This window comes from Pseudopodoces humilis, chromosome 5 (assembly GCF_049639895.1).
Source record: "Pseudopodoces humilis isolate 2021_Gansu_Grassland_sample_001 chromosome 5, ASM4963989v1, whole genome shotgun sequence".
NCBI classification, from domain to species: domain Eukaryota; kingdom Metazoa; phylum Chordata; class Aves; order Passeriformes; family Paridae; genus Pseudopodoces; species Pseudopodoces humilis.
In genome coordinates this window covers 45,719,899-45,791,987 of record NC_142204.1, presented here as the reverse complement: position 1 = coordinate 45,791,987, position 72,089 = coordinate 45,719,899, and the positions used below count along the sequence as shown (strand labels likewise).

Here is a 72,089-nt window from a genome sequence, read left to right as displayed (position 1 = left end):
AATGAATTACATTCCCAACAGACTGTAATTTGTATTAAATGTATCAATAAGCAGTGTATTCACATAATGACTATGTATTCTCCATGACAAAGTACAATTTTTCCCATTAGTAAGTCAAAAGCTGGAGCTACTCAGCATTAAATCATTTGAGGCCAGACATCTATTAACACATTTAGAGACATGGGCAAACATTTCCAATGCACTGTGATAGCTAGCAGATAATTCACTCCTAGTATCTCTTCAAAGGTGATGATACAGATAATAACTTAACTCATGAATAAGCTAAGGAATACAAGAACAGTATCTTAAAGCAAAACATTTTGGTTTAATGTTCAAGTCAATGTGTAGACATGAAACACATCTTTAACATTTTGCACCAAAATTCATCTTAAGGTAGTTTCATGGAATTCAATGCACAGCAATAATACTGGAACTAAAAAAAAATATATATTTATCCTTTTAGGTAAATAAAATAGCAGCATCATATATAAAAGCTACATTTGTGATTGAAATCATGGTTCTCGTATTTCAGCTTCATAACTGGTCTACATATGTCACACTGTCCTAAATTTATTTTCTTTTAAAACTTATTGTAGCCTATATGATGATTTAATTTTGAAAACAGTGATGATAGTGATGATCACGATGGAAATGATAGCAATGATGACAAGAATATGACATCTTTCTTGGGTCTTAGTATTTGTTACTACATCAATTGTCTTGAAAAGTAGTCACTGGCATGTAAGGAGATGTCTTTCTAGTTATATCCACCTCCCCAGCCATAATTTCCAGAGGTCTTCAAATTCAAATGTTCTTGTTTGGCATTTTTTTAAGCTTCTTCCCCATATGGCAATGTAATGTTTCCTCCATGAAACATTTGGAGTTTTCCTTCCTAATTTGCCCTAAACTAAGACACCTACTGATTCCTCCATTGTTTACTCATAATTCAGAAGACTTGTAGCTAAAATCTAGACAACACATAATTCTAACAACTTTTGGTATACTGAAATGGATGCAAGAAACACAAATCTAAAATTCTGAAGATCGTTCTAAGTGTGAGCCATGATATAATAAAGCTCCTGATGAATACAGTAGAACATTAATAGGTTTGTTGTCTAGGACAACATTTGGATGGAAAGGCAAGAAGCCTTTTTCTTAGAGTTTCATTGCCCCCAAAGTTCATTACAGAGGTGGATGATATAACTTAGTTAAATTATTTGGACACCCTATGGGCAGAAAGGGTACGCTTTGGTCTTCTGCATCAGCAAAAAAGGAAGCATGAGGGAATAGGTATGGCTACTTACTTTCACTCAAAGCCTATTCTTTGTTTTTCTCCTAAAGAATGAAGTGCAAATTAATAAAAATTTCATGGAGGGGTTGTAAAAATACCCAGAATCTGTCCCCTTAATGAGTTGACATTCAGAAAGTCCTCCAGTGGCAATAACAGGAGCATCATATAAGCCCAGGGAAAAGACACAGCTTCTCCTTTTGTTTCCAAGAAATAAGTGAAGACAACCTTGGCTACCTTAACAAGAGATTAAGATGGCTAGAGTTTGGGAAATATGATGCAGATGATGAAATTCTACCTGGGACCAGGAGAGCAGAGAGGGACCTGCTGCTGACACACCTAGGGCTGAAGAGGTATGATTTGGAATGGCAGTCAGAGTTTTGATCTGGTAGGATAGGTTACATCTGTTTTGATTTCTGATTTTCTAACAGCATTTTAAATTCAAATCTATATGAATCAGCTATGGATCATCATAAATAGATCCTTGGTAGAGAATAAATTATTTGTGGCTGCATTACCACAAGTAACACAATTCTCATTCAAACTGTTTGCAATCCTGATTTGCTGCTGTATGAACAATCTGTTTCATAATCATGGATGTTTCCTGTAGATAGCCAAGGCATTCAGACCCAAATCTGTACCTTATGAAGTCAGAAAATAACCTTCTTTCTTTTTTTTTTCTACTCCAAGGAATCCAACCCAAACTGAATTTGCCTAAAAGAACTGATTAGCTGGGTCATCCTGCTCTGCCTTTGTCAGTTCATGACACCCTTAAGCCAAAAGTAGCTAACATTCACAACCTCTTGAGGATACTTTTGTCCTGCTCCTGTGTTTGACAGCCAGAGAACACAGCCCTGTTTGCCTCACAGAATAAACGCTGCCATTCCAACTTGTGTCTCCGCATCACTCTGCCAGTCTTCCCCCGACAACGCAGACACAGGAGAGGATTATTCGACTCGAGAACCGACTTCTCTTGTCAGAACTAAATTATCAAAGTGAAGTTGTCAGAATAGTAGTTTGGCACCATCTTTAAAACTTCTCAGCATTATTTCAATGCAAGATTAAAAAGACTATCATGCAACACTTCAGTATTCACCGTTTATAAGAATGTGAACCGGGACTGGCTATGAAAATACACAAGCAATTCTGTAGAATAAAAGAATTACCAAAATATACTGTTAAGAATGCAAAACATGTTGGGATTTTCTTTTCATTCTACTAAGTTGTTTTTGTAGTTTCTTTTTTCTGTAGTAAATCTTTACAGAGTTGATAGGTTACATTGTCTTTGGTTCTTCTTATCTGTACTGCAAAATATAAACTACTAATTTTTAAGCAAGAATCTAATTCCTTTTAATGAACTGTGCCTTTCCCAAGTAGTAACAAAACCATGGAAAGTAAAAAAAATCTCCACCCAGATAACCAGAAAGCGTATCACAGTGCCAGCATCAACAACATAGTAATTCATTTCAAGACTGGGAACACTAGGTATTTTTCTACTCAGAATTTATTTGTGTGAGAAAACAGAATCTAGGCTTTGATGAGAAAGGCTTTCATCTGATAACTGGATTTTTTTTTTATTTTTATGGGCTTCCACAGTGCCCCTGGGGACTCATACGTTTGAGTTAGTGATTCTCCCACATATAGAATAAACACCTTGGCCAGACTACAGTTGTGCTAAAGTCAACCCTCTCTTTTAATGAGATACTGTAGTACCTGTTGGAAATCTGAGTGCAGTGAATTGAAAAATGTATAGTTCAGAGGAAGACTCAAAACATAGAGTAAAACAAGGGCACAAAATGCTCAAACTACAACTTCCAAGAACACTGATGGATAATTTTACAAATTTCCCATTCCTGTCTGGCTCTAATACCAGTCTATCCTGATATCTATCTACCTTTACCCACGTTCTTCCTCTTCCTAACAGCCAGAGACCTGTCCTTGTCAGCTGGGCTGGGGCACAAGCTTTTCCCACTATAAAGAACAGCAATATTTGGTTCTTGTCCTTATCTGGTCTAACTATACAGAGAATAGAAATCATAGAATATGCAGTCATATCAACATAAATTAACTTGATGTGTAACTATTCACTCTACAGCAGAATTTCTCACAATGTGATCAGTATTTAGTTTAAATCAATATTTCTTTGACTACAATTTAAAGACTATTAAAACCCCACTATTGTATAGCTTTTCTACTGACATTTGAGACTTCTAGCCCTCAGAAAACTGAAATGTGATGAAACACAGTACAATGTAGACAGATTACATGTCACCAGACGTAAGTGCCACAAAAAGTCCCTAGGAATGCAGATCCATTCTCACTTGAAAGAGCCTTGCTGATATTCCTTCCATATTCCTCTGATCAGATTGCAGACACTGAAAGGAAATAAATAGCTACCTGTATACAACACCCACAAAACAGCAACCAAATGGCATTTGAGATAAAAATATGCAGATTTATTTTTACAACAAAGGGAAATATTTGAATTTGAACCTAAAGGGGAACTAAGGAATAGAATAATAATTGTTTCTCTGCCTATAAATCCCATGCTAGAACAAATGAATGCCAAATGGCAGTGTACACCCTTAGCACCCACTTTTATTTAGAGTATGTATATGTGTGTGTATGTGGGGTGTGCATAGCTGTGCAGTTAACTGTTTTCACATCAGGAAATGCATGGAAAATCAAATCCCATGGTGTGAAGTGAAAAAACCTGAACTGCTGCTATGCTGCTGACACCTGTGATCCACAATGGAACTTTAAACTGAAGTAAGGGTTCAATGTCACAAGCACATCAAATAATTTTATTTTTTTTTTAATTATATAAAGCTGCTTGGCATTTTATAAATGTATATAAAGAGTTAATTTCAACAAAGTGCTAGTAAGAGCTGACAAAAGCTTTTTCTGACTTTGTGCTGCCTTCTCAAGATTTGTCACTGTACCCCAATCACACCAGAATGATGAACAATTCATGGTTCACTCTGAAAACATATTCAAGTTTAATTAAATCAGGTTCCTTTTCAACTGTGTTTCAATTTGCTGGACCAGCAGTAATAAAATTTTACCACTTAGAAATCCAAAATCACAGATGGGGAAGTACTTTGGGACACAAAACATCTAAGATACTTTTATGTATCTTTGTCAGTTTTACAGGAATTAATTCTGATAAGACAGCGGTGATTGAAGCACTGAGTCAGGCTTGCACAACACAGAAACTTCCTGTATAAGCTACATAACTGCAGAGAAATCTATTTTTACAACAAAAACCAATTTTTCAGCTTCCTTATCCACAAAATAAGAGATGGTGGTAAAATATTAGTGTCTTTTGAACAGAGGGAATGCAACAAAACAACAAAAAGCTCTCAGCATTTATGCAGAAGTACTGTTTTCCTCAGGGTCTCTGTCTACGAGATGAATGCTCCCCGTGAACACCGATTCCTCTTGAGCCGAGGTATTCTCCAGCTGCTTATTTGTGCAATATGGAATCTGGCCACAGAAATACATGTAAATCCATGGGTTGGCACAACTATTCAGATTGCCAAGGAGCATTATAATGGTGAATGCCGAACCTAGAACAAAACAGTTAAAGGAATAAGAGACTAAATAAAACACTCTTACAAATAAGTCACATTTTACAGTCTGCTGCATCTATTCACATATTAAAGCTAATCTAATAGTAGGAAATTGCCATTTCAATGTAATTTTCAGTGGCTGAAGCTATAAAACACACTATATTGTATGCATTCAGAGTTAAATAGTTTCATACAGCTCTTTCTTATGGAGTTGCATTAATTTTAAAAGCAATTTCTAAGTTGTTAAACAAACAAGTACAGATATCTATTTTGACATAAATGTATGTAAAATAAGACTCAAATTCACACTGACAGGAAGAATTCTTAAAACAAAGTTCAGAAACTACTGCTTTTAATCGGGCAGGACTACTATATTTTTTCCTTTTTTTTTTACCTCTTTATTTAGAATAGGTGAATTTAAAGTCACATATAGAGTCTGTCTAACTTGTCTAACAAGCAGGCAATAGCATAAGTTTGACAAGACTATTCTTGTTTACAGCATGTTGTTTGATAACTCTCAGGCTTGCCTTTTTTCTTTATAAGCAGCTGGTTGACAACTTTTGGTTATTTCATAGTGTACTACAGAGATTTCATGAATATGATTTCAATATTAAAAGAAAAAAATCAGATGTCTTATAACATCACTGTTCCACACAGTCAATAAGAAATAATTTTATTACTTTGAATAGTCAATTGTTTCTTTTCACCTCAAGAAATACTGCTGCTATAATATCTAAAACCTCTAAAATCTGAGGCTTTGCTGAAGCACATGATACTTTTCACCATGCTGTTCATGAATCTTTAAATTGTTAATCCCTCAAGGAGGCACACACACAAAAAAGACACATGTTGTTTTGGCCACATAACACAGGAAGTTTCCTGTGCCTAATTAAACACAGCAGATAACCAATCCAGGTATTTCTTTTTAATCCTCCTCAAATGACCACAGGTAACCTTTACACAAAAGCAAAATGCAAGCATAAAGCACTCGGCAGCAGTGTGCTAGCCTGCTCTGCAGCTGTGTCTGAGGAGGGAGAGAGAGCATCTTACCTTCGGTCAGGATGCTGGGGAACCACACGGACCACAGCTGCGCAATGAAGAAAGGGGACCAGCAGAAAACATACGCAATGACTGTCACCACTGTCATTTTTACTGTCTTGATCATAGCCTTTGAAATACAGTTCACACTGCTTGCTCGGGATGGCAGGACTTGATTCTGATTTGTTGCTTCACATTCATTCTGTTTTTTCACGTTTATGTTTCTTCTGATTATTTTGCAAATCTTGACCTGGCATGTGATAAGGATTGCTGAGGGAATGAAGAATATAACTACAAAAATCCAAGTCACATATGCCCTTGGGCCCCAAGGCTGAATAAATTCACCCCAACATTCAAAGACACCTGGAGATATTTCAGTCTTAGAAAAGATAAATACCTGTGGTAGGCTAAGAATCAGTGCTATGGACCAGCTGGTGCAAATGGGGATGTTCCAGAGAGCTCTCTTCTTTTGAAAAGTGACCATAGGGTAGCAAACAGCTTGATATCTGTCCACTGTCATGACCACTATCATATAAGTAGAGGCAAACATGCCCAGCAATTGTAGATACTTGATAATTCTGCACAAGAAATCTGGCCCTATGAAAACATCTGTAATATCCCATATGAGTTGAGGCAGCACTTGGAAAAAGGCTACCACTAAGTCAGCAATGCTGAGGTGAAGCATGAACACATACATCCTAGACAGCTTCTTTCTTCTTCGCCACAGCACCAGTATGAGAATGAAATTGCCCACAGACGCTGTCAGAAATATGACCCCCAGTACAGCAATCTCTACTCGAGCTAATTGCTCATCTCTTTCTGGTCTTCCAATAGGATCTGACTGATTTGTCAAACTCAGGAAACTGTAAGGAGGAGGACTCTCGGTCTGATGTGTGTTATCCTGCATAGGAAATGAAAAATTCTTCATAATGCACAGAAGCTACTCACAGTAGCTGCCACTTGCGACTCAGGTTGACAGCTGTGAAGCACTGGCTGGCAAACAAACCAGCCTGCGTTCAAGTTTCAGGATATCTTCAAGCAAATCTTCCTGCTCATGCGAACTAAAGCAGTGGTACTTGGATCCTGACAAAATTCTGTCTCTTGCTGGCATGCAAAAAGGCTTTATATAGGCTCCCAGCAGACAGAGCCTTATGTAACTGCAGAGCCCTCGGGTAGGCTGCAGGGACAGCAGCCAATGGCAGACCGAGACACACAATTGGGGGAAATATATAAATAAAAGGCAAACTTCAGAGGCTCAACGTGATTCAATTACTCACTTCAGTCATAACCCAAACTTGTAAATAGCTGTGGCCAGACTCAAATGACCTTACTCGGGAGAGTTCTTGCAAAATTTTTTTCTACGCAAACCAGAAGAGCAAACTTCAGGAGAAGCAGGAGGAAGGTTTATACGTAGATAAAATTGGGTCCCTGAGCTCAAGCACATCATAACTGCAACCTCCAGGCTCCTGGGGCATGACCACATCCTAAATGAAGCACTGACAAAGAAATGCATTTTTCCATAACCCTTTTTTTTCCTTCTTCTCTTTTTTGGAGTCACCTGGTTCTCAAATAAAAAGAAAAAATATTTGTACTGCCCTAAAAATAATATTTTTATTTCAAGAAAGGGTCAAGAGTCAGAGGTTTTTTCTCAGCAAAATGAAAAATAGCACATGTGAAATAAATTACTTTTATTGGGACTTTGAGTCTACTGAGAATTTAATAAAAAAAAAAAAAAAAAGTGAAAATTCAGCGGCAAATCCAACTGAGGAAAAGGTCTATATGATGAAACAATATCCAAAGGTCTCTATTCTACTATAGTGCTAAAGCCTGTGAGGTAATTTTTTGGTATTTAAACGTTTTCATTTTTGTGGAGTAAATTGTATCATGAACACAGCAAATTAATTTCTCTTCAACTTTCCAATATGAGTTTTGCATAATGTTAGTGGCAGTTAATAAGAATAGAAAATTTAAACTGATTTCATTTTTTCTTTATCTCTACGCCTAACCTCTTAATCACAAGAGAGATTTAATAGAATTGATTAGTTTAATAGGAAAAATAATAGAAATTTGTATGCAATTTTACTTGAAGCTAGCACACTCATATCCTTCTGGTTACAGTCAGGAGACTGGTAACTTGCAGTCTTTCTGAAGAGGAAACCAGTAAGGTGAAAAGCAAAATCCATGCTGCATATATAATACATAATACTGCACTTAAGCTGATTAATCACTGTGATCACAACTATATTATAAGACCAGGTCAGGAAGCTCATAGACAGGCTACCACTTCTTTGCCACTAAAGGTTTTCATGTACCAACAAATAGGTGAAGGGAAAAATTCATAAACAGGATGCTGAGGTAGACTACAAAAGTTTATAAAACCTACACCACCTCTTTTCTCTCCTTCCCCCTTATCTGCCACTATGCAATGGATGTTAATAGCTCACGGAAGGGTAAGACTGTGAGAACAGACAACAGGGAAGCTGAACAATTTCGGGAAACTTTTCCACTGACAGCAGCTGTATGTATCCCTAATCTAGACTTGGCTGAACACTGCTGCAGCTGCCTGAGTCTACAAAAGCTTTTCTCTAAGACTGTTGCAAAGAGTATGAATCACACAATTTAATCTAGTATACCTGATATTTTTTTTTCCTAAATTAAGGCCTATTTGTAGGAAGCTTGGATTCCTGAGGTTGTTTTCCTTTAGTTTTCCCCCTCAATTTGGAATCTATCTCAATTAGTGGGAAATAGGCATAACAAGACCATAAGGGAACAAATGCATTTGCCTAAACCTTCACTCTCCCTTCACCCAGCAACTTGCTGAAGAGTAATTAATTGGCTACAAATAATAAATCCCTGGAAATGCTGCTGATGGGAAACACTGCACTGGAGAGCAGCTGGGCTGATCTCAGGTTCTGTCTTCTGATGAAGACTAAGTATCAAGTGTGTGCTCCATAATCATTTACTTTGACCATTTTCATTCTACAACTTAAAAAGCCAAGTGGAATCTTTAATTGTTCCAGCAAGGTATGATGTAAACACGTACATCTTGGCAGAGCTAGGATTAAGTGGGTTAAAACAGGAACATGTTGAAGAGAACATAAAATCAGGGTCAGGCATGGAAGATAAACATAAATTCATATTTCATTATTATACTTCAATATCAAGAAATTATATGCAAAAATCTCAGTATATGCAACAGGAGTCAATTCTGGGATACTGCTGGAAGATTAACCAGAATATCATACCTATTTGGATGATTTTTTCATATCTATGAAATTTATATTTATTTTATTTATTTTATTTATAATTTATTTATATATATATAATTTTTAATTTATTTTATTTGTGAAATTTTATACTATGCATAAGGTATGGATAGATATATATTTCAGGAAAATGTGTTTTATCAAAAGAAAAGGCTCCACATTGTGGGAAGGAGAAACCCTTCCACAGATGGCATCTGTGCAGGAGAAGATCTGATGCTGCACACAAATGGAGTTCCCAGCATTGGAAGAGACCTAAGATTTCCTCACTATCCATATTTCTGGGGTTTACCCTACCTTAAGAAAACAGCTATTTTACCACCCTCTTTACTGTTGCACCCCCTGGTGCAGAGCACAAGCCCAGCTCACTCAGCCTCCCTCACTAGGCTAAATCTCCCAGCCCTCTGACCATCTTCACAGTGCTATGCTGAGCTCACTCATGCTCATCAACACCTTTCCTGTACAGGGGCTCCAGGACCACAGGAAATGTTCCATGTGTGGTGAGTGGGGAGTGCTGAGCTGGTGGGCAATAAACACTTCCCCTGACCTATGAATTCCATGTGACCTGTGTGTGTCAAGTCCCACACAATCTTGGTCTTCCAAAAACTGCATGAATTGCAGTGCATTGCAGATTTTTTTGCCAAGACAGGTGAGGAATATACGCTGAAGCAGAAATATATGCATTTTAGGGTTAAATGCCTTCGACCACTTTCTAAAACCCAGAAACCATTTAATTTTTGACAGACATTACTTATTCAATACAACTTATGAAGGAACAGGGTTGCAGTCTTTTACTTTGGAATGGATAAACAAGTTCTAAAACATTCCTATTTAAAAAAAGACCAAGTGGAAAATATTGCTGTCTGCTTTTGATGTAAGAAATCCAGGTGAGATTCTGTAGATGTGAAGACCTAGTAGATTATTGTTACTCTACTTGCCAAGTCATGACAACCAACTAAGTATGAAAACCAAAATTTTGCATGATTTGCTACATCTTTAGAGGATTTTAGAGAAATCAAAAATTGTTTCCTTAGTGCTGATATGATTCTATTTACTTTCAAACATTACATTTACATTAAAACGTAAAAACATCTTCCATAGGCCTTACAGGGAGGAAAGGACTAGAATGTCCAGTAAAAGATTCAGTTACCAAGAGGGTAGAAACATTTCTTAATATTTTTTTATATAAAATACTTACTTAGTAATATATTCTAGGGCAGATAAAAGGAGTCAACATAGCATTCCATTGAATTTTCTCTACTGATAGAGACTATGTTTGAGGAGATGCATTAAGTAATGTAAATACATATCAGTAGCATGAAACTTCTTCTGAAAATAGTGCAATGGTTAGCAAATGGATTCTTTCCTACAGGAAATTAGTCAAAGTTAAACATGATTGCTGTTCAAAACTTAGCCAGTAGCACAGATGCATTTACAGCAAAGTAGGTCCATATTTATCACTAATGTAATTAGTGCTTATTTCCAGAACATGGTGGATAAACTATTTTGCTGTAAATCTTTTTTACTGGACTAAAATTATGTACACCTTAACGATGCTGTACAATCTCCTGCAGTCCTGGATTCTTAAAAAAAACCCAAAAACACCATTAATACAGTAGTTATATTAATATATAAGGTTCTTTGGACCAGATTTAACAGTGCACTTCAACCTTATATAGTTAAAAAGTTACATCTAAAGGCAATGTGCCAACAGAAGACAAATACATTACAGACACTTTTACAGACAGTATATAATGAATCATGCAATGTAGGCAGCTACCAATGCCATTGTCACCGCACAAGGAGACACAAAATGACAAATAGCATCAATAACTTTATTCCTCAGAAAGAGTTAAGCTTTGATTCAGACAAAATCACTTCTGGGCAGGAAGGAGAGCTCTTAGTGAAGCCAAAAGAATATTAGAAAATGTCCAGACAACCCAAAATCTCATCCTTTTCCAGTCAAGATGAACTAGAAACCACCCTTAACTTTTCAAATTAACATTATAATGAACACAGGACAATATTTTGCTGCTATTCCTGCTAGCCCTGTTTATACACCACAAGGGAATTGTGCACATCTGTGTTTGGTGTACATGTGTTATGTGTGTGTAAATACTGCTCTCCTGCACACACATGACCTGGATGTCTTTCACTTTATAAGAAACTACATTCATTTCTCAAATGAGGAAATTAACTGTGTATTTAAAGGAAGAGAGTATTACTTTAGTAATACCTTAAAGCCTTATTTTAAAGGCTACATCAAAACAAATGTAGGTCTATACAGCCTTAGAATGCAGGACTGAAGCATATCAAACAACTATATTTGCTGTTATGCAATATTTTCGAACAAGACCTTTCTAAATTGAGTGCATCCTCCAGAAGGAATTAGCCCCAGGCATTAAAGCCAGAGGAAGAAAAAAATGTGTATGGGCCCCCTGTGACTTGTAACTAGGCACATCCCAGATACTCACCACAAAACAGTACCACTAACTACGTAGAGTCCTACGTGCCTCTTTTTAATCCCTAGGGAGGTTATGTCTGAAACAATAACTTTTAACCTGTTCAGTAAGAACTTTATTATTCGCTATTGCCAACCTCATTCTTTAGTTAAGTTTCTGAATTTACAGCTGTTAGTGACAACAGTGAGTGAAGGTACTGCTGGGTCCAAAGCCTGGAATCAGTTTGCTTAATTTATGTACCTATTATGGTGCTAGAATTATCTTACACAACTTGTAAGTCATTCTCTAAGTAATGCTTCTTTCCTATTGCTGCTGTAAAATTTCATGCAACTTTAATGAAGTGTTTACCCATAGAGTGCAAAGCTTTTACTCTTTCTTGTACAACTTCCATCAGGCTATTTTAAGACAGAAATAAATCATTATAAATCATACATAGGCTTCTGCCAAAAATTGTCTATTTCATTGGTAGTATTCCAGACAGTCTGCGTTCTCTATTAGGACGCTAAATGGCCTGATAACTCACCTGCCACCAGGGTCGTGGAAAACAACTGACAGATAAGGAGCTTCACAAGGCTGGTCAGAGCCAAGAAAAATGGAGAAATAATGTGTAACTTTAGGAGAAGGAACTATGATGAACTGGTTTTGATGAAGAATTACAAAGCAATTTTTCCACAGATGAGAAGTTATAAACAGAGCTTTTTAATAAAGACAACAATGCTAAGATGGTACCTAGTACAATATTTAGAGGTTCAGAGCAAAGATCAGCCAAATGTCAATAATTTAATTAAAAGACAATGTAAATAAAAACAACAGTCAGTTTCTCCAGCAATACTAAGTAAGCAGTTGCAAACACTGTGGACAGTGAATTAACTCCAGCGGACCTAAAGAAACTGTGCATTTTGATCTCCTTCCATTTGCACCAAAAGCCTTGGGTGACACTTGTACAACCACACTCTCAAACAGATGCTGCAGTAACAAAATTCATAACTATCGCTTCTTGAGTCCTGAAAGGTAACAGAATGACTCATATGATAATCACAGGGGGCTGAAGAGGAATTTATAATATGACCTCTAACACGAGTCTGAATTTTAAATTCTAAGTAATCAACTACATTATTAATATCTAGTATACAATTATTTGATTGGTATATTCTTGTTTTGGCAGATGGATTTCTAGAATGCACAAAAGGGCAGAGACCATCGACTGTGAGCAGTGCAGAGACAGGAAATCAAGGACAGATGTGTAAAGGACTTCAGGTACCAATTCCCTGAGCAGGATCCCTTATTTAGGGATCCAAGCATCTTTATGTTGTGTGGGAAGCACAAAAGTGCTTGGATTTAGCAAAGCTGGAAGATGAATGGAGCAGGACATCACTAAATTCCAGATCCTGATGGTAATCTAGAGTCTTAACTCTGCACAAGAGCCAGGTATCTTTATGCATTCAAAATGCAGAGCCTATAACTCATTTAATCATGCCTTACAAGCATTCCTTTAAGAAACAGGCTGAAAATTGTCTAGTGCTTTCAAATGGGGAGAGGAAATGGAGGTTCCTGGGTGAAGAAAGGAGGAACAGCAGGAACAGGAAGGAAGAGGAACAGGAACGAAGCCATTGACAATATCTAGGGAAGGATTATTTTCAATGGAATACTTAACCAGGTGTTGCAAAAAAATGGTGTCAGTGCTATTTTCATCCTGAGAAGGTTTAAATATACATTTCTGATTTCTTAAGAGAATTTCCTGTTCACCAACTTATTGGCAAAGCAGAATGGAAAATGTTTTCTCTATTTGCTGAAACCAGGTGACTACGAACACAAGAATTCATGAAACCAATAAGAAGCTCTGGAAAAAAAAAGGCCATGTATCTTTGTGGGTAAAGCACTCCTTTGAGAAGGGGAGTGCTGCAGTCTGGTATTTGCTCCTATATATACATTTTATACCAAAAGCTAATGAAAAGTAATGAGAATAATCTGACAAACCAAATCCAGAAGCTATGGACATCTCTGTGGCTGACCTTCTAACTGTGAAACAGACAAGTCATACTTACTTTTGCACTTACCCTTTCATTCCAGTCCATTTACCTTTCTCATTTGGAAGAACTCCACCAGGGAAAATACCATGGGAATAACTTGGGTCTTTTTTGATTTCAGTCCATAAAGTTGCCAGCACTGGAAATAGCCAGCCTGGCTTTGTATCTCTGCAGCCACAGTACAAGAAATGAGAAAGAAAGAGAAGGTGGGATTTGTTATGGTTCTAGTACTGTGTATGCACATCATGATTAACTAGAACTGACATCTTAAAATGAGATTCAGAATCTTGGGGATTCTGACCCTACTTTTCTGAAGGATATATCTGGGAGAGGGGGTGGATAACAACTCAAAATATTCACTGGCTTCTAGGTGAACTGATTACAAAATATTTGGCACACTAATTTATAATATTTTATGAAAAGAGTTGCCCCCTTAGTAAACATGTTACTTCCACATTATTGTCTAAGATTCAATGACAATAAGGAACAAAGCAGCCCAATTACTTTGGGTAATTGATGCAAGGCAAAGATACTTAGCAGCTGCAACGTCTTACGTCATCTGATCTTTCGATTTACAGAAGACAATTTCACAATGATGCGACTACCTGGAAAGGACAGGTTTTTTTGAAAGTTTCTCTTTTATTAGAGCTGCTTAACCCTTTTAACAGCTCCTAGAATTTTTAGCTCTTTGACAAAAGCAAAATATAGAGGGAAGTAACAGATAAAAAAGCAATATGAAAACAATGTAGGAAAAGTTCCACTTGATTATTTTCAGTGTTTTTGCCAAAAAACACATCTGAATGAAAGGTTGCAGAAATTTTCCATGCTGTCATAAGCATGTGTTCAATCTCCTTAATTCTTATTACTTTGAGAGTTTTCAGTTCATTCAAGTTGTAAATTCAGTATTCCATCCCTGAAAACAAGGGAGTGTTTTCTCATTTTTGTCTGCCATCTAGTGTTAAGAGGCAGAATACTTGTGTTTGCAAAGCCTAAAATATCTGCTAGCACTACACAGCTTCTGTCCACGTCATATTATGCTGATGAAAATAGAAAACAGTTTTCCCTAAAGTTTGACTGAAAAAGTTAGATTTAAGCAATTACCTCAGACAACATTATTAGCATAACACTTCTCTACTAATATACAGTAATTTGTCATAGTGCTTTGAAATATTCAGAGTTTTTTTAAAATTTGTTTAAGTCTTTTAGGTGATTGATCTGTATTTTCAGAATAACATCTATAATCAATTTTGCAAGTAAAAATAAATTCATGCTATACATAAAAGTGCTATTCATTCATCAAACATGCAGTGACAGTATGTGCAAAACTATTTTCTCAAAACAAATCTTCCATATTTCATAGATCAAGAGTGAGATTACTAGACTGACAAATTTTGGAACCATTATTTCTGCTAAATATCCAATTTTTATCAAACTGACTCATAACCCATTATGACTTTCTCTCCAAGCAACAGTCCAAGACAAATATACAAATATAAATGTTAGAAATAATTAATGGCATTGAAAAGTATGCATTCATACAAATGAATACAGTTAACTCACCTGAACTATTGACAGCACAATTCTTTGGCTATGATGTGACAAAAATCACGTACACCAAAGAATGCTGTTTCTTTAAAACACAAATATTCACCACAATTTATGTGTAACTTGATTTACAAGTTTTCATCCTACCTACAAAAACATGTGTTAACAGGTATAATGAGAAAAGGCTTTGAAAGCCTTTGATTTTTTGAATTTAGTAACAGAGATAGGATGCATTAAAATCAAACTACTCTCAGTGTTGTCCTAAAGAGAAAACAATTGTGTTTCAAAGGACCACTCTGAAAGAGCTTGAGTGCTGTGTATGCAACCTAATAAAGATCAACAAAAAAAATCAATAATAACAGATTTCTCTCTTGATACTTCCCATGAAAAGTACTGAACTGGAAGTATTTTTCAAGTAGTTAATATACATGCTATTAAATTTTAAATATATCTCAAAATTATTTAAATGAGAGGATAACTATATTATGTGAAAACAACTACAAACAGAGTTGGCTACTGTCTGAATACCATATGTGGATTCATCTCTCTTATCTAAAAGGTAGTATTTAGTCAAACAGAATGAACTCATCTAACTACTAAGAGAGCTTATAAAATTAGTCTATGTTTAAATAAATTTGAGACAATTTCTTCTTAATGTCATTAGTACAGTAAAGAGAAAACTAAACTGGCAAAATGTTTGAGAAGGTACAGAATTTGTGCCTGGGAATACGTATTTTCCTGTCCAGTGTTTTTCAGTTCTTTTGTATTGTTTCGTGGTTGTTTTGAGAAGCTGCTGAATCATGCACCTCTGAACATGTCAGATCAGACAGGTCTGCTCATCCTTGTGGAGAGCAATGTGGCAAGAACACATGGGTCTCTGATTAGACCAGAAATGTGAAATCCTCAAATCTTTTCCTTAGCAAAGAACAAATAATATGAATAAACACAGCATTGTACATATTCCAGTGGTGAGACGAATGTCTGAGCAGGCACAGGAGAGAATTTTACAGTGAGATTATGGGATAAAGTGTGACTGTTTAGGAAGGAATCTTGTGCAGCTAAAAGGGATCAGTTCCTCCTACTTCCAGCACCTTATTTGCCAGTCAAAGAGAGGCAGGATGTGCCGTGGCTTATCATGTGCGAACTTCCTTCTTACTGAACTTGTGGGTCTTGCTGCCTTAGCTTTTGTTGTTGTAAGAAAGCAAGCTACCCTGCTTGACGCCAGCTCAGACTGTGGCTTCAGATGGGCCACTGCTTCTTAAGTCATCTGATGAGATCCAACTCAGTTCAGCACACTAAGAAACACACTAGAGCCCTGAGGCTTACAGAAGAACAAACACACCCAGAGAAGCTGCTTAAGCTAACACTGCTATACATTCTAAAACTATCTGTACTGTGTTGTTCTTATAACAGTATTCAAGCTTTTGCATGAAGTAACTCATACATCAAGAAGTAGTGAAACCTCCCTGCTTAGCTGCATCTGGCATTTTGGGCAGACCCCACTACTGTTTGAAATATTTGGTTTTAAAATGAGCTTAAGCATGTAAAATGAAATACTTTGATAAATTTAAGACTAGTTTATAAATTTATATATTAATATATAATATTATATAATATATAAATCTATATAAATAAAAAAATATGAGTATACCACCACTGGATAATACAACTGGATGTGTAGTACTCTACACACAAGGCAGGCAGACCTTACCTGCCGAACAGGACAGAAAGCAGCAACTCTGGAAACATTTTGTAAGGAACAGATGAACATCTAGGTATGAACTGCCACTGTACTGTGCAAAAGAATCCTAAAAATATGTGGCTCGTGAGTTGTTTGTGGCCACTGAGTACTTCACCAAGGAAGTGTTGTGTCTTGAGTGTAAAATTGTCATTGCATCGGGTTAAAGTGACATGGTTTTGGTGGGGAAGAGTGGGGAGTGGGCCTACAGGGGTAGCTCCTGCAAAAAAAACATCAGAAGCCGCCCCTATGCTGGAAGCAGGCTCCAAGACGAACCAGTCACTGGCCAAAGCTAAGCCCATTGGCAACGGTGGTAGTACCCCTGTGATAATGTTATAAATGCAAAGGCAGATTTGGGTTAAATAAAAACAATTTATTATAAAACAATTTCTATAAAAAAATAAACAATGAGGGAAAACCACAATAAAACAAACAGCGCAGCGCTGGGTGGACAGGGGTCTATACCCAAAGGTATAGGTGTTCCCAAATCCACGAAGGAGGGTAAACTGTCCGGGGTTTTTATAGGGATTTTTAGCCTTGAGGCCAAATTCCAGGCAGGCACCATTCATCAACAGTCCTTGATTGTCGTATGAATTGATTTCCTGGCGTTGGAGAATAGAGTCGAATGGACGTCCGGACCGAGTCTCCTCATATGTAAAGAAGTTCTGAGTGGCTCTTGATTTCATTGTGGTTCAGGCCATCCGGATGGGATGGCTGGATCCGGGTTGGAGCCGATGAATATTTCGGGCGGATTTTTCCCTTTGTTTACCTGATGGCTTCCCCCCACGGGAGCCTGCCAGGCGGGGGGTTCAGGTCCGGTGATGAATATCTCGTCGGAGCTTCTCCGTTTTGGCTTGATGTTTCGTGTCCTGTCTATTCTTCTTCCCCGTTGATGGTCACCGAGCCTGTCCTTGTCAGTTTGAGGAGTTTTTTTTCCTGTCAGCTTGATGGGGCCGTGTCCTGTCTATTCTTTTTTGTTGATGGGCGCCGGCTAGGATCGTTATCCTTTGAGTGGGAATTCGTGGCTAGATCTGGGAAGGGCTTGTGTGTCATACTGTACTTTATATTTTATATCATTATTGTTATATACATTTATTTAGATTTCTACGAATTTTTACAAGTTCATTTCTCACAGTCCCCCGCCTAATAATTCATTACATTAAAAATTCGTGTTATTTCATCCAATTCTGCAGGGGAGGACTATAATTTTTTTTACTCACATTCATTTTCTTCCCAGTCCGTTAACGAATTCTCACTATATGCTTGTGCCAGGTTACATTTATTTTCAAAATTCTTTAAGGCTTTAATCACATTTTCGTTTTCTTTTTCCTCCTCTAATTTCATTAGTTTAGAGAGAGGAGTAGGTCTCCCTTGTGCTTTCTCAGGATCGATTGGAAGTGTGGCAATCTGCATTCCTTGCACAACAGAGTGAATTAGTCTGATGAAGCAAGGAATTAAGCAGGGAAGGAAAATGATTCCGGCAACTGAACAAGTGATGAAAAATACTAGCTTCTTCCACCAAGCCCCTTGCCCGAATATCTGGTCCCACCAGGAGGCTTGTAGGATTGAATTCCATTTTTGGACTGGCACATGAGCTACTTTTTTTAATTTCAGCAGCCAATCCTTTTATTGTTTCTCCGTAATCGTCTATTTCCATACAACACTCGGATTCGTTGTATCTGCCACACACTCCTCCCTCCTCGGCTAGCAAATAATCGAGAGCTAGTCTGTTTTGGTACACAAAAGCTCTCATTTGTGAATGTTTGTTTTGGCTAGGAGTTCTAGGGCTTCTGAAGTGTGGTTAGAAACTATCTCTACTACCGCTTGTAATCTGATAAGTCTGTTGAGGAGATAAATGGGGGTTCTGTACCCCCAGCTGCCATCGTTTGCCCAAGTAGCGGCCCGTAATATTGAATGATCCTTTCGGCAGGCCATTCTTCTTCGTTCCACTTCTGGTTGCCTCCCGCTATTGGTAGTTCCCGTTTTAATTCCCTCCTTTGTCTGTTTAATGTCTCAAAGAGAGGGGCTCCCAATGATTTACTCTCTGGTTTTAGGTAGAGTAAAGAAAAAGGGCCGAATTATTCCAAGTGTGCAGGATCCTTTCCATTTTCTGGGTAGCTCGCTATAAGCCTTTTTCCCACATATCCAATATATACCATCAGGAGCTTCCCAACCCTTGTTCAACTTTGCCGGATCATCCCAATATTCCTTCAATCCTATTAGCTCATGGAAGGGATTGGCCCAGAGTTTTTTGTACCAGCAAAGTCTAATTATTTCCATCCATTCACAGTTATTCCCCGGGAGCGACTCCAATAGCCCGGCGGTGTGGTTCAGGTTGCCAGGTTTTTGTTTTTTGCTTTCCGAATTCACCGTGAGTGTGCTTACACACGGGGTATAGCTTACTAAATCAGTGAATTCTTTTCCCTCTCTGCTAATGCAGACAGTACCGATTATTCTTTGGTCTATAACCCATCCCTCTGGTCTTTGTTTTGTTCTTGATATTTTAGAGCCTTCTCATTTTTAGAAGTTGCTCTGGGGTTAGTTCCTCTCCCTTCCAAGGCTATCTTTCAGCTGATTTTAAACCGCCACAGATCCAACAGTTAGATAGACCTAATTCTGTGGCTATTTCTTGCATTAGATCTATGAAAAGATTCTGGTTGGGGTTTGGCAACCCCCAATTGCTGTATTGTTTCTCTAATTGCTCATAATGTTCACTAAGAGAGTTAAGCCTCTCTTGTTCTAGCCTTTTTTTCCGAGCTTCCGCTTCTCGCCTCTTTAACTCTAGGGTTAGTTGTTTTATTTTGTTTTCAGGGTCTACCCCTTCCTCATCCCTGGAGAAGCAGAATACTTGGTTGAATTGCAAACATACCCGGTCATCACTACTTTTTAACAAATCAAGGATTATCGGTTCATTATTAAAAAAAACCTCTTCTTCATGTTTTAAATTTCTACCTTCCCAATATACTTTCTCTCTCATGGTACACATTTTTAAATTCGCTTTATTGTAACATAAAGGGTTAACCGCATAATATGCCAAAAAGGTGGATTGTCTTTTTCCCCCTATCCAGACAGTTTTGTTACATTGGCTGCAGATTGGAATTGGGGGAATCATTCCCACTTCTCTCTTATACCTGAAATGGGAAGTTTCAGTCTTTCTTTTCATAGGAGTTTTAGACTGCCCGTCCTTAAGCCTTGCCCCTGAGTGGTAACACTAGACCTTCCCCTTTAATTCACAAAGATTATACTGAGTGCTGTTAGACAAACAACGTTCCGGAGGACAGTAGTTAACTATTCGTCTGGTATCTGTGGCAGTTTGACACTGCTCACACTTCCCCAAGAGAAACGCTCCCCCGGAGGTACTTCGGGAATCAATTCTCTCGGCTAAGCACACGGCTAGACTCAGGACAGTCAGGATTCCCCACCGTGTATCCCTCTGCCTTGCCCTTCGCCCGTATAGAAATATACGGCGGGGATTACCATCTTCTCGGCAGCAAGGATATTCTTCAGGGGCCTTTGTAGTCCTTATGGCGTACCTTCTCTTGAAAGCAGCCCACCGAGACGACTTAATTGTGTCTGTCCCTGCTCGGTACCTTGACTGTCTTTTTGGCACTCAATTTTTAAGTTTTTGCTTTGGAGTCTAGTTTACCTCTAATCCCCTTTTGAAAAAACAGGTACCACTCAGGAGAGTTAAGTTCTAAAAACCCCGCCCGGGTGACAAGTATTAAGAAACGGCTAGTCAGCTCCCTGTTCTTTAGTCAGACAATTGGTACACAATCTCTTAGGTTTGTACTCTCCCCAACAGTGGGTTACTCAAATTTGTTTACAACAAGCACATTTAAAATGTATAAATGGAAAACAATCACAGTTTGCGTTGATGTAACTTATCTGGTCTGCAGCTCTACGATTTTAGAACAATCATGTACTAATTTTTCTGAATAGAAACTGAGCAGGATTTTTTGTGCAGTGGTTTTCAATTCTAAACCGGGTGAGCTGATTAAGATGGCTTCATATTTTAGAAGCCTGGAATCAGTCAGCCACTTCTTTGCTTTTTGCTGCAATATGTTTTTCACATCGTGGGGAGTGTAAACTACCAGGGGAGGAAAAGTTATTTTCCTTGCTTCTCCTATTAACAGAGCCACTGTTACAATTGCTGGTAAACACGTAGGCTAACCCCGACTGATTGGATCTAAGATCTTTGAAGCCTATAGGCTTCCCTTTGTCTGCCCATTCCTGAGTCAGGACTCCCTGTGTTGTTTGTTTACTCACATTCACGAACAACTGGAATTCTTTATTCGTATCTGGTAGAGTTTAGTACCGGGGCAAGTCATAAGAACAGTTTTTAATTTCTGGAAATTAGACTCATCCTGTTCAGGTCTACTTCAGCCTGTCAGTGTTTAATCTTTCATACAAAAAACTTCACTTTTTCACTGAAACCCTCAATCCACTGCCTGCAATATCCCAAAAACCCTAGGAATTTTCTAAATTGCCCTTTTGTTTTTGGGTGCAGGCAATGCAAGGATGCCTGCTACCCTCTCCGGGTCTAATTTTTTCCTTGAGATATCCAATGTCTGAGGTATTTTATTTTTTATTTCAGGCTCTGTGAATTGCAGCTTGGATTTTGATACTTTCAAACTTTTCTTTCTTAGAAAGTTTAACAAGGCAATCGTGCTTTTCTTCACACTCTCTTCCAGTCGGTCCAGCTATAAGCAAGTCATCTACATACTGTGAAAGCTTTGTCCTGTCCTCAAGAGCAAATTGGGTTAACATTTGTTCTAAAGCTTGTCTGAAAAGGTTCGGAGACTCCACAAACTCCTGGGGAGGGCCGTCCACCTTGGCTGTTGCTTACGGTTTGTATCTGGGTCCTCCCACTGAAATGCAAAATAATCTCTCCTCCTTTCATCCAGAGGGCAAGTCTAAAAAGCATCTTTCAAATCAACCACACTATAGCACACATCTACTGGTGTGAGTGTATTTAGTGAAGTATAGGAGTTGGCCGCCGCCGGGAATCTAGTCCGGGTCCTAGCGTTTACCGCTCGTAGGTCCTGGATTAATCGGGACGCTATCATCCGTCTTTTTTTACAGCCAGGATGGGGGTGTTGTGTTGAGACATGCAAGGCTCTAAAGTACCCCCGTTTAGGAGGTCATCAATTATTTGTTTCAACTCCCTTCTCTCTTTGAATGCTATACTTCAGGGGTTATTTTCTCTTCATTTTTTTTAGGAGTCAACTTAAATATTTTCACCACTAATTCAGAATTTTTTAATCAAGATATTAATTCTTAAAGCAACAATCATGTCCCTTCCCAGTAAATTGTAATCTGCTTCTTCTACTAATAGCAAATTCCCTAAGCAAATTTTATTTTCAGATTCTATTTCCACATCTTTTATTATAGGTACTTCAAAGGGGTCTCCCTTTGCACCGATTACAAAAACTTTTTCTCTGCTAGCCACACATCCGTATGCAATTTCTGCAGGGTACTTCTCTCTGCCCCAGTATCTACAAGAAAACTTACCACTTGTCGTTGGGGTCCCACTTTTAACTTTATCAAGGGCTCCTTGGATGTTTCTGGTCCCCCAAATTAAAGAGCCCCCTGACACCCCTAGTCTTCCTGAAAAATTTTCTCATCTTTTAATTTTTGTTTACAATTTCGCTGAATGTGTCCTACCTTTTTACAGTAGTAGCATTCAGGGGGTTCTTTCCATGGGGCCGGGGCTGCCCGGTGAGAACCTCGACCTTTCCCGGGTAGTGATTTAAACTTACCCTGCATCTGTTCTTGTTTCTGGACCTCTTTTACCGCTGTTACTAAAATTCTAGCTTGCGATTTCTGCTTCTCATCTTCTCTTCTCATGTACACTTTTTGAGCTTCCCTTAGGAGCTCCTGAAGACTTTTATCTTGCCACCCCTCAATCTTTTCTAATTTCCTCCTAATATCTTCCCATGATTTAGCAACAAATTGTGTTTTTAACAGAACCTCCCCCACAGGAGAGTTCGGGTCAGTCTCAGAGTAAATCTGTAAACTTCGCCGTAATCTCTCGATCTATTCAGTGGGTGGTTCCTTTTTTCCTTGACACTCTCTAAAAACTTTGCTAATATTCTGGCCCCTAGGGACCGCTTCTCTTATACCTTGTACAATCATGCTCCTTAAATCCATCATGTTCCGTCTGCCTTCCTCTGTCTGTGCATTCCAGCTCGGGCTTGCGCTAGGCCATTTCTGGTTACCTGGCATCCCCTGTGGATTGCGTCTGTCCCAGTCTCTGATCCCGGCTTGTTTAATCATTTCCCTTTCCTCCGGATTAAACAGTGATCTCAGGATTGCCATAAGATCGTCAAAGGTATAAATGCTACTCCCTAAAAATTCATCTAACTCTCAGCCACTCCGAGAGGGTCATCTAACAACCGCCCCATCTCTTTTTTTAAATGCTCTTACATCTCCAGAGTTAAGGGGGACATTCACAAAACCGATCACTCCCGGGGCCGTCGGTACTTCCCTAAGAGGGAACAACCGGTGCCCCTCTTCACTCTCTCCCCATTCATTATCTATCATTCTTGCTTTTAAACGGGTTCTACTTGCGGGAGGGGAATTGGTGATTGTGGGTTGCCTCCCCGTTATTAATTGTGGGAACTCTGCCGCCACCCGGCTGATGGGAGGGATCCCCTCCGTTGTATGGGAGGGTCCTGGTTGTGGCGGCTGGACCGGCAGGGACGGATAGGGTGATCCCCAGCCTTGTGCAGGAAAAACCTCCGAGGAGGTTGCTGCGGTTACGGTGTTTACAGGCGGGGAAAGGGGAAGGGCTGCCGGCATTGCTGCTGGCCCCGACTCTCCCGCTTGAGACACACGTATCTCAGTGGGTTGGTCTCGGGGGCCCAAGGGTGCTGTGGGTACTACTTGATCTGCAGAGGAAGGTCCCGCTGGTCCTCGATACGGGGGTGGTAAAGTGATCGAGGGGTTCCCAGGACTTCAGTTTTCGACTCACGTTTTTCTTTTTTGCTTTATTGGAAATAGCCCTACTCTGACATTTACCCAGAGCTTAGCGTATTCCTTCTCCTCAGGATCTGAGGGGACTTTGTTCTCCACATAGGAGAACAACTTGTTACACGTCCATTTTTTCAAATGTGCCTAACACTGGCCAAGTGAGGTGACTTCTCAACTCCTGTCCTCCCCAAACCTCCATACAATAATGTATTAATTTCTCCTTTGATTTCCCCCTCCTCTCGGGGCAATACTTCCAGGGTTTTTACATCCACCCCAAGGGACTTTCCAGTGGGATGTCTGGTGATTCCTCCCCCTGATCGGAGGAATCTTTTCCTGTGCTTCTTCCTTGAAAGCTTACTCTTTTTCTGCCCCATACTTCGCAAATATATTCTTACCTTTCTTCGACTTCTCCGTGAGTCGATATCAGTTTCTCTGCGTTGTGTACTTAGGAATCAAAATTTGCCGATACTCACCTTTCAGCGAGCTGAGCTGAGGTCTCTTGTAATCGGAACTTTTGATTCTTCCCTGGACCTCTCCCTGGGTCCGTTACTAAGAGGGTTTACCAGCCTCGAGCTCGACAAGACGTCCCTTCCCCTCTAAGTACCTTGCGATCAGTTCCCGAGAACACCCTTTGGTCTCAGGTTTTACGAGTGTGTGTCGAGGGAAAAAAAAAACTTTCACTCTGTATCGCTTCCTTCGCGGCCGGCCAATTCCCTCGCGGTGAGGATGGAAACGCGACCTTGAAGTCCGCACTTGCTTCGTGATCCAGATCACGTCTCACACACATCGCCCGATCGCCTCGCCCGCTCAACCAGCAGTACTTACAGCTATTTTCCTGCGTGGGTGTCCTTGTGCGCACTAGACGTTTTACGAGCAAAGTAAGCCGCGGCTTCCGAAGGCTCCGTGCCTTCCGAGCTCTCCGATCCGGATTTATCCTTTTTATTGGGGTTTTTTACCTCCGCCTAAATTTGGTTCGGATATCGGAATGAACTACGGGGGTTCTCAACTCACCAGGCCGCCAAAATCAGCGGGGGTACCCGTCCTGGGCAGCGAGATTCCCCGCAGTTTCTCCGATCCGAGTCACGGCACCAATCTTGTTATAAATGCAAAGGCAGATTTGGGTTAAATAAAAACAATTTATTATAAAACAATTTTTATAAAAAAATAAACAATGAGGGAAAAACCACAATAAAACAAACAGCGCAGCGCTGGGTGGACAGGGGTCTATACCCAAAGGTATAGGTGTTCCCAAATCCACGAAGGAGGGTAAACTGTCCGGGGTTTTTATAGGGATTTTTAGCCTTGAGGCCAAATTCCAGGCAGGCACCATTCATCAACAGTCCTTGATTGTCGTATGAATTGATTTCCTGGCGTTGGAGAATAGAGTCGAATGGACGTCCGGACCGAGTCTCCTCATATGTAAAGAAGTTCTGAGTGGCTCTTGATTTCATTGTGGTTCAGGCCATCCGGATGGGATGGCTGGATCCGGGTTGGAGCCGATGAATATTTCGGCTGGATTTTTCCTTTTGTTTACCTGATGGCTTCCCCCAACGGTAGCCTGCAAGGCGGGGTGTTCAGGTCCGGTGATGAATATCTCGTCGGAGCTTCTCCGTTTTGGCTTGATGTTTCGTGTCCTGTCTAGTCTTCCCCGTTGATGGTCACCGAGCCTGTCCTTGTCAGTTTGAGGAGTTTTTTTCCTGTCAGCTTGATGGGCCGTGTCCTGTCTATTCTTTTTTGTTGATGGGCGCCGGCTAGGATCATTATCCTTTGAGTGGGAATTCGTGGCTAGATCTGGGAAGGGCTTGTGTGTCATACTGTACTTTATATTTTATATCATTATTGTTATATACATTTATTTAGATTTCTACGAATTTTTACAAGTTCATTTCTCACAATAATATATTAAGCAAGGATAAAAGTTTCTGTACAACAGCAGCTGGGAGAGTGGGGTGAGAATATGTGAGAGGAACAACTTTAGAGGCATTGAGGTCAGTGAAGAAGGAGGGGGAGGAGGTGCTTCAGGTGTCAGAGCAGAGATTCTCCTGCAGGTCGTGGCAGATTCCATGCCAGAGCAGGCAGGTGCCTGAAGGAGGCTGTGACCCCACGGGAAGCTTGCACAGGGGCAGGCTCTTGGCAGGATCTGTGGCCCCATGGAGAGAGGAGTCCATGCAGGAGCAGGTTTGCTATCAGGACCTGTGCCCCTGCAGGAGACCCTCACTGGAGCAGTTTGTGAAAATTGAAGCTCATGGGAAGGACTAACACTGGAGAAACTTGTTGAAGACTGCTTCCTGTGGGAGGTACTCCACACTGGAGCAGGGGAAGGGATGAGAAGTCCTCCCACTGAGGAAGAAGGGGTGGCAGAGACAGTATATGTTGAAGTGACTGTAGGTGCCATTGCTCATCCCCCTGCTCTGCTGTATGGGAATCAGGGAGAGAATCTGGGAGTGAAGTTGAGCCTGGAAAGACGTAAGGGGTGGGAGGAAAGTTTTAAGACTTGATTTTATTTCTCATTACACTACTCTGATTTGATTGGTAATAAATTCAACTAATTTCCCCATGCTGAGTCTGTTCTGCTCTTGATGGTAAATGGTGAGAGATCTCTCTCTGTCTTTATCTCAATTCACAAACCCTTTGTTCTATTTTCTCTCCTCTGACCAGTTGAGGAAGGGAGTGACAGAGTGACTTTGCTGGGCACCTGGTATCCAGAAAGGGATGTCCTCCTCTGGGAGATGTGGAGAATTTAACCAGTTCAACTTATAAAAAATACATTATAAAAATTACAATATGTAAGGAGTATAATTTTTTCTCTGGTGAATAAAATGCAAGGTAAGAAAATTAATTTTACTTCTTTATTTGTGAGGAAGAACAGAAGCAGACAACTGGGATCTGAAACTATGAGTGTGATGCAACTTTCTAAACCCTTAGGTAAGGTCTCCATTGTTCCACCTGATCACATAGCACATCCATCCTCTCTTGCCACTGTCACTTGAAGTTCTGGCAACTTTATTAAGACTACATTTCAGGCAGGCCATGCAGTCAGGAATCTCAGGGCCTGCTGCTGCTCTGAAGCCTGGCTGGGGAAGACCAAGGTGCCCCCTAACCCTGTCAAACCCATGAAAAACATGACTGTCATTGTTCCCATTAAGCAGGAGATGGGGGGAAAGCATATTCCCGAGGCACCTGCAATAAGGAGCTACAGATGTTGGGCAGCGGTCCTTCTCTTCCCAGCCCCTTGCTCCCAGTGACTCCCCAGGGTGAGGCATCAAGAGCCCAGTGCTGCCAACAGCGTGGGGCACAACCTGCTGTGCTGCGTCTGACCTGGAAGCCAGACGTGCCCTGGGCTGTGCCAAAAGCAGCACGGGCAGCAGCACGAAGGGAGGGAATTCTGCCCCTCTGCTCTGCTCTGGTGAGACCCACCTGGAGCGCTGCATCCAGCTCTGGGGCCCTCCACGTAAGGACATGGCCCCTTGGAGCAAGGCCAGCATGCTTTACCATGAAGCTGGTAAAGGAACCGGAGCACCTCCCCTACAAAGGCTGAGAAAACAAGGGCTGCTCAGCATGGAGGTTGTGTGGGGACCTCAAAGCACCTTCCAGTACCTGAAAGGGACCGACATAGAAGCCGGAGAGGACAGAAACTATAGTGACAGGACAGTGAGTAACGGGCACAAATTGAGAGACGGGAAATTTAGGTTGGATATTAGGAAAAAATTCTTTCCTGTGAGGGTGGTAAAGCACCAGAACAGATTCTCCAGGGATGTGGATGCCCTGACCCTGGCAGCGCTCAAAGCCAGATTGGGTGGGGCTTTGAGCAGCCTGGTCTGGTGGGCGGGAAGTCAGGAACGGATAATCCTTCTTGTTCCAACCCGTCCGCCCTCGGCGGCTCCGTGGGCGCCCAGCGGGCGGGGGGGCCGCCGCCCCGCCCTCCCGCGTGCCGCGCAGCACGTCGCCACCCGCCCCGGCGCTCGCGCACGCGCAGCAGTCCCGTCCCGCCCCGGGCCTCGCGCTGCCCGCGCCCGAACCGTGAGCGGCTCGCGTCACCCTCCCCCCCCTCAGCCCCCCCCCCCCCCCCCGCCCCGGCGGCTCGTGGGGCGCTGGCGCGCGCTCCAGCTGTTTCCGGCGCGCGGAGCGCGCGCAGGCGCAGTGCCGCGGCCGCGCGCCGCGGGTGTTGTCGTGCCGGGCCCCGCCGCCTCCCGCCCGCTCCGCCGGGGCGGCACTGCTCGTGAGGGCGCGGCCCCTGCCTGGCGCTCGGCGGCGGCCTGGGGAGAGGGGGGAGGCGGGAGCGACTGTCCAGCAGGTACCGCCGCCAGGACGGGCCGCGTCGCCACCGGGTCGGGCCGCATTTCTGCCCGGTCGTGGGGCAATCTGAGGACGGGGGGAACACGATGAGCGCGTGCTGGGCACGCGGGGCTCGCTCGCATAACGGAGGGTGTCCCGGGGACAGCGGGGCCCGGGGACAGCGGGGCCCGGACTCGGTGCTTGTTTACGCCGCCGCTCTAGGCAGCGTTTCTGGGAAATGGCGCAAGGCAGGAACAGCGCCCGCGCCTGCCCCCGGGACAGCAGCCGCCCCCGTGCCTATATAGGCTGGCCCGGCCGTGGGACCTGTAGCCCGGCTGCGCGGCGGTCACCCGGCGGGACAGGCGCAGCATAGGCAGAGGAGACTGTAAGTACGGATCGCGCTGCCGGCGGTGGTGTCACCTCTGCTGTCACTGTGGAGTCGGCCTGCGCAGGAGTCGGCCTGCGTGCCTGCCTGGCAGCCCTTCTCGGCATTTGTCACATGCACTGGAGAAGCCTGGGCTTGCTTTTTCGGCAAATAATGGGTTTGCGCCTGCGGTATCAGCGCAACTCTGGTGTGCTGTGTAAAACGCTTCTCCACCAGTTGCACCTTTCTTTGCAGAGTAAGGATTATATCCTGCCTTTGGCTCATAGGATGGGCATATTTTGGGCTCAAAGTGTTGGTGTCACTTCTTCTCCCCTCCCTCCTGCGAGGAATTCTGTTAAGGGATGGTAGTAATATAATGACATTTGAAACGTTGCATCTGCACCAGATAATTTGCTGAAGAAACAGCAATCAATTTTCTATATGTCACTGTGTGCTTCTGAGAAGTGTCACATGTTGCTCAAGATGAGCTGAAACTGGCCTTTAGGGAATGGTGTGTTGAAATGTTGGGGTGAGCTACCAAATGTCTTGAGCTGTAGATACTCCCATGAGATGATTTGAATTGATTTGATTTGATCGGAATGTTTATCTGTCTTTACCAAAAGGATACATAAGCTTCATCTGTTTTGAACAATTCTGTGATTTTAGTTTTTTTCTGGTTTGGGGTTTCCATTGTTGGTTTTTGTTTTGTTTTTTCTTTTTCAGACAACAGTACATTACGGGACTTATTTATTGACGCATATTTTTTGGAATGAAGTAGAAAGCAACATAGAAAAGGTGCAATTATTTATAAGTAATGACAGTTCATTTATCCTTGGACACATACCTAGTCTTTTTGATTAACCCAAAAAGTCTGTGGTGGAAGCAGAGAAACAAATACCTGTGTTTCTGTAGACCTAAAGACTGCTGGAGGATAAATCATGCTGCACACCTGAGAGTTTTTCATACAAGTGAGCCTTGGTGTAAGTGGGCCAGGAGCAGAACGTTTTGGTATAACAAGTACATTTATAGCCATGAGTTTTTATACTACAGAGTTTCCAAACTTTTAACTTCTTCTTCTAAGGGACTTACAAGGGTGAGCATTCGCATGTCACGAATTAAGAATACTATAGAATCTGTTTCAAAGGCAGTTTCTGGCACTCACAGTGAACTGGTGTCACGGATAGCTCGATTAAAGTCCCACTCAGGTACTTCGGGTAAAACAAATAAAAGTAGTGCAGATGCAAATAACATCAGCACAAATCTAGAAAATGATAAACAAGTTACAGATGTCAGAAGTCAGGATGATTGCAACAGAGGCCCAGCTGCAAGGAAATCCACTTGTGCAAGTGAAAATTTGGAATCTCTGTTAGCAGGTTCAAGCAGCACTTCGCAAGAAACTCCAGAAGTTTCAGCATCTAGTAAAAACCACCTTTTTCATGTAAGCTACTTTTCTACAAATTTTGGAGAGACTTACAACTTCGTAGCTGATCATATCAACTCTTACTTTAATAATTCTCTTATGGAACAAGGAAGAAAAAAGAATGCTTTATTACAGGACTCTGAAAGTGAAGAGAGGAATAAGCTTGATTCATCAGCAAATACTGTAACAAGTGAAGAAAAGAGAGTGGATTCAGCAGGTACTTCGGCTCCTGAAGCAGAGACCTTGGGTACTGAAAAGACAAATACTGCCCTCCCGGTTTCCACTAAAAAAAGTATTGCAAACTTTCTTTCATATCCCAGTAACAGTGTGCAAGCTTTTGTAGACAGCTATATTGGTGGGTTGGTTCCAAAGTTAAGATCTGATACAAAAGTTGTTCCACCAGAAAAGAGTAAACAGAAAGAACAAGAAGTGTCTGAGAAGAGTGATGAGGACAAAACAAAAGAGGCCAAGACTGCAGAAGAGAAGGAAAAGCATCTGTCTCTTCAGAGAGAAAAGGCAAGTCTTTGTTTAGTGTTAATTTATGTATTATTTCTATGTATATTTTATACAAGTGTGTATATATGCTACACTAGTGTATATACCTATATTTAAGCATATTTAAGCATAGATAGACACACACTTACATAGGTAACTATATACCTGTTCATATACTTGCATGCATATGTACACATACTTCTACATATTTATAAGTATTTCTACTTCCATATAAGTATATGTGTGATTTTCCTGCCCACAGGAGGGAGATTGGAACTAGATGATCTTTAAGGCCTCTTTCAACCCAGTGTTCTCTGATTCATTCTGTGCACTTTGATGAATAAGTGCATATGTTAAATTAAATAGATTTTTTAATAAATATTTATGCATACTACATGTAAACTTAGAAATATATTTATGTGCTTAAAAGTAGGTCTAGCTACATCTGTGTATAAGTATTAAATGTTTTATACAAGTATAGATGTGTTTATATGTTTATATATAGCGTATATGTATGTATGTATACACACACATCTGTGTGTATGTGTTGTAGGTACATATATTTAGTTCATATATGCATAGAGTCCATAATTACAGACAGATCTAGTTGTGCTATTTTTTTGTAGTTACAGTAATTTTACAGTTCATGGTTTGTCAGTGGTTTTAATACCAGAGAATTGCCCTGAAAATCCATCTGAATGGATACTGATGTGTTTGTTTGGTGTATTTCTGTAAACTTTATTCAGTTTTCTACTAAATAAAGATTCAAAACGTTTTTGTTGATGTTTTAAGCAGTACTTGCTTGGAACCTGTAGATCTGTAGTACAGCATGCTGTTCATTGCTTCTGAGAAATCTTAAAGTAACATGTTGAAATTAGTCTTGACAAATTTTACACATTTCTTAAGAGCAGTTCTATGTTGTCTGTTTGTCTTCTTTAGATCATTGCAAGAGTGAGTATTGATAACAGGACTCGAGCTTTAGTTCAAGCAATACGGAGATCCTCTAATCAAAGAGTCTGCATCAACAGGGTTGAAGAACTCACCTATCATCTTCTAGAATTTCCAGAGAGCAGAGGAGTTGCAATTAAGGTGCAAAGAGTTTTTATGCTTAGATAAAAAACAATCTGACGAATGATTGATATAGAATAACATAAAACCTCCTTCTTTGCTTTTGTGGACGAGTCATGTTTCCTATTTGCAAAGATTACAAATTGAGTGTTAGCTTTTTAGCTGGTTCAAGCAGGTTCATATGCAAACTACTGGGAGTTTAGCTAAAGGCTCTTAAGATTGCAGTGTTTAATTTAGAAGCATACGGCATGGTCATGTGGATAGGTAGTATAGCTTTTTCCCGTGGTAGATAAAGGTCGTACACTGTGTCCTCCGTGGCAGTTGACCAGATGGGAATGTGCTGTACAGCTGATCTGTACATGCACAGTACTTTCTATGCTTGTTTACATGCTTTCTTCGAAAAGAGATGGCAAGAGAACCATTAAATAAGTTCATGTAATCTAGTCCTACTTGCTTCCTTCCCTGCATTGAAGAGGGCAGGAGGTAGGTGATAGACTATTCTAGAAGTACTAGGTAAATCACAGCACTTGTCAACCTAGTGCCTTTTTCTATGAGATGTGACAAACCTGTGACAGAGATTGTGGAATTTCTGGGAAAGTAGCCTTTGGGAATGGAGTGCAAGCCCGATGAATCATCTGGGCAGGGTACAGGTCAGGCATTCACATAAACATTCGTGAATTACTTTATTATGGAAGAATGTATTCACTACTACCATTTTGATTGTAATGCTGTATATCTTTGGGGTAATGTATATTTAAAAAGTACTCTGTGTGAGAAAGTATTTTAAATTTTGTTTTGATATTAGTGAACTTAGAAGGCATTACGCAGTTCTGGGGTTTTACCTGTACTTGGTGTGCTTCATACTTGAGTCTACACTTGGCTGATGTGATACTAAGTCAATAAAACTAAACTGGTAAATGTAGCTTTCCTAGCTACATATTCCTAGCTATTTTCCTAGCTACATATATAGCTATATATCCAAAATATATTCATAATATTCAGTATAGATGCAAATAATATCCAAAATATATACATGTCATCTTGATTGTTTAATTCTGATAGGTATTTACTATAGCAATGAGGTGTGTAAAGCATAATATTGGCATTCTTTCTTTCACTTGTTAGAGAAAGACATGGGTAAATACAGATTTGAATAGGCTTTCTTCCAAGTTTAACTAGTATATTACTTTTATGCTTTAATGCCAAACTAGTAAATTTAAGAAGGGATTCTTTTGGTTTAAACATACAGTTAGAATGAAATATCCTTATATTTATCAACAGGAAAAATTAATCCCTTGCCTGCTGCGACTGAGACAGGCTAATGATGAAAGTCTTCAGGCTGCTGTTAGAGAAACTTTAGCTCTGATTGGATATACAGACCCTGTGGAAGGCTGGGGAATTCGAATCCTCAGCATTGATGGAGGAGGAACAAGGTAAAATTTCTGGGGTTTTACATACTTGTAACCTTTTTCATACTGCAACTAGAAGTAAAATTTCAGTCTCTCTTTGATAGGTAAATGTTCAAAGTGGTGATTAATGAGTTACATTTCTGTTACGTTTGACTGTCTGAGGGACGAGTATTGTTTTCTTACGCATTTCTGCTTGAATGGTGTTTGTTTTGGTGTGTTTTGCCATGCACAGTTGTCTCACTCTGTCCCAACAGAGTTCACATGGCTGCATGCCAGATACTGTTTCATGCTAGAGGAGCACAAATCTGATGGTCTCTAATGCATCTCTCCCATTATTTCAGATACCCTGAATGGAAGCCAAGCAAACCCCACACTGGAAAATACTATGCCCCAGGGGACATTATGTAGCCTTGTTAAGAACAAAATTTAAGTGCTATGTAGTGGGGATGCAGCCAGAATCTATCCTTAATCTACATCCACAGAAACTGACCACCCAAGACTTTGCTGTAAAGCAATATGGCTCTAGCTGTTGAATACTGTTTTTGGTATGCCTGAGTATGTCATTCATACTTAGTATTCATCATTCTATTTTAACTGTTGCTTGTTGAGTTCTGCTGCTCTTTTATTTCCTGAAATATTCAGGATTTTTACTGTTGCAGTTACTCAAATCTAATTAGTTATAATGAAGCAAAGGTGATTGAAAAATTATTAGAGCTATGTAAGATAAGACTGCCATTGTACATGAAGGGGAATTTTGTGTTTCAGGGGTTTAGTTGCACTTCAGACTCTACGGAAACTAGAAGAATTAACTGGAAAGCCGGTTCATCAACTTTTTGACTACATCTGTGGTGTAAGCACAGGTAATTATTAAGCCACAAGTTGGAGTTTTACTATCAATGTAGTAAAAGAACATCTGAGAATAAGTATAGATTTTGCAGTTTCTGACTTAATGTGTGAGCTCAGAAAGTACAGTTGTGACTTCTAGAATCTTTTCTTCTGAATTAGAACTTTGGGTAGTTCATGATAAACTTTTGGCTTCATACTGATTTGTTGTTTTTTCAATTTATATGAAATCTTCGATTTGCACACAGAAACCATTATCTTTGGTATTTATGGAGCTTTACAGACTACTAAGGTAATATCCCTCAGGAATTGAAACTGGTCAGTCATGTTTCCTTTATTAAGTTAACAGCAATATTTCATCTTTCTTAATTACCTGCCAGTAAGACAGAATGTGCCTTGTAGCAAGATCTTGAATGACCTAAATTAGAGGAAGTGGTCAGTGCTGTGGTGCCCTCTGTTCCTATTGGTCTGGTCAGGCTGGAGAAATGGCTTGGCAGGTTCAGTAAAGCCAAATACAAAGCCCTCCATCTGAGGTTGGCTGATGGCCTAGAAACCAGCTTTGCAGAAAAGGACCTGGTCTTGATTGGAACAAGTTGGACGTGAATCATCACTGTACTCTAGAGCAAAGAAAGCTGACCTTTGGCTTGCATGGACAAGAATGTACCCAACAATTTAAGGGTCTCTGTTTGGCTGCAAATGCCTTGTTATGGACTCCTATAAAAGCCCTTAATCTTTCAGGTATGTTTTTGTACACAATGGGTGAATCTGGCGGAGAGCCAAGTAGATGATCAGGGGACTGGAGTTCATGACATGTAAAGTAGAGTGTACAAAAACTGGTTTTATTTGGCATTGAGAAGAGAAGGCTAAGGCTAGGCCTTTATCCTGGTTCAGCTAATGGGAAAATGAAGAAAAGATGGATCTAAAAAAATTTTGAATTTGAACAGTCATAGGAGAAAAGCCAACAGATAAGCTGGAGTATGGGAAGTTATAATTAGGTATGGGATCATGTTTTTCTTGCAGGGATGGTCAGACACTGGAAGAAGTTGCCTGCACAGGCTTTGTAATCTCCATCCATGGAGACTGGCTGAACATAGTCCTGAGTAACCTATTCTAATTATACCTGTTGGAACAGGAGGTTGGACTAGATAATGTCTACAGGTCCCTCCCAGACATAATTACTCCTGTGACTCAAATGATGAGTTACTTCTCCCTAGCAAGCAGGAAGCATAAGTTTCTCCTTCAAAGACAGTAATCTCCTTCAGAAATTGTTAGACCAGGTAACAGCACAATGACAATTTCTAACATAGGAGGTATGCTGTAGTTTACTAGTGCAGTTTCCTTTAGAAACCCACATTCTTGAAATTTTTTGCTATACTTATATTCTATACAGTTTAATTCAGAAATTATATTAAACTCAGAACACCATGAGTAGATAATATATGTTTCGAGAGATTTGCTTAACAGACTCAGAATAGTGGAGGAAGGTGTTTAGGTCTCTTAGACAGAATTTGTAGGCACAATATAGTTCCCTACTTTACATTTTTAATAGTCTTCCAAATAAACCCTGCATTGGTTAGTTTAACAGTAAGTGGTTGTTTCTTTGGAAGATGGTTTCCCTACAAAATACTTCTCCAGTGTCATCTTCAATAATAATAAAGGTGTTTTACCTTGGATAGAGATGCCTCATGTTCTTAATTTTCTCCCACTACTGTCACTAGAACTAACTTTGTTTTTAATTCTTCTGGAAATGTTGAGATTTATGACTGCTAGTAAGTACTTAGCATATTATTTTAAATTTTTTTACAGTTTACACAATTAGGCTTTTGTCTGCAGTTTTCCAGCTTGCAATAATAAATGAGAAAACATGGCTGGGTGAGGTTATGCATGTCTGCCAGCACTGCTGGCAGTTCTGTTTGTATTGACAGTACATATGCTGATAGTCTTGCAGCTGAATGAATTGTGCTTTACAAGAGTGATGGATTAGACGATAGAAAGAATGCCTCTTGTGCACTGCACTTCTCTTTTCTGCTGCAGTTTTTGTATTTCTTATTACTGTTTTTCTCTTTTGCCTTTGAAGTTTAGAAATGCCCTTCCTGTGTATTCAGCATCACTGTCTTTGTAGTTAGCTTCCCTGTGCTTCTCTTCATTGGGTGTCAGAGGGTGTAAATGTGGGCAGTCACAGAGAAAGATCATTGCAATGATGCTGTAATAGGTCCTGCATACTTTGAATTTGCTCACCAAAATAGCAAATGTGTGATACTGTAGAACTGGTGCTGCAGAGTTTAGAGGAAGAAAATGTAGCAGATGATTTGCATGATGTGGGGAAATGGTGTTTCTCTGGTGCTAGGCGTTAACTCTGCCTCGAATACAGGCATCTGGTGGTTTGGCATTTTAGAAAGTTTCTCTTGATGAAACTTTGTGTCAAGCAGGCTTAGGTTGCCTTGAGCATGTGTGCTACCTTTTTAGGAAGCTGGGACCATAGATCCACTAATGCTGTTATCACAGTGGTGGGCGTTGTAAGAACGAAAAAGGGCTTGGAAGTCATGTTTCCTTTAAAGCCATCTGTAGCTTCCTACATGTAATTTTTTCTGCACATGTGTTATATTCAAGTCTATGGCATTTATTTCCAGACTGAAAAAATCATGTGTCCTAATTATTCCTAATGCTCAATTACATGTTCTCACAGTGTGGCACAACTAGATTTAAAGGTTATATGCATCCCTTTTGGTTTAATATATCTAAGAATTATAGTAATGCATTAATTGTGTTTTTCCACAGTCCTTTTAATGGTATTTAGCAGCAGTGCTTTTTGAATGCTGTTATTTTGTTCCTACAAGGGTAGGTCATAATTTTTTGTAGGCATACACTAGATGGCAGCATGTACGAAACTAATTATAAGTGGTTGCAACCAAATGTAATCCAAACTACTGAAATCTCCTTTATTGTTACAGAATTTTCCTAGAATACATCTCTACTGACTTAAGAATTTGCATGGTAGCAAATAATGCTCCAAATAAATTTTTAATACCACAGCAAAGATTTCTTTTTCTCATTTCTCTTTCCACGTAAAGTAGTATATTTAATTTGCTTTCTGCCTTATGCTTGTTGTAATCTACAAAGTGAAATAATGTAATTTTTCAACTTCTCATATTTCTGTTTTTGAAAAGAGACTTTTTCTACCTTGTATATGTTCTTTTAAAACATGGTTTGTAATCTCTGACCAGAAATTTAGTGATATAATTATCAATTGATCTTGCTGTTTCAAGACAGATATTCTGTTAAACAATGAACTATGCTCATAATTCATCTTTGTAGTCTTACTCCAGGATACATTTTACATTGCAAAATATTTTCTTTTTCCAGGAGCTATCTTAGCTTTTATGTTGGGGTTGTTCCATATCCCCCTGGATGATTGTGAAGAGCTGTACCATAAGTTAGGATCAGATGTTTTTAAGCAGAATGTCATTGTTGGAACAGTCAAAATGGGCTGGAACCACGCCTTTTATGACAGTGATATATGGGAAAAAATGCTCAAGTAAGTAAAAGATGATCAGGTGAAATATAGTTAGTGCAATGTCTGGGTGCGTTTGTTTTTGTCATTGCTTCACTGGTGTGCAGATTCTTAACTAGAAAGGATTAATTTATACTCTCATTCTTTTGAAATAGCTGTTTTCATATTTACCAAAATGTTGAAAGCTTTTAATGTAATGATTTGTGTTTCTGGGGAATAAAGTAAGCTTTACTGCACTGATTTCTGATTATATTCCTGTATGCTTGCCAGCTCTGCTTGATCTGACTCATTACAGATTTGCTACAGATTTTACTAGCCACCTGCTGTGCCCTTTTTTCTTAAAGGAGATTGGTGAGAAATGAAATAATGTAGTATAGTAGGGATTTTTTAATGTTTGCTACTATATTGGAGGGCTTTGTCCTTTGCCACTTTCTTTGAAAGGGAAATGACCTGTAAGGGTTGCAGTGAAAAATTATCTGCAGTGTCAGAGTTGCCTGGGAAGTGTATTCATATGCACTGATGGCTATTCAGGAAAAGCCACTAGAAAGAATTATTATATTACAGGTTTTATTTCTTAGTTTTATTCATCTGTATTTGTATTGACAGTTCAATTGTTTATAATTTTGAGCAAACTAATGTCATAGTTTCCCAACCAGCATAAGTTGACCCCATCACTGAAAGACCTGACACAATCTTTTCTGACAGAAAATGTAAAATGGTAAAAGGTTCCTTCTGATAAGTAATAAGTTACAGTGAGAATGTGATTACTCTGTTCTATGGGATTAAAAGAGTTTTTATGACATAACAGTGGGAATACCAGTGCTGTCTGAATTCTAAGCATCTTACTTATTTGATGAAATGGAGAGAGGAGCTTCTAAGCACTTTTTCTCTGTGCTCTTGCATATTTTTAGAAATAAATAAATTTATCAAATCAGTATAATGAGTTTTTCTTCTCAGATATCTGAAAGTCTGTTTTTAGAAATTAGATTTTTCTGTGTCTTCCCTCATTACTTTTCCAATTAAAAGAAGTCTTGTGAAAGTCACAATATCCTCATGTGAAAGTATTTTACATGCCTTTAATTGAAATACTGTTGTTTTTCTGCAGCTTCATGTAGCACATGAAGGAGGTAAAGAATTTTACTCCTGTGCAGTAGAGGCACAGGTAATTAATATATTATCCATAGAGTAAATTAAAAATTAAATGTGCTGAACAACAAATGACTTCTTGGTGACCTGCAATGTTGAAGGGAGATGGTATGCCTGAACAGCATTTTGTTGAAGGGATTCCTAGAGGCTTCCCTGTGGTGTGGGGGCCTGGAGCCAAGAAGGGAATTGTAAGGTTATATAGTGTGTCTTTACAGTGATATTGAAGGTCAGGTCTAACAGTGTCATAGCATGGGGAAACTGCTTTATATTTTGCTTTGAATTTAAAAGCATTACCTGTGCTGTGTGCATTTTTGTAGTTCAAATGGTAATTTGTCAGCCTTACTTGAAATAGGAACAATCCATTGACAATGTGCAGACGCGTAATACATGTTTAGTCTTACCACAATATTAGTGCTGGTATTTTCTGTCAGAAGGTATTCTTGCTGAAAATAATTAAGTTGATGTTTCATCAGGTTAATGTTCCATGCGTTCGTGGGGTATATTATAAATTGCATTTCAGAAAATGACAACCATTTTTGGTTAACTGACATGTTATTCTTTGGTATGGTTTCATTGGTTTATTCATTGGGAATTGGTTTCATGTGTTCTGTGTGTGTCTGTTTTAACTCCTTTTATGTATTTCTTTAGTTGCAATTTGAGGGCCGGTTTTAATAATTTGTATTATGTGGAAGATTTTACTTACAGCTTATCAGTGCATGTAATGCTACATTGAATTGCATTTGTAAGAACCTGGCTTATAGTTCCCACTTCTCTGTTTCCTTTTGACTGTTGTTGACATATACAATTTTCTTCTTGCATGCTGTCTTAAGAAACTACTGGAGAAATTTGGTGAGCAGCTAGGGGTTTTCACAAGCTAGCTGAAACCTCATGTTGGGAATTTATAGTCTTGAGAAGCAATCAATCACTATGGAGCATAGGATAAAAATTATATGTTCTCTTTTCATAGGAAAATGGATAATGCATGTGTTTGAGAATTATTATTTAATATTAGAATTATTACTCAAGTAATAACACTTGAGTATTTATTTTGCTGAGTGAAATATAAATTGACACTGCTCTCTAGTGACTAGATGGGCAGCACATGGCATAAAAGGCTCTCCTGTTTGGCAAAGATGTCATAGTTTCCTGGTACTACTGTTGTTGTCAGAAGAGGACGAAAGTTACAGTTTTGCCTTTTCCATTGAGTGCTCTTTCTCCAGAGTATTTGCATCACTGCTGTAGCCCATTAGAATGTTTCTTCCAGCAGATGGTTGGCAATATGTTCTTTATAGAATTATTGAAATAAGTGTTGCAATATTAGTGACTTGAAGCAATGAAAGAGCAATGTTTGTGAAAGAGACTCATTTAAGTAGGTCATGTCTAGAGGACATAGGTCACAGACAGACACAAACAAAGTAGATACATGGAAAAATAGGATGGCACAAGAAATTATGTGTAAAGTAATAACCAATGAGTGCAACAATGTAAAATGCTTACAGGATATAAAGTAACTTTAATATCAAAAGTGATTTTGGTCTGTTTTCACAGTTTAATGAAACAACTGTATGCTTGTGTTCAAACAATATGATTCAGTGTGTGACAGCTGGGATTGAAAATACAAAAAATACTATAGTGCCATTATATTAATTTACAATACAGTTTAATTTAAAATATTATTTACAGTCCTGGTTTCCCCATTTTAGAGAATATTTCTGTTGCAAGATTGGGGAAAAAGTAGCCAGTGACCTAAAGACAACACACATTAGGAGCCTTTATCATTAACAAAAGCAAAAAAGTTAAAGTGGTCCTTTGAGATAGTAAGACTTACCAGTTTCTTCTTTTCTTTGATAACAGGGGACTATTCAATAGAACTAAAATTAGAAGACTTTATTTTTTAACACAGTATGTGAATAAACTGTGGAATTACTTCTGCTGTGGCTTTGTAAAAGAAAATTGAACAGTGAGACAAATACATTTATTTAATACGCAATCACAGTATTAATGCTAGCAATAGAACTAAAATAAATGTGAAGGTCATATTAAACTTCTCTCCTTAGACTGTAAATGTCTGAAGCTGCACAGTAGTTTAACTAGTCTGGAGTATCAGTTTCTGGCCTCCATAAAAAACAGGATGTGATGAGATAGTTACTCAGTTCGATGGTTCCCATAATTAAGCAGAGGATATTGCTTATGAATTTTTTTTAATCTTTGCATTTGGGGTTTGGGAAAAAATACCTAATGCAGACATTTCAGAAGTAGATGAAAGTGATGCAAATCAGCAGGTGTCTTTGATATCTCACCTCTGTCAGTCTCATTTCTTTTATACCTACTTCATGGTTCTGCGTGCCTTCATCTCCTTCTGTAATCAGTTAGTGAGTGCAGACGTCACTCTTCCCCTTCAGTCTGGTGATTCTGAGACTAGAATCAATGCAAAAATAAAACAGTGCTACTGGTACAAGAATTGTGTCAGCGGGAGTTTTCCATCGTAAAACTGGAGCCTGCCTGCCTTCCTTCCTCCCTGTCAGGGACATGTATGCAGCCATCCTTCAAGCACAAATATCCACTAGAAGAGCAGCAAATTTTCCTAATTGCACGTACAGTCTGCATGGAGGACTGCTGCTGCGGTAGCCTTTTAAGCTTCTTTTATCTTCTGACCTGAGTAGATTGATAATGGTGGTGATTTTAATAGTGGAAGCGCTACTCCCTCCTGTCATGGGTGCAAGCTGTAGATGGATGACCTCATAACAACAGCACGTGGAATATCTTTTCTTAAAAAGTGTGGCAGTATGGAAAACTGTCATTGCAGAATGAGGTAGATGCACCACCAGTGTTTGGGTGGGCTGTGTTCTAGGGGAGGAAGAAAGCTTGCTGATTTAAAGAAAAGCCTATTTGGAATCATTATCGGTGACCACCTACTCTGTAAGAGTTCTATACCTTTATTGTAAGCAAATCAAAGTTGAAGTATATGATGAGCTGAGATTACTGGCTAGTATGGTAATTTGCTCCAGTCTCCTCTACTGTGCAGAAGGGCTGTCTTCTAGTTAGCAACAGGAATACTGACCCTGATATGATGAGAAATTACAATGCAGACCATGAGTGTGATTTATAAAAAAATTTTTTATGTGAAAAAATATTACCTCAAAAAAGAACGGTAAATGCATATTGGATTAGTGTTATGGAAGACTACATGTAGATGTTTTAACTTTCTTCTAAATGATATGGAATGCCATCTTTCTGTCTGTAGCTTTTGTTCCTGTACTACTTACTAGAATGTACTACAGAAGAATGCTTTTCCTTTACTGTAGAAGCACTTAATGATTCCTAAATGTAGCAAAGTATTTTGCCTAACTATGTAATTGAGTAATCCTAATGACTTATGGTTAAATATGTGAACTGAGTACCTTAAATTAAGACCTTTTCACTCTTCAGACTTATTTCCAACAGTCTAGAAGGTTTGAAATATCCATTCAATCCATTGAAGTCAATTGTAGAAATCTGATTGTTAAAGTGAAATACAAACATTGCTCCTTTTAAATGCAAAAGTCTCAGAAATAAGGATGATAAAAATATATGTCTTGTTCATACTAAACTGATGGAGCATTTTCAATTTTTTATACTTTCTTGTAGAGAAAAAATGGGCTCAAATCTTATGATTGAAACTGCAAGAAAGTCCAAATGTCCAAAGGTAAGTACTGTTTTTTAAGGTAAATACTAATTGTATATTTCACAAGTACTTCTAAGAGTTCTGAGTAAATTCTATACACAGAAGAATATTGGATAGACAGAATGAATGTTGAAGGGCTCTTTAGGTTTCCATATGTGATAACCCGTGCTATTGTTTCTTTAGGTTTCCATATGTGATAACCCGTGCTTTTAAAGGATAAAAATTAATTAGATTCTTAACTTTTGGCAGCAGTTTCTCATATTTTTATACTTCTTGTTGGAATATATTGCAGAGATGTTGAAAAAAAACCCTGTAAGCATAGAAATACTGGGTCAACATTTTGGGGTTGTGCAATGCTTGGTTTTTTCATGTAAGAATTCCAGTGTCTGGAGATCCTGTCATGTCAGCTGTGATCTGTGTTACTGTGTTGTAAGAGGACAGGGGTTTTTCTCACTTTGTTTGGAGTACCTGTTTTTCTCCAGTCATGTTTTTGGGCCCCAGGACCTCTTCTCTTCCTGTATGATAGAAAAGGCAGCAAGTCATAGGAGGGGTGTTAGATACAGCAGCAGCACAAGAGTGAAAGATGAGAAAGCATGGGTATTTTATTTTTGGTGAAGGATAGGGTGTGAAGAAAGAAGAGAAATATAATAGGATATATTTCAGAACAATCTGTAATTAACAGGTGTTTTGGTGTCATAGCACTATATTCAAAGCTTTACTGTTAAATGGAAGATATTCACATTTTTCTAAACATAGAAACATGTGCCTTACTGACTGCGTTCCTAGTCCATGTCTAAAACAAGGACATGAAAAGGCTGGTGTGGTATGTTGCTTTCTGAGAGAGAAGCTATCCTATGTTGACTTGAAAGTTATCTTTGAACCGGGATCTTTGGCTTCCTTCCATGTTCTTCAGTAATAAAATGTGAATATAAATAGAGTTGAAACTAGCTGTTCCCAGTAATCACTTTATAGTGCTGTCAGTGGTGGCACTCTTTACAAGGCACAGCAAAATCAAAATAAAACATGCAGTTCTGTGCTCTGCTGCTGTTAAATTCATTGCAAGATGGGTTTTTCCAGAAGGTGCTGAAACTTAGACTTAGACTGCTGTACATGGGTATTGCCAAAAATGAAAGTATCCTTTTAATAAGTTTTCTATTAAATTTTCTGAAGTTATTTTTCTTACCGCTTCTGGTAGTGCTTAGAATTAAACCCTCCTTTTGAGAAAAACAGGAAACTTTTCCGCCATCAAATGATGGAGTTCGAATCAGGCAGTTTTGCTTTTGCATTGTAACATGGAAGTTACACTTTTGTTTCCTGTAAGGATGAATTTACAGTGAATAAAATTATTTAAATTAAGTAGCTGAAGAGTGAAAAAGCATATAGTGATATCACTATATGCTTATGATAGTGCCATTGAGTAACATTTCATGAAAACACCCTACTCTGTAAAACAGTAAACAAGATGGAATTGAACACCCACTTGGCTGCTAAAGAGGGTTGTTTCCGACAGTGTCAGCCAAGCTGGCTGCATCACCTCTAAAGGCCTTGCACATTCTAACACTCATCCATAACTACATATACTTTCTGCTTGTGGTTAGATCTGTAAGATACATTCTTAGTTGGGGCTTTTTCAATGGAAATACCATTTTGACTTTTCACTTAGATAAACATATGTGATTTCTGTTATTGACATTTCAGTATCCTTACCAAAAAACCTTGAAAGACTTATGCTTGACTCTTGTGCAGCAGAGATTCTTACTACAATTCTTTAACTCCAGTTGCAATATTAAGCAATTATTTTCCTGGAGAAAGAAATTGACTGACAGTTCTGACATTCATATTTAATGGCATTGTTGTATTGCTGGTTACAGACTTCTGAGAATTAAATACTATTCCAAAAGGAAAAGTATTTAAAAATCATATAGTTGACACAGCATTTTGTTTTAATATCATGCATATTCATAGAAACAGAATAGCCAGTGGAAACAATTAATTGCAGGTTAAAAATAGCATTTTCTTTAGGGATTTGGGTCTCTTGTTTGTGTTTTACTTTCACTTTTTAAAATTTAAACATTATAAAAATGTAAATAAATAATGAACTTAGTAAAATGCTAGAGGTGCATTGATGTATAAATTGAATTTCATATGGTGTGAAGCTTTCATTCTCATATTATGGTTATTATCATCATATATAACTAATTTTGTTCCTCCTCACTCACTAGGTAGCTGCAGTAAGTACCATTGTAAACAGAGGAACACCACTGAAAGCATTTGTGTTTAGAAACTACAACCACTTTCCTGGTGTGAAGTCCCATTATATTGGAGGCTGTCAGTATAAGCTGTGGCAAGCAATTAGAGCATCATCTGCTGCACCAGGTTACTTCCAGGAATATGTTTTGGGCAGTGATCTTCATCAGGTAGGTTGAAAACTTCTCCTTGAGTAGGTATTTTCCAATTTTACACCTGAGAAAAAACATGGTTTGAATCTCTGAATCAAAACTAAGCAAATAAGTTGGTAGCACAGAAGAAATTTAGAACAGATGGGGTAAGAAAGGATATTTTTAGCTTCTATAGCCCTTACAGAACTAGAAAGGCTTAAAAATCTTAGTCTTCTCAGTACAAACCTAAGCTCTTCTGCTGTTGCTTTCTTTTCTGACTGGAAGGAAACCTTATATGAGTTGTAAATTGCCTCTGACTTCCTGCTTGCAACTGGTATTTCACTGAGCATTATTTCACTAAATAGATGGTGTAACTTAAAAATCTAACAATACTGTAAAATGTAGAAAAACAGGTTATACACTCAGCATAATTTTTATTAGTGCACTATTTCAGTTTATGGTCTACTTTTTAATTCTTTCCATTGATAGCTTATTCAACTTTACCCTGGTTCTGGGCTAGTAAGAGGAGTAAGAGATGCCGCAGCAGTAAGATTAAACTTGGAGGACAACTGCAAAAGAAATTCCCTTGAGGATAAAGCAGTGTCTCCTATCAACAGTGCATGTTATTTAATTGTATTACAGCCTCTTAGCGACTCTGATATGTAAAGAACAAAGCAAGTTAATTTCTTTTTTTAACCATAGGGTTTTAGTCCTCCAGTGCCCCTGTATTATTCTGCAGTTCTCCTGGTTTTCAAAGAATACTTCTTGCAATGCATACTAATTTAGAACTATTAATATTTATTTTAATGAATACCCGATGCAGATCTTTGGCAGAAAAGACCACAAAGGGTTACTGAACCAGAGACCTTCAATAAAGAGAGCATAGGATTGAATCATTTAAGTTTAATGAAAGCATCTGTTACATTTGTCATATTAATTCATATGATGGCATTAGCCTCAAATGCTGGAAAAAAAGAAAAGTAGCATATCTTGAGTAATAAGATGTACCTGGATCACGTACAGGTGTCCATTGGAAGACTGTGTAATATCCTTAGGGTTCTCACGTGCTTGAGTAGTACTGAAATTTAAAGGCTAAGAGATAAATGAGTCTAAGATGAAATAGAGAAAAATTAATTTGAGTAAGAGGTGATAAAAAGAAGCATTGGTACAAACAAACAACTAAAATTTCATCTGGAAAAAGCATATTTCTATATTTTGATTCAACATGTATAAAGTGATGAAATAATTCAGCTATATAAAAGCTCTGTATAAATTAAGGGGTGAAAGGCTCCCATGGAGGGTAAGGTTCAAGAGATCTGAAATTTCTTTCATTTTATTGTTTCACTTTTTTGTTTAGTAAACTCTTCCCCCGCTCCTTCCCTTATCTGACTGGCCCCCACAACCTTCCCAGTTATGGTACATCTTGTTATCCTCAAAACATTTTAATCAACTGCTATCTGAAATAAGCAAACAAGTTTTGAGGGTTTTTTAAATCTAAAAGTGGAATAACACATCAGGTTCCAAGCCAAAGCACTGCTTGAAATCCTGAAATGTGTTCATGTTCCATATGGCCAAGGAAAACTGGGAAGGGAGCTGCTTTAGCCTTGGGAGCTGTTCCAAGCTACTTCTTAACTGATTGAATGGGTCAGTGTTAATCTATGTGAAGAAGTTTTCTTTCTCTTCTCACCTTTCCACCCCCTCTTTCCTTGAATTGAAAGTACTTGGAAATTGATCTGTGCTTTTACATGAAAGATAGCTGAATAAACAATATGATTTTATAACTTCTGCACAGTACTTTATACAATTGTTTGTCTTAACATAGTTTTTGAATTGCCAGACTTGTGTGAAATTCAGTAAGGCTGGTACTTACTTCATCTATGTTAGCTTTTAAGTCCAGTTTACCAGACTACAGAATGTATAATTAGTGTTAATGGAGATCAGATCCAGTATTTTCAGACACAAAGGGCTGGAATGAAGTCTACTTTATTTTTTCTTTGCTCCAGAGTCTTTGGACAAAGCCCTTCCATCTGATCTTATAAACCCTGTTTCTCAAGTTCAACATTCTTCTCTATTTGATATATTATAATTACTGGAAAGCAAGGTCTTAGGATGCAATTCACCTTTGTCAGCCATAAAGAACTAAATATGGTCTCAGTACTAAAACAGTTTATTGTAGTAGAACTAGAAGCTAAATTTTCAGATTCAAATTTTTTCATATTAGCTGAAAAATATCTCTTCTCCCCAGCCAGGAATGTTTAAACACTTGAATTCCTATAGTAAACACCTTTCATGTCTGACATGCTCTTCTTTCCCCAGATTACACTTTTCTTACCCCTTTTCTTACCACATCTCTATTTCCGTAATAATTTGGTTTGTGTGGGGGTACTTGGATGTCCAGGTACTAAGTTACTACATGGCAAATGCTCCATAACTGTTTTCATGCAGCTTTCTAGCAGAGATTATAAATCCACTGCACACTCTGAAGCAACCTTGAATCCCCTTGTTTTAAACCTGGGGTAAGAGCTTCTGTGCACGTAGCTGATTGTTACCCTTATTTTCCTGGAAGTTAATGGTGCCTCATTGGAAAATGCTAGTTATTCAAAAGTTTAATCTCTGCTGAAATATCCAACATTAATTGAAAGAAATACATATGCATAAATACATTTTAAAATAGAATCCTAAATGCAGTCATTCTTCCTTAAAATAGCTTTCTTATTAAAATATGCTAATACTGGTAACTCTTTGTTCTTATAGTTCATATCATAAATATGGGAATAGTAGGTTCTTGTTAAGCATCTTTATTCTGAAAATGCACTGCAAGTGTAATTTTAAGTTCCTTGGTCAGTAGTACATTTGTAGTGTATATGGAAGATCTTGCTCTTTTCTGTATGTACACTGTCTAACAAATTGAACTGCTTTTGAACTACATGAATAAATGAAGCATAACATTGTTAGATATTCTTGATAGTATGTGATTTTTGAAAAGTGCATCAGCACAGTGTGCATTAAGTGTAAATAATAATTCATGCCGAAGGCTTCAAAATTTTAATATAGTGTCAGAAAGATGGTATTTTAAGAATTTTTTCATTGATTGGGAACTTCCATTAATCAACATAATCTGTTCTCTGAACATAAACTGTGCTAGTTTCTTACTAATTTATCTATAACCTGCCTCTGAAGTGTTGATATTTCTAAACAATTCCAAGAACAGAGGTATCAAAAATGTATGTGAAAATTCAGACTACTAAGTACAATATTTGTATCCTAGCTTTGAAGTTTGGGACTCTTTAAGAATTACAGAGAGCAGGTTGTGTATTTGTTTATCAGTTGGTTGTACGTTTAAATCTGAATGAGAAACACTCTGGCAGTTCATCTGACTGAAGACTCTTCAAATGTGTGAAAATATTTATTTTGATAATGGAAATTCAGTGTACTATTTTAGGGTCATCCTGCATATTTATGTCTTACGTTATCTAGCTTTTGTTGGAATCAGTCTCCTTTCATAAACTGTATGAAGTAGCTGAATGAGAGTTACATGTAGGGTTGAGATAAATTCTTAAAGTTTTTATGTATGACTAGATTCTTATGGTGGAGTCATGGCTGAACTGAACTGTTGGCTTCGAGTTGCTTTTCTGTAATTGTAGAGTTATATGTGTATTTGTGTACATACATGTGTGCTCTTTCAGTGGAAACATTTCAATTTGATTTCCTATACTGGGCACTCTCAATGTAAAGTGTCTTCATTTTTTAATGAGGTAATAAATTAGTTTTTACAATTTTTAGAAAGAGGTTTCTAGGTGTCTGAACATTACTTGTGCTGCAGGTGAGCTGATGACTTGGTTTGTTAAATTTCTGCAAAAAGCCATCAGTTGTTGCAAACAGCAATATTTACATTCAGGTCAATCATGCCGTGCTATCTGGTTCCGCTGTCAAGTAGGAAAAAACAGAGCAGCTGTTGGTAGATGAGGGGAGTAGGATTAATACTCTTTGTGGTTCAAAAGAGGAACACATTAACATTCAAAGGGATTTAATCCCTGTAACATGCTTCTCCAGGGAGTCTGCAAGTCAAGAGAGACCAAGTCATGATGTTACATTATAGAAGCTGTATTGCCACATGTCATTACCTTTATTTTAAAATGTATTTTTTTAAGCACCGAAGGCTCTTAACCTCTCCCCAGTCCTGCTACAGCCAGTGACATTTTTTTCCCTCTACTGCCGACAGTGGGGTGTTTCTGATATCTATTTTTTTCCTTTTTTTTTTTTGCTGTACTGTGAGAAGCATTTGAGGTACTCAATAATGTCACTTCAGTAGACAGTAAAGTATGCTGAGGAAATTATTAATTAATTAAAAGAGCAATTTAAAATGTAAGAAAATCATTATGCACACTTCATTTAATAGCTTTTACACTAAAAACTAAATTCGTCCCACAGGATTAATTCAAAGGGCAGCAGAGGTTGTGTATGTGATGGTGGTAAATTCAACAAAGCCACAGATTTTTCTCAAATAAAATATACCAAATTTAATACAAAGTACTTGATCACCTCTTTCTTGACAGCTTCCCATGATTCCATTGCTGTATTACAGTTCCCTTTATTATAGTGCTGATGTTAATCTATAAGATTGTTCAAATAATTGTGTTTTCTTTGAGCAAGATCAGATAATAAAGCAGTTAAATTGGCACCTAGTCTGTTAGTGGAGTTTTAATAATGCAGGTGTAACAGGATGTGTGATGAGAATACAATCTAAAAATATAAAAATATATGTAGTAAAATAGATAATAAAACTAAAATTTCAAGTTACACCTTCATTGGAAAAAGATAATTCATGGTTTCCACATATTTTTCAAACTTTCCCTTTCCTTTTAAGAGGTAATAAAGCTGTAAAGCCAATTCATCTCTGTAGCTTGTTACAGGAGAGGCCTTCAAAAGTGATTCACTTAGTGCATCCTACCCTAATTGGTTTTACATGGTAGCTTTTAAAATTAGATTCAAGGGTGCTTCCCAGGCTCTAAGAAGACATAGAATATAGGTCACATTGAAGTTCTTTTCATTCTTAGGATATGCCACGGTGATCAGTATGCACCAGAGCTTATGCAGACTGCTGTTTAATAGGTGTATCTTGTTCTCACAATGATAGAAACAACTCTTTCTTTGTTTCTCTACTTGTTGCCATACACATTTGCCTACAGCCCTCAAGGCAGTGTTGCTTGCTGTTTAAGGAAAAGGGAATTTACTGGAACATGTAAGCTGTATGGATATCTGCATTTCTCTCTTATGGATTCTATAGGTTTGGATAACAGCTCTGAAGGTGGATGCACACTGTGCAGTTTACCGGCCTTTGTGAAATTGCTGTAGTTACTGTACCATTGGTATTTCGCAAAGCAGACTGCTTGAAAGATTCCCTGCAGGGGCTTGCTAAGTGACATGTTATTGGCAGATTTGTTTAGTATAATGAAATTGACTGTCTGTTGTTTAGGCATTTAACTTGGAAGCATTCAAATTTTTATCTCAATTGTTTCAGAGTGACGTTTTCCTAATGCAATCTTCAGATTGCTTATTTAAAAGAAGAAAGAAGACCTTGCTCTCAAATAAGCTGTATTCATTTAACTATTTTTTGCAAGACTTCTGAGTCCATGTTGCTTCAGTGGCACTGTTGGCCAGCTAGTATTTCCTATAAAATAAATCTTGTAAAATCAGAGGAGGTTGCATAGAGTGGAAAATTATGAACTGAGTCTATTCAGTAAACTCTGTACAGACAATCTAGGTTTTACATTCATGTTCTGATGTTGCAGCCATTGTTTCTTAGATGAAAATAGCTTATAGCTTTTATTTTCCTAGGTGGCATATTTGTCCAACACTGACCTAAATGGGGCCATATTTCCAAAGAAAATAACGTTGTGATATTCATTGCAAATAAAAGCCCAAGGGTGCAGTGAGACTATTGATATAGTTTTACCTATTGCCTCAAAGAAAGCTTGATTTTAAAATATGGTGGTCTGGTGCTTAATGTGAAAAATCATTTCATGTTTTGTCAACTACCATCAAGCCTTGAATTTGCCTTCTGTTGTAGTTTAGGATGCTGCCCTATTTTCATGTACTGAGCTTCTCTTCTAATACAGATTAATCTGTGGTGTTCATTTTGCCAATCTCTTCAAAGTTTCTTTGCATTTCAGTGTTTCTTTTACTTGGGGTATATTTGTGCTGTTATTTTTAGTAGCAGATATATACATATATTTTGAATATTGGTTACAGAATTTAATTATTTCAGCTGACATTTCCATAGGAAAAAAAAATATAATCAGGGAATACAGAAAAAACAATTTCTCTCAGGTCAAATTTAGTCCTCTGTCATGGTCACCACAACAGCATCATAGGCTGTAATAGATGATGATGTAAAGCTGTGTTTGCTGTTTCTACTCTTGCAGAAGGTTATTTCAATAAAGTATTTCTTAATTTTTCTCATGGCCAGAAAATTTCACATTTTCACTCTTAAGTCTGTTCCTAACTAATGGATACAAATTCTTCTAGTGCAAATACTGTTCTCTAATTTAATTAACTTTTCTTCTTGTAGTATTTACCCTTCTGATGCTTATATAAAAACATATCTTATTTTTATTTTTTTAGTCTTAGGTATGCCAGTCTGTCTCAGTTTTGCAAAACAGACTCTGTTCTCTTTGTCATCCTAATGGTCTTCCACTGCACCTGCTGCATTTTGAGTAATCTTTCTTGAAACTGGACTATTCAGTATGTTTTTTGGCATTGTGCAACACATCGTGCAATGTTGCAATTCTGCATATACTAGAATAAAAATTAGCACTTTTAAATCAGAAACAAAATTCAGAGGAGTTAACTTGGTCAGGCTGTAACACAGTATTCCATGTGTTACCATAACAATATGATGTGTTTCCTTTTCCAGTGGAAGATACAGCTTAGAGTTACACTTGCCTTTCCAGCTGAAACTTTATATGTTGGTGGTTTTAATCATTATGTGATAGTTCTCTACTCAGAGATTTCTCATGATGGTTCTGATATCAACTATATTTTGTCATCTGGCCATGTACGTCTTAATTTAGGGGACTTGTGAAAGTGCAGAATTTTTCTTTCAGTTCTTTCTCCCCATCCACCTGCCTCCGCTGCGGATACAGATACTTGGTAGTTCATGTCCAAATCCTGAACCCTTCACAGCAGTTATCTTCAATAATGGATTCGCTTTATCTCTTACATTTTGTCCATTTAAGATCAAATTCTTTAGCTGCAAACATAGTTTGTTTCAGTTGCACTGAAATTAAATCTAATGCTTGAGCCAAAATGTAAGGAAGAAAATTCTTAAGAAATATAGGTAGCTTGCCCAGTTCTATAAATAAAGGAGTTTAGTTGGAAATCCAATTTTAGTTTGCAATTGCAATATGAAAGATAAAAACAAATTAGTGGAGTCTGTAATACATTTAGTTCTGAAAGTTGTCTGTAGAGGTAGCTTACAGCATTGATTGTTACATGGTTTTGAACAGATGAATGACCAACATGTTTTAAGTAGCATTTATAAAGGATATATCAATAATGAGCCACCTACATTCCCTATAGGTCACTACTAGTCTTTCTGTATTTTTCTCAATGCATTTTGATGTTCCTGACATTTTACTGTTGTTTAATAAGCAAGCAGCTAAAAATGTAGACCAATTAATTAGGAAAACTAATATCAATGAGTAATAGCAATAACATTGATCAAGTTACTGATGTAAAAATGTATTGAGTCTAAATGTTTCCATTGTTATCTTGTGAAATAAAATTTAATTTTTTAAGGTTTGAAAATTTAACATGGTCACATTTCATGAAGACTAGGATATCTCCATATCTAGGATTCCTTGCACACTTGTAGTGGCTTAATATTAATGTAATGGTTTTCTGCAGCTCCTAAAGCTTTCTCCTTAGTCCAATATATTCTGCCATAGCAAATAGGGTATTTATGTGCTTCCTAAGTTGAATTTTGTTAGCAAGGACAAAACTTTTAGACTTGAGTATCCTGGCATCATCTGAATACAGAAGGATTTTATTCAGACCCATGGGTTGGGGTTTTTTTTGGTTGGTTGGTTTGGTTTTAGGATTTTTAACTGTACTATTGAACCTTGCCCGTGCTTCACAGGTATTGTAAAAGAACCTGAGTCTCTCTGAGGTCAGTGTAGGTTCAGCCATCGGGGCTCATTTTTCCCTTAGGTTACACAGTGTGACCTTTACTTGTCATATTACAGGCAATTCATCATTTGGCAAACACAGTTAAAATACATACTGTTTTTGTGATGTGTGCTGTTGTTAGCAGCAGAATTAATGTAGTTAGGTCTGTCATGCACAACTTACACTTTTAATGAAATAATCTGACAATATGTTTTATTGCCAAGCAATTATTTCTTTTATGACATCTACTGATATTTAGCAAACTTCCTCAGCATCCTATAGGCATACATTTTCTGTATCTGACATAAACCCATAAATTCAGTGATGTCTTCAGAGCAGCTAGTCACTTTCTGTGAATTAATGACTCACTAGTATGGGCTAATAATTCAAGATAATCACTGAGGCGTCTACCTCAGACAGGCATTCATTCTAATGAATGTAGAATATATTATTTAATGTTTTGTATGTAAGAGCAATAGTATTGACAGTTCTCTGAAGCATTGAACATGACATTTGGGTGTATGCCAATTGTATTATGGTGTTGCTTGGGAGAAAAATTATAAATACTGTATGAAAAAACAGTTGAACTGAAATGGAAGCTTTACAGTAAACTTTAAAACGTTATTAGATTTATTTTTTTTTTACTTTGTCATGTGATCTCAGTATAAAGTCTCTCTGCAACTGGTGTGGCAGAAGTACAAATATAATTAATGCAACTTCAGATTTTCTTTAATTGTGAAAGAATGCACTAATAGAAATTTAATATTGGTGTCATTCAATAATATAAGTACAAATGCATTTAATTTTCATATGAAAATTAATGTACATTATTAACGTACAAATGTTTTCTCTAAATTTTTCCCAATGCCAGTTCAAGGGAAATCCCTTTTTCACTGCACTCTTCAGAACTATGACAAGTAACTTAAGTGTTTATTTTTCAAGTGTCTAAAGAGAAATAATAATTTTGAGACAGCATTTCAAAATAATGAATACAAGATATTTATTTCAGGAATCTAAAGGAGTGCTCTGCTTCTCCCTAAATAAAGAATAAGTTCTTTCTGTAATTGTTAGAAATTTGGTGTATAGGAGGATTGCATTTATATCTGTCACCAATTAGGGCCTCTGTTGGGAATCAGCATATTGCAGAATATATTATAATTGTATGTAGATGACCCAGTAGTCTCCTTCTTAGCATGAAGCAAGGGTGAATCTTCCCAAATAAATTGGATTAAATATTTGTATAAGGAGACAACTGTAGGTCATTGTACGCTTTATAAAAAATTACTGAAGTTATTTAAAAAAAAATCTCACTTAAAAAGCAAAGTGGAACACACCATTAGAACAAATTGTTCTTGGTCACTATACATTTTTGAGATTTGTTAGAAATATTGGCATCACCATCCATTGCTTGTCAGCAAGGTAAAGAGAAAACAATTTTGCTTCTGTCCTGTTTCATGTTTATAAAATTTTATATATTTTGACAAATAGTTTGTTTATGAAAATAAAGATTTCCTGTCTTACTGGGAGCTCCTCTTCATCAGTTTCATCCTCAGTAGTACTGACCAGTCTGACTGATTACTCCCAAGAGGAGAGCTATAATTCATGTATATTTCAAACATACGTGTATATATGTAACAGAATAACATAATCATGTAATCTTTGTATTGAAAAGGGAGTATTTGTGCTGAATGCTATATATGCTATGTTTATTGTATAGTCAAATCTGAATATATAGATTTCTTTTTCACAAAGCATATGTCAAAAACTATAACTTTTTTAGCCCCGTGATGCTTGACTGAGGAAGCCTTAAAGCTTAGAGTACATGTACTGACATTTTCATAATCACACTGGGTGCCCAGAGCAGTGAGAGGACTAGGCTGGGATGTGTATCTTGAAGTTAGCTGAATTGATAGACCTTACTACTTTAGGCAGGGAAAGAATTCTCCTCTTTCTCATTCCTGCCCTCTGAGGACATTTGCTGCTACATACATAAATGTATTGAGATGATTTTATAAAATGATTTGACAAGGCATACCCATTTACTTACTGAAAGTAGAGTAAATGTTTTTAAAATAGTTACTTTAATTTTTCTAAGAAATAACCCCTTATTACTATGCAGCAACTCCTCAAACTCCTTATTTGCAGCAACTAGACTTATCTTAAGCTTATCTTAAGCATGTTTATTATATTTATGTTGACTTCAAGCACAGAATTTAAAAATACTTCTCAGAAGTCCATTCAGAATCTTAGCCTGTCTTGTCCTGTGATAGCTTTGTACTAATTCTGTCTCTGCTTTTTCACAAAGACGATAAAAGTAAACAACAGAGCAAGTCTGTAAGAGTGAACTAAAATGCAAAGCATGTCTGCATAGGCAGTGATGTGAAGTGGTTACTATGGAGCCAACAAACTCAGCTTCCAAATATCAGACTTGGCTTTCATACATTATATATCCTTCATTCAGTGGTAGATTATTTTCTTCACAAAGTTGAGTATCATTTAAATGAAACTGTGCAGCGCACAAGGTGTTATACAGAACAATCACAAGGCTCAGCTTGAGTCTGACAGAATTAGGAAATGCAATGAGAGCCTATGAATGTAGTGAATTTTCTTGTGAGAAACAATTGCTCTCTCGTGGTAAAGTATGGTATGATTTTTGAATCTTAGTATCTTAATTTTAAATAATTATTTTCATAGTATTGACTTAAGTATGTCACTGGTGATTTTATGCCCATTCACCATAATTATTTAAATAGGAGATGATTTTCAGAAAGTCCTGTGCTACCAGCCTTCTGAGTGCTCTGGAACACTTTCTTTGAGACTTTGCAGTCCATTTTCCTCCTGATTGTAGAATTTGCACCCATCTATTTCACAAAGTTTAACCAGGCCTTTCTGTACCTCTAGAACCATGCAAGCAAGGAATCTCCATCAGAGTTTTTATTGGAGCATTTGTTTACAAAAGGTGCATTTTCCTGCTTTAAATAATTTAAGATCTGTACGTCAAGTCACAGGGGGGCTTTGACTGACCATTTTGCAACTACCAAAACAATGATAGAAAATACCAGCTACAGCTTTAGACTCCTTGTTACCTACCAGCAAGCCCCAAAACTATGGTTGCTGTTGCATTAAGGAATTTTTGTGAAAAAAATCTGTGGGAAAGAAATTAATTGGCTTCATCTGGGAATAAGATATTAAATAAAACAGAACAAATGAATGTTGTTCAATGAATGTTTACCACCTGGAAAACCTTTGATGAGACTGAAAACAATGTTCTAGTCCCTGAGTTCACTGCTATCACTAGCAAATTTGGGGTTGTATTATTAAGTTCCATTTTAATATTAACTTATCTGATTACTTCCACTAATTTTTGTTTAGAAATTTTTTAAAAAGCCTTTTTTCTACTGCTTCACTGCATGATGACATTGGAAGAGTTATGCCCCCTTTTCTTGTATCTCCTTGCATTAGCATTCCTACTCCAGCACTTTCTGTTTGGTGTACTGCCAGCAAATTGACTCAAGTGTAGAATGGTTTTGCAAAGTTCAGCAGATGAAGCAGTGTCTGGCACCTGCCACTGCACTGAGCATAGCTGCAGAGAAGGGAAGGGGTGACTCATGTGTGTTTGGGGAAGTGAGAAAGAGAGTTTGCTGTAGGATTGAGATCTAGCTAAATCTAGCGAGGGAAATGTAGGGAAAGCCAGATAATCCAGGAATGGGAGAACAGAAAGAAAAAGGGATCTGCCCTAGCTCTTTGCCTAACACGGAGTCCTGAGTCAAAACTTGGGCCAATTCCACCTGTTGTGGGTATAGGTCAACAGTTCAGTTATTTGACGGGTTCCTGTAAGTTACCCCTTCTATTAAAGATTGCAAGGTGTGAATCATAGACCTATTTATATTGGAAAAAAACCTACAAAATCCAGCCATTAACCTTCTACTGCCCAGTCCAGCACTAAACCATGTCCCTAAGCACCACATCTGAATGTCTTCTAAATACCTCCAGGGATAGTGACTCCACCACTTCCCTCTTCATTGTGTTCTGTTTTTTGATTAAGACATTTTTCTTAAATATCCACCCGAAATGTACAGGCACTCCTGACACTACAAATTTTACATTTTCCGCAAGACTGAGACTGGACTGACAAAATTCAGTTTCTAATAATGGATTTGGAAAAGTAATTTCATTTTACAGCGAAAATTACATGCATCATTCATGCAGTATTTCTTTATATAGAGTAGAACCTTAGGAAAACGAGGACGAGAGGGCCTCAGGGGGTTATCTAGTCCAACCTTCTGTTCAAAACAGGCTAAACCTCAAAGTTGGGTTGCTCAAGACTTTGCCCAGCTTAGTTTTGAAAATATCCAAGGATGGAGATTCCACAGTTTCTCCAGCTCTTATTCTGTATTTTTTGAAAGAATCTGAGTTTTCTACTTTACTTTTTACTTTTACTTTTTTTGAAAGAATCTGAATTTCTACTTTAGACAGTGAAACACTGTGATTAGCTTGCTCCTTGGCTTTCTCTTTTAACGGGGTAAGCAAACATAGTTCCCTGCATCTCTTCTCATATATTGTGTTTCAGGCCCCAGCCATCTTAGTGGTTCTTTACTGTATGTGTTCCACTTCTTCAGTGCTTTGTAACTGGGTGTCCAGAGTATCTATCCCCAGTCTGGCTTTGTGCATACTGAGTAGAAGGGGATAGTCACTTCAGTTGATCTATTGGTTTTGCTTTTAGATCCATTGTATGTTGATAATATAGTAATTAATTGACTATTCTGTTCATGTGGCCTCTCTTTTTTCTGTATGCACACAGCCAGTACCATTCCAGAGGGACATAGCTAACAATACACAGGAAAGGAAGACATTCCATCTGTCAAAAAGGATATAATAATAGGAACCAAAAAGGTTTAGGGCTGCACATAAAGTTAGCATTGCTTTGTAGAATTTGAATTGTAGCTTGAAACTTACACTTTAAGTTAAAACTTGACACAGTAGAAGTTAAAATATCTCTTTATATCAACGAGATTTTTGCAGCATCATATGTGGTATAAGGATCATTATTTTCTTTGCATTATTTTGTATTGAGATAGACAGGGATTGATGTTGCATCTCTGCAGCCATAGATCAGACAAATTTGCCTTGTTTACTTCCAGTTGTTTAATTGCATGGAATTTTAGAGTGGCAAGAAAGCTCATGAAAACTGCCATGGATGAGTAAGCTGTTGTTAGTTACCAAGACATTCCATACTACTGGCAATCAATCAGTATTTATGTTTATTGCATGTTGGTTAATGTATTTTCATAAATATATTTTAAAAACTGCATGCTTACAATAAAATATTTAAATTAGTAAGTTATAAGTACTTTAGATGAGTTTATAGATATTATATATATATATATAAAAATATCTATTTTATAGCTATAAAATAAGTTCAACAGAATCAGAAAAAAAATTAAGACAGATTTAGTAGCCCTTCAGAACAAGGATCAGCGGAGTTTCTTGTGATCTCAGTATCTTATGTACAAAATTGTACATAAAAAATCAGTGATCAGTAGTATCTTACATACAAAATTGTGGAGTCAATCACTTGGGAATTCTGTTCCTGTGTCTCAAAGGCAAGCATGGAGAAGGATGTGTCATAATTTCTTTAAATTAATTTTAAAATATATAGATCTGGCTTTCATATTTCTGTATTGCTAGGTCAGTAGACTTACTGGGATGGGCTTTTTTCCAGTTTTATGAAGTTAGAGGAATTCTTTAGAATCTGAAGGGTTAGTTTCTAGTCTTTAATTTTCAGAATGTTGTTTACATTTTCTTAGAATGCACATAAAAGTGAAATTGTAACTAATTTTAAAAATGGTGAAAGTACTTTTTCACAAGAATTTTAGCTTTTGACTAATTATTAGCTGTATGGTTGCTGGAGCTGCAGATTTCAACAAATTACTGCAGTATTTCCTTCACTGAGTCCTTAATAGTACAGTTTAACTAACAGCACTATTTACTCCTTTAGTAGTTGATCATTATCAGCAAAAGCAGTATGATGAACATTGCTTTTTTTACAGAGTAATCTTATTTGAAATATTGATTAGGATGTGGTTATTATCACCCATAATCTCTTGGAGGAGAAGAAAAAAAAGTCAGTTGCCTTTCTTAGTCCTGCTTCTAACTTTTAAAAACTGACATGTGTCTATTATCTGTGTAAATGCTAGAAGCTGTGTCTAAATTGAAAATCATTAGGAATTTATTGTCATTACAATAAACCTAAATTGGAGAATGTTTAAATATGGAAATCATTGCACAAAGCTGTTAGTTATCATCACAAACACATTTGGTCTGTGTAGGTATTTTATGTTCCTTTGATCTTGTGTTTGTCAGCATTACAAAAATATTGTGGTATTCTAGTATTATATACCCTCAAACTTCTGATAACACCAATTTTCCTATGGCGTAGTAGTCATGTTTAATTATATTGATAATATCAGTGGAAATATTTTGTAAGCATGTGTTTAATCTGGGATTTAAGAAAATAATTAAGCACCGTTATGATAATTATTAAAATTTTAGCTAAAGATTAATAGGGAATTATATAGAGGACAAAAACATCCTTATATTTAGTTTTCTAGATTAAATATGAGGAAAGAATAATGGGCACTGAAGAGACCATTCATGTTAGCAGTGTATTTAGCATTTTGAGCAAGGCGGATGGTATCCAGAAAGGGTTCAAAGAGCTTTTTGTAGGTTGAAATTAAAGGATAATTAAAAGAATGCAAGCTCAAAAAACTAAGCTCATTAATCCTGTTTTTACTTATCTAGCAAGCTGTAGTTACAAGGAATTTCTGTAAAATGTTTTTCATCTCTAAAACCTTTTTTATTCTAAGTTATTTCTGGGTAGAGTTGTTTTTTCTTATTGTTCTAGTAATGTGATGGTCAGATATGGGATATAGGGACTTTGGGGAACTTTAGAATATAGGGAGTGCTTGCATCATACCTATTCTAGTAAATACTCTCTTTTATATTTAACTAGTTTGTACAGATTCTGAATGGATATAGCTGTGTTCATCTCTGCTATTGATAGTGTTCTCAAGTTTAAGTTTTGCTTTTGAAACTGCTGGTTTTAAGGCATTCCCAATAAAAAAAATCTGTTTAATTCAAGTTCCAAATTAATCTTTCTTAGTTGGAGTGATGGTCATTTTACTTCCAGGAAGTGCTGAGTATACTTCTTGAGATTCAATGGGCCAAAATCTCATTGTCTGACTGCTTCTCAGGCTTACTGTCATTCACACTGATTCTTATTAGTCCTGCAGTATTTTATGCCAGCCTCATCAACTACACTTCTAACATGTTGCTAGCAAAAGATGTCTCTCCTCAGTTCTAGAGTAGCATTTGTTCCTAGCAGTATTGGGCTGAATTCTGATTTTCAGACAACTTAAAGGAGCCTCATACCCCCAGGACTGGTCTTCACAGGACCTTGAATCATCCTGATACCTGATGAAAGAACAATACAAAAGAGCTTAAGCCACCAAGGAGATCTTTCAAGTGCATTGATGACAGCAGCTGTCGTAGTTGATGGTGGAACCAACAAGGAAGGGTGCTTTGCTGGACCTGGTGATTATGAAGAATAAAGAACTGGTCAGGGATATGAAAGTTCAAGAAAGCCTTGGAGGTCTGGATCCTAAGGGGAGAAAGCAGGGAGATAAAAAAGGACTAGAGCACTGCATTTCAGGAAAGCAGACCTCATCCTCTTCAGAGCTCTGCTTGGAAGAATCTCATGGACTATGGCCTTGAAGAGAAGAGGGGTCTAGGAGAGCTGGCTGATAGTCAGTAATCACTCCCTCCAAATTCAGGAAAGGATCACCCCAATAAGCAGGAAATCAAGCAAAGATGGCAGGCAGGGGTAAGCAAGGATGTCCTAACTGAGCTCCAACATAAAAAGGAAGCCTACAAAAGGTGTAGGAGAGACAAGTGACCTAGAAGTATAGATGTCCTGACCAGTCTTGCTGAGGTGGCACTAGGAAAACAAAAGCTGGCCTGGAGAGGGATATAAAGGGAAAAAACAAAAGATCTTACAACTACACAAACAGCAAAAAGCTAGGGGAAATGTGGGCCTGCTACTGACTGGGGCAAGAGAGCTTGTGACAAACTATTTGGAAAAGTCCAAGATGCTTAATGCTGCCTTTGTCTCAGTCTATGCTAGTAAAAATGGCTTTCAGGAATCCCAGGCCCCTGCAGCTAGGGTGAAAGTCTGGTGCAAGGAGGATTTTATACTTGATGGGAGAAGAACCAGGTTAAGGAGCAGTTAAATGAACTGGTCATACATAAATTCATAATGTATGATGTGTTGCACCTGTGAGTGCTGATGGATCTGGCTGAGGCCATTGTGAGGTGACTTGATTATTGTGAAAGATGATGGGCTATTGGGAAAGCAGATACCATTCATGTCTTCAGGAGCAGCAAGAAGAAACCTCTGGGGAACTTCAGGCTCGTTGACTTCAGCCCAGTCCCTTGGGAGATGATAGAGGAAATCCTCCAGAAAAGGATTTATAAAGTCATGAAGGACAAAAAGGTGATCCTGAGTAGTCAGCATGGATTTAAAAAGTAGTTTACTCATGATTGACCAACCCTGGCAGCCTTCTGCAGTTGGTAGACAAATAGAAGGCATTGGATGTTGTTTAACTCAGCTTCGTACACTTACCTCCCATAATATCATAGACAAGTTGACAAAGTGTGAATTAGGTAAATAGTGAGTTAGATACAAAGTAGCTGAATGACCAGGCCCAAGTTGGGATCAGTGTCACCAAGTCAAGTCACAGTACTAGAGGTGTACCTAGGGGTCAGTACTCGGGCAAATTCTATTTAATGTCTTCACTAATGACCTGACTGATTGGACAGAGTATACCTGCAGGAATTCCACGGATGATACAAACATGGGAGGAAAGATTGGCACATGAATGGTTAGGCCGCCACTCAGAGGGACCTCAACAGACTGAAGAATTCTCATGAAGTTCAAAAAGGCGAAAGGCAGAGCCCTGCATATGCAGAGGAATAGCCTCATTACAATGAGTTGTAAAGTAGCTTAACAGAGAAGGACCTTGTGCTGGTGGACAATAAGCTCAACATGAGTGATGCCCACTTGCTAACAAAGCAATCCTAAAAAAGGGCTAACAGTATCCTGGGCTACATCAATAGTGCTGCCAGTGATCATGGGGGATGGTCCTTCCTCTCTGCATTGCTGAGGTCACATCTGGAGTGCTGTTTCCACTTTCCCAGTACAAGAGAGACATGAGCCTATTAGAGTTAGTCCAGTTCAGGGCCACAAAGATGATTAAGGGACCCTCCTGTGAGGAGAGACTGAGTTAGCTGAGATTATTCAGCCAAGAGAAGGGAAGGCTCAAGGAGCAAATTCTACCCATGTGTACCAATCAAGAATGGGAGGGTAGGATGAGGAAGCTGTGGTCTTCCCAGTAGTGTCCACTAGTAGGACAAGAGAAAATGGTGTAAATGAAAACATACGAAATTCCATCTTAACACAGGAAAAATATTTTACTCTGAGGGTGGTCAAACACTAGAATAGGTTGCCCACAGGAGTTTTGGAATCTCCATTTGTGGAGATACTCGAAACCCAATTGGACATGGCATTGGGCAGCATGCTGTAGCTGACCATGCTTGAGTAGGTGGGTTGGGCCAGATGAACTCAGTAAGTGCTTTCCAACCTAAATGACTTTCCAACTCTTAAATCAAGGCTGTAGCATCCTGTGTAATGAGTGTGCTTACAAAGTAAGCTTTGGCCAAGCTTAGCTCTTTTGATTCTTCTTTTTTAACTTGTTTTGGAATCTGCAGGTAGTGATTTGGGTTTTGTTACAGAAAATTTCCTTGTAATAACTAATCAGTAATAGGTATTTTGAGGGGAAAATTTTTGATTAAGAAATTGTCAATATGCATATCTGTCTTACTGAAAAGGTCTTCAAAAAATGAAATCATAAGTTCTCTAGACATTCCAGTGAATGCTGCTGCTTCAGCCTGCCACTTTTATATAATGCAGTAGAACCAAGCACAGCCCCCAGCAGCTGCTCTGACAGTGCTGAGGCCAAGCTAGGCAGCTGCTGCATCACACAAACAGATTCGATTCAATTTCACAAAAGTTGGAAATGAATGCTTAGTGGTTTTAATTGGTTTTGTATATTAGGGCTATGCTAGTTTAATTTATAGTTGCAGTTTCTTTTATGACCGTATGAGATGTATAGCACCAATATTTGTATTTCTTCTTAACTTACAGGATGGAGGTCTGCTCCTAAATAATCCTTCTGCGCTGGCAGTTCATGAGTGCAAGTGTCTCTGGCCGAATGTTCCATTGCAATGTCTGATTTCACTGGGCACTGGTCGGTACGAAAGTGAGGTGAAGACCAATGTCACACACACCAGTCTGAAAGCCAAACTGACGAATGTTATCAACAGTGCAACTGATACAGAAGGTTGGTGTCTTAAGATACACTTGTACTGTGACTGTCTTCAATTTTATTTATGTTTCTTAGAATTATAGTTCCAATTCAGAGAACAGTCTTCAACCTTTCACCTTTCCCCATCTCCTCTCTACCAGCCCCATGAAACTAATTGAAACAGGTCTCTTTATAGCTTACTATGCATAGTTTTAGTACCAGTATTATGTATTTTATGGAGGATAACTCTTTTTACTTGAGCTTTAGGATAAAAAGCATATTCAGGAATTTGTTTAAAAATCATATTTTCTTATATTTTATTTGTTTTTCCCATAACACAGAAATGCTTAGTAGATGTAGAACATCGATTCTAGAACAATATAGAACATCGATTTTCAACAGCTTCAGAAAAAGTATTTGATTTCTGGTATTTTTTATATATGCTTTTATACCTGTACTTTTCCAAAGACTGTACTGAATCTGCCAGTGCTAATGACTTCCATTGCTGTCAGGAAAAGCCAAACATCTGTTTCTAAAATAAATTTGGTTCCTAGATGGGAGTACACTGGAACTGTCACTAGCAGTTTACATCTGTTTTATTTTTATGAACAGGAAATAGTGATACACAGATAATTTCCCCCTCCCATTCCAAAGGAAACTGATAACTGCAAAAAGCCAGGGAACAAGAAATGCTCTTACAGTCTAGATCCCTTGCTCTATAGTCTCTGTCAGCTGACTGTCACTAGTAGGAAAAAGCTAGATTTTGGATTGCCTTTTGGTTTGTGCACAGTAGTGTAAAGGCAGTGGAAATTCTGGGAAGGAAATATGTGATCTCCACTTTTTATCAGAAAGTTTCATTGCAGCTGAAAAATGAGGCAAGAAATTCGAAGGGAAGAGGAAGAAAAGAAAGTTCATTGTGGAGACCAAGAGAAAAGAAATGGGAAGAGAGAAGAGTAGATTTGAGCAAATGGGAACTTAAATTATGAAGGAAAAAAGGGAGAGTATTAAATAGGGCAAGAAAAACTGGATGTGGTGAGACAAGAACAGACATAGCTGAGTTATCTGCAGGAGGAGAAGCCAAGCCAAGAGGATTTTAGATCTACAAGAATTTTTTGCTTTGATCTTGTCCATAATATTTTTTTCACTTCAGACATTTTATATTACAATAGATGTTTAAAAGAATGGAGGAACACGGTAAGAAAACAAAGAAGATAGAATGAATACTGAAGGAAGTGATAGAAATGGAATTTTAAGTGGGCCAACAAAAAGATCTAAAAGGAGAGAGAAACAGGTTATAAAATAGGAACATATTAATGCATTACATAGTTTTTTATTCTACTAGTTAACTGAAGTAATATAATTTAAGTTGAATGTTTAAAATTAAATGCGTGTTAAATTCAAGCCTCAAATCTGTAGTAATGTGTTTAAAAAAATAATAGTTTTAAACAAAATAAAGCTTCAGTCCTACAAATTTTTACTTTGACATTGCAGAAGAACATACCTCTTGTTTTCTGTTTTCATAATACCTACTTCTGTTAGTACCAAGTGTAATAAATCACAGGTATCCTGAAATGGGAAAATGCAAGTTACATTCCTGGTTTTCAGGATATGCTCTTACTTGTTAAGGAATGGAATGTAATTAAAAATCTAGATAGCTGCAAAGTCTACTTAATTGACACGCCAGTAAAGTTGTCTTGGAATAAAAGATGAAGCTTTTCCAGAGTAAACAGAGCTACAGGATCATTTACAAATCTTCTAATGAGAAAGGGGTTTCAATGAGGCAATGGCAGAAAAATGTTTACTCAGCAAAGCAGTTCATATTTACTCTTACTGTGTCTTACTGTGTCATTACTGTCTTACTGGCAGTTGTTGTTCAGAGCACTTGCAGGATGTTAGACTCTCTTGTGGGAATTTAACTGTTTTCTTCATTTGTTTTCAATACAGAAGTTCACACCATGCTGGATGCACTGTTACCTCCAGATACTTATTTCAGATTTAACCCTCTTATGAATGAAGACATACCCCTGGATGAAAGTCGTAAAGAGAAACTCAGTCAGCTGCAGACAGATGGAATTCGTTATTTAGAAAGAAATGAAGAAAAACTGAGAAAAGCTGCAAAAATATTAACACAAGAAAAATCAGCTTTGCAGAGGCTTCAGGACTGGCTAAAATTAAAGGCTGACATGTATGAAGGCTTGCCATTTCTTTCCAAATTGTGAATAAGTAATGCGTGAAAGATAAATGTAAATCTTCTTCCAGAAAATCCATTTGGTACTGTAAAGGAAGAATATTGATTCAGGGTAAATAACATCTTTGGAAAGCTATAAGAATTCTGGGGAAAGCCATTCAGGATGGCTGTTTTGTGCACACTTGTTACAAGGTTTTATGGTGTTAATTATTTCTGGAACTTAGTGAATCTTACTGTTGCTCTACTTTAATTTCTGAAAGTCGGTAAAACTGTAAATTATGGAAACAATTGTGCAATGCATTTTTGGATGTATGTATGATAATTACAATGGCAGAAAACCTTTATTTATCAACTACCAGGCTTATTCAAAGTTAACAAAAAAAACTAAATCCTCATTCACTTTAGTGTAGGCATAACCTGTTAGGCTGTTATGTAGGCAGTGAATTTAATAGAAATGTAATGTTCTTGCAAAAACTCGGCCTGTGTTAATTGCACTTTTACATCTGAAAAATAACATTTAATTTTTTTTTTTTATTTTAGTGGATTTTGTACGTAACAGTATTGAGTAAAATGTTTGGATGACTATAAATGGCCTATTAAATTATCAACATCACCTGGTATTTTTAGAACTTTCTGCTTATTGTTGTTATGGGAATAACTTCAGATCGATTAATTTTTTATTTGAAAGTAATCCCAAGCCCAAAACTTCATGTGAGCAGCTATTCCCAGTTACTATTAATATTAGCTATTCCAGTTAGCTATTCCAGATAAAGGAAATAAAATACTGAAATAGCTCATATGAATGAAAAAGTGTCTTAGAAAAGCTTCAGGTTTGGGTGCCAGTTCTAGTCAGAAAGAAAATTAGAAGTTGAAACATCAAATTACATAATTTATATGGGTTCTCCTGAAATTATGTCAGAGCTGTGAAGTTAATGTTTAGAACTTACTCCAGTCCTACTGCCCATTCCTTTGAGCATACTTCCTGCATATGCCATGAGGGACATGAGCTGTGACAACCCAATGTATCAAACAGCATTTTCAACAACAGGGAGGTATGTGGGAGTTCTTCAGAACAGTGCAGTGCTCTTTCAGGTGGACACGGCTGCTGCCACATGTTGGCAGGTACCTGTTAATAAGATTGTTTGCCACGTGCCTCGGTGAGTGTTTGCCTTGTAGTAGGCAGCTTACAGTGCATGAGAATATTGACTAGATAAAATATAAGTTCTATGCAGTAGCTAAAAGATTCAATTTCACCAAAATCAGTGCATTTGTCACTTTGCTGTCTGGAACTAATCACCTGCCATTGCATTATCTACTAAAAATAGCATTTATTATGATAGTCACCTTTTGTACTTGTTTTAAAACATTGAAAATATTAGGCTGCAGTTTGGAAAGGAACTATGAGGCAGACATCTGAGATCCTTGGAGGTGCTACATAGTATTCTCGACTGTGCAAGAAAACATTTGATTGGGATGTTTTGGCTTTTTTTAATTTGATATATTTTTATTTTTGACATGTATGATTTTACTCAGACATTCATCTTTTTCATCCTCAGTTCTCTCCCTTGTATTTGCCATGCAAGGCAGAGATTTATGATCATAATCCATCTTTCATTTATACAGCCTCCCTTTTGCATAACAATTACTAAGAACTGAGTAGAAGAATAATGAGATCAAATCTTTCCCATAGGTGTGAGATGATTTAAGCATATAAAAAAGAAATGCCAATATTATTCTGATAGTGGTACTTTGTACAGAGTTAAACTGTGTTGCCAACATCCTAAGTCAAAACAAACAGTATCAGGTAGTCTCATGTAACAACACACATTGCACACATCCTTTCTGGCAAAGAGCAAAGTCACAGCATCATCCATGAGATATCAAAGGCATTATTCTGAATTCATAAGTTTCCAGTCACAGTTTTTTGGGACAAATATTATCTAACGAAACACATGCCTATCACAAAGTGATAACATTTCCATTTAATTTTTTTTTTTATAAATAAAATCTCATGTTCTGAGTATTTTATTTCAAATAGGGTAAGATCTGGATTTGTGACAATACTGTTTTTGCCGGAAGCTGCTGTCTTACCTTCATTCACTACTTTTCCCCCTCTTCTTTATTGCTGTAACAATATTTTTCATAAGTGTGGCTTTTAAAAGTACACATGGAATTGAGTTTAACTATGGAGTAATTAATTCAGACTGTTCTGGGCCTCTGTGTACATAAATTCACAAGATGCTTGTATTGAATGCCTTCAAATTAACTCTGTTATCCTTTGTGTTGCAAGTGCTGCACTGTCAGTCACTAATGAGGAGTTTGTTCTCCTTGCTAAACCATATTAAAAGGTGGAGATGCAATAGGTATTTGACTTGAGCTATAATTAGATTTTGGTTGAAAAAATTAGCAATTTGCCAAAAATCCTAACTACTATGGATGTGTTCCTACAGCACTCTATATAAAGTAAAAGTATTTTCTGGAACTTTTAGGCATTGGCTGTGGAATACTGCATGATACTTTAACAGCAGAAAATGTAGTAAGAACTGTGGTGGAATGAGATCTTGCTAAATTAGGAAACAGAATTTTAAATAAAAGGGGTTTATTGGTAGGGAGCAGAGGAATTAGCACTGGGTCAAATACAAGCAGGTTTTAACTGATTGTTGTGATGGACTGAAGAACATAATTCCCTTCACAGATGAATCTAGCAGGGATCATGAATATTTTGAAAAATATGATTTCAGTGCAGCATGGATTTGAGAAGAGAATAGACTAGAATGAAAGAAGTGCCTCTGAAGAATAAAAATGTTAACAACGGAAAAAGGAATATTCTACTGCAGAACATCATGTTAAAAGAATCCTGCTTTGAAAAAATACCCCTGGGAATGCTGTGGGGCTATCCAGTTAACAAACTGAAATTGACTCAGCAGTCACAGCTACTAAAATAACTGTATCGCTGCACCAAAGAATTCCTGGCCAGGAAAATGTGAGCAAACCTGAAAAAATTAGATCAATGTGAATCTTGAGTCTAGGATAAGCAATCACAAGAAGACAATAAGTAGATAAGCATTCTATGTAACTTATGCATTCAGAGACGACTACAAGGTTTGTCTCACCAGATGAATGTTACTATTTGAAAATGTGCCTGTGTCCTGGAAATAAAATCAGGAACTTTATTGGTGCCCCTGCCTATAGCAATGGGATTGGAACTAGATGATCTTTAAGGTCTCTTCTAACCCAAGCTTTTCTATGGTTTTGTGATTAGTTTAGGCTTTAGTTGAGAAAGTGAAAATGTCAGATTTGCAAAAAAGACAAAATATCTTTGCTCTGATTTTGGAAGGCAAAAAGAAAGAGTCCAAATGAGCAAATAAAAAGGAGTAGGCATAGTAATCTCCCTTTAGGGAAAATTAGAAGGAAAAAAGACTTAGGTTTTCATATATGACCTCTTAGGTCACCTCTTAGTTTCTAATTATCTATGCAGAAAGAGATGTTACTTGAAGGAGGTTTCATTACCAAAGGAAAGAAAATAAAACTTTTAAATGTTGAAGTGTGATCACTTTAAGATACCTCATGTCAGTGTCCATTCCAGCAGTGAAATGAAGATACTGATTCTATTATATATATATATATATATATATATATATATATATATAAATATATATATATTATAGTCAACAAACTGCAGGCAGACAGAGTTGACTATAACTACAGCTTTGGTCAGTGCTATTAGAGAAAGAGATATTCAGACTAAAACAGATGCAAAGAAGGGCTGCCAAAGGGAAGATTAGGAGAGTGTGGTATGTTTCATCCAACAAAACAAGGGCTAGAAGGAGAGAACTTGCTGCTGTTTAAAAATACTTCAAGAAGGAAAAGACAGTAGGCTAAGGGACAACACTTGAATAACACCAAAAGTGCTCAAACTTAGAAAGTAAATTTAACCAGAAAGTAAAAGGTGCTAAACCCCTGAGGAGCAAGGTCACAGAATAGCTACACAGAATTAAAAGAGCAAAAGAAACTGATTTAATGTAAATTTTAGAAATCAATCTCCTGAAGGGGGATTCTGTAATGCACTGTGCCTGCCAGTCTCCATGGCCAACTGAATCCCTTTAACCTGTGAGGCAGGTGAGAACTCATTAATTCCTCATGTGTAGCAGAATAGACTTGTGGAAGTGTCTAACAACTTCTTCTCTTTAGTTCTAATTGATAAGGATTACGTCTTGTCTTTGATCCATTACTTACATTTAATTTATTTTGCTTTTCTTGCTGAGCTGGTAAAGGGAGCTGATACATGCTGAAGTAATACAAGACACATGATAGGTGAAAGAAAAATCTGGTGTATATTTACTATTTATTGGTCACATTAATTTTTCATCAGAGATTAAAATACATATATTCTGCTGGGTCAACAAATAGTGCTGGTTTTCTTCCATTACAAGATTATTCTCAAAATGACAAGTATTAAATACAAACATAATCTGTTCCGGGGAAGATGTGTTAAGGCCTCCTCTTTCAGTTTAAGGACTGCACCCCAGGCCATCTGTGATACTAACCCATAGACTTGTACATTCAGCTACATAAGGCAAGACAGAAAACCCACTTGTTTGTGTTCTTTCATGTCATTGCTTAAACAGCGAGTAAAATTTTCAGACCTTGCAGAACTGTTCTGTTTAAAGGACAGTTTGCTGCTAGAAGATATATTCTTGGTGCAATCATTCATTTACAAAGAAAAATGAGCATGCCAAATGCCTCTTCCTCACATTCTGCAGGAACAAGATGAGTAGGCTCTTTCCTTGCTCCAGCTGCACTGAGGTGTGAACTCAAGGAGGTGCTTCCCCCCAGTTCCCCTGTTCGCTGCTCAGCCTCATTCCCATCCCTGCAGTTGTGTCTGCTCCTGGTATGTGCCCATTAATTCCAGTGTGCCACCCAGTCCAGTGCTTGCTGATGGCCTTCACGGCTTGCAGATACTCACAATTTTTTAAATTGTTCTTTCTTCAAGATTTAATAAGAACAATTCTATTTAATTATTTTAATTAAGTTAGCAGTTTTCAGAAAGGGGGAACCATTAGCAATTTTCAGTATACTGTAAAAATTAAACAAGCACTGAAATCCTGTATTACTTATATCCCTGGTAATGCATGTTTAATTTATGGAAACAATTAAATTTCGCTTTTTATTTATGATTACATTTTATATATTGGTTTCTCATATCAATATCATTAACAGCTATTTCCCCATATAGTTGTAATAGCATAAAAAGTACATAGGAGCATTTTGATATCTTTACCTTTTAGGAAGAAACTGTAATATAACATTTTCACATAAAACCACAGAGACAAACTGGAAGGATAACTAATACCTTTGAAGTGCAATGCTGAGTTCAGCTAAGTTAGCATTTAAAAGCTCTTTTTTTCTTTTTAAAGACCTTGGAAACTGGAAAGGAAACAGATTTTTTTTCTTACACTACTATTTTCCAATTGAATGATGTAATAATCATCACACTAATACCACAGGGAAATGGTCTTCTAGAATGTCTCAAAATTTGGATGGCAAATCCCCAAAAGTAACTCCTTAAAAATCTGGCCTGTGTCTAGGGCATCTTTTCAACAAAGGTGCTGTTCCATGCTTCCTCACTAGCTGCTCTGTGGAAACCAGAAATATGGTCCTGTCATTTTGTAAACCTCATTTGAATGTATTTTCAGGCAAGTGAGTCAGGCAGTCAAAAAACTTGTAACAACAGGAGAACACCACCTATATTGCTAAGAAAAAAGAAGCAAAAATGTTGGAGAGTTTACAAGCTGAGTAGGATCATCCTACAAGGAAAGGTAGGTATTTCAGGTACTGTTTAATATGAGGAGTCAAAGGGCAAAATCATTGACATTGCTGAACCAAATTTCAAAGCATTTCTTTATAGAACCTACCAGGATGTAAGCACGCCATAACTTCCAAACTTGAGCACTGTGTCCATTCCAAGCAGGTCTAAACAATCTGGTTATGAATACAGCAGGAAAGAATATCTCTATAACAGAATAAGTTTTAAGTAATTTGACTAGGTATGTCATAAATCATTGGGAAGAGCTGCAAATAAGTAAGGAAAGCTTAGATGAGATTGTCAGGAAGCAAGTATGCTCTGGGCAGCTGTTTATTGTGTGGGTTCATACATATAAATATAAATGGTTGTGTATATTGGAGGTTGTAAAGAAAAAACCAAGACAAAATACTTCCAGCATGATGTTGTTCCTATATATTTTATATTTGTTCCTATATATTTTATGCCCGGTCTGTAGAATGCATCTACTTTAGACTGTCTTTGAGAAATTGAAAGCTTTTCCTCATCCATTATGCAGGGCTTAGCATACTGCAGCCCCTCAGGTAAACATTACCTCTTTTCAAACAAATACATTTACAGTAGGTGCATCATAATTCCACTTAAAAGAAACACCGTTAAAAAAGATATTGGTGTCCTGAACTGCATATATCCAGCATGCGTTCCATGATGACTGTGGGACTGCTGCTGTCATTTGTCAGTATGAGTTGGTCGCTGGTATGAGATGCTGTTCCTGTGGCATGCCCAGAAAGCAGCATCATTACCATGCAGTTCATGCTGCATTTGAATTTAGTCATCCTGCAAATGGCCCTGCTGGCACGGGACACTGCAGCTGCTGGACATGGGCAGCTACTGGGCATTCAACAGATACTCCTCCTTCACGTTGGAGTTGGAGCCACTTCATATTAGTGGTCTTTCTGACCGGTCAGGCCTTTAAAAAGTCAAAGCACACAGAATAAGATAGTTCTCTTTCCATCTGGACATAATGAAGAAGACATTATTATCATTGAAG

The 72,089-nt window shown here is 37.9% G+C and overlaps 2 protein-coding genes across 6 annotated transcripts; one reads left to right on the top strand and one right to left on the bottom strand.

The window, feature by feature from the left end:
* Positions 1-3,467: 3,467 nt before the first annotated feature.
* LOC102104327 (arg8-vasotocin receptor-like) lies at positions 3,468-13,720 on the bottom strand. 3 transcript variants are annotated; one of them, XM_088055392.1, is made up of 3 exons: positions 13,681-13,720; positions 5,911-6,148; positions 3,468-4,857 (listed from the first exon to the last, which is right to left on the bottom strand). In XM_088055392.1, exons 1-3 carry the CDS (start codon positions 13,696-13,698, stop codon positions 4,658-4,660), a joined length of 456 nt encoding a protein of 151 aa, XP_087911518.1. In that variant the 5' UTR covers positions 13,699-13,720; the 3' UTR covers positions 3,468-4,657. The 3 variants fall into 3 exon arrangements, with proteins under 3 accessions (XP_087911518.1, XP_087911517.1, XP_005519333.1); XM_088055391.1 differs by lacking the exon at positions 13,681-13,720 and adding an exon at positions 6,296-6,978; XM_005519276.3 differs by lacking the exon at positions 13,681-13,720 and having other exon boundaries at positions 5,911-6,978.
* Positions 13,721-28,086: 14,366 nt separating this feature from the next.
* On the top strand, positions 28,087-65,876 carry PNPLA8 (patatin like domain 8, phospholipase A2). 3 transcript variants are annotated; one of them, XM_005519277.3, is made up of 10 exons: positions 28,087-28,199; positions 29,268-30,480; positions 31,399-31,548; positions 32,809-32,960; positions 33,702-33,796; positions 37,143-37,314; positions 42,064-42,121; positions 44,323-44,517; positions 62,909-63,104; positions 65,013-65,876. In XM_005519277.3, the coding sequence occupies exons 2-10, from the start codon at positions 29,359-29,361 to the stop codon at positions 65,285-65,287; spliced, it is 2,415 nt and encodes an 804-aa protein (XP_005519334.1). In that variant the 5' UTR covers positions 28,087-28,199; positions 29,268-29,358; the 3' UTR covers positions 65,288-65,876. The 3 variants fall into 3 exon arrangements, with proteins under 3 accessions (XP_005519334.1, XP_014104362.1, XP_014104363.1); XM_014248887.2 differs by lacking the exon at positions 28,087-28,199 and adding an exon at positions 28,414-28,565; XM_014248888.2 differs by lacking the exon at positions 28,087-28,199 and adding an exon at positions 28,626-28,800.
* The last annotated feature ends 6,213 nt before the right edge of the window (positions 65,877-72,089 follow it).

Bases quoted from the DNA above. Each gene is read 5' to 3' on its own strand.
- LOC102104327 (XM_005519276.3), bottom strand. From the start codon at position 6,826: ATGAAGAATTTTTCATTTCCTATGCAGGATAACACACATCAGACCGAG. The intron at 4,858-5,910 runs GTAAGATGCTCT...GTTTTGTTCTAG, and splicing joins CCCCAGCATCCTGACCGAAG to GTTCGGCATTCACCATTATA.
- PNPLA8 (XM_005519277.3), top strand. From the start codon at position 29,359: ATGACAGTTCATTTATCCTTGGACACATACCTAGTCTTTTTGATTAAC. The intron at 32,961-33,701 runs GTAAAATTTCTG...TTTGTGTTTCAG, and splicing joins ATTGATGGAGGAGGAACAAG to GGGTTTAGTTGCACTTCAGA. The intron at 44,518-62,908 runs GTAGGTTGAAAA...CTTAACTTACAG, and splicing joins TGGGCAGTGATCTTCATCAG to GATGGAGGTCTGCTCCTAAA.